Source organism: Paralichthys olivaceus, chromosome 7, assembly GCF_024713975.1.
Source record: "Paralichthys olivaceus isolate ysfri-2021 chromosome 7, ASM2471397v2, whole genome shotgun sequence".
NCBI classification, from domain to species: Eukaryota; Metazoa; Chordata; class Actinopteri; order Pleuronectiformes; family Paralichthyidae; genus Paralichthys; species Paralichthys olivaceus.
The window spans coordinates 24,533,489-24,605,577 of NC_091099.1; the positions used below are offsets into that span (position 1 = coordinate 24,533,489).

At 39.8% G+C, this 72,089-nt stretch overlaps 1 protein-coding gene across 1 annotated transcript; it reads left to right on the top strand.

Moving 5' to 3' along the window:
- Positions 1–14,626: 14,626 nt before the first annotated feature.
- On the top strand, positions 14,627–42,672 carry kitlga (kit ligand a). The gene is made up of 10 exons (XM_069528728.1): positions 14,627–14,918; positions 35,615–35,725; positions 36,220–36,276; positions 36,407–36,559; positions 36,794–36,974; positions 38,298–38,351; positions 39,374–39,477; positions 39,699–39,805; positions 40,523–40,587; positions 40,680–42,672. Exons 1-9 carry the CDS (start codon positions 14,904–14,906, stop codon positions 40,551–40,553), a joined length of 813 nt encoding a protein of 270 aa, XP_069384829.1. The 5' UTR covers positions 14,627–14,903; the 3' UTR covers positions 40,554–40,587; positions 40,680–42,672.
- The last annotated feature ends 29,417 nt before the right edge of the window (positions 42,673–72,089 follow it).

A 72,089-nucleotide genomic window follows, 5' to 3' on the forward strand; every position in this document is an offset into this window, starting at 1 on the left:
TGTTAAGGCTTATTAATTATTATTGATAACAGGCACAATTCATATAACAATTTATTACTGATATATTGTAATTAATGATAGTAATAATGGTAAAGGTTCCGGGGTCAGAGATATCTGAAATGAGAGAGAAAAAAAGAGAGAGACTATGGGAGAAAAAAGAAACATTTTGACATGTATTAAAATAAATAAATGAATGTGGGGGGGGGCAGAGAGACAGAGAGATGGGGAGAGGTGCTCAGTGGATGATGGGAGTTTCCCCAGCAGTCTAGATCTATAGCAGCATAACTAAGGGATGGTTCAGGACCCAGCTGATCCAGAACTAACTATGGGCTTTATCAAAAAGGAAAGTTTTAAGTTTAACTTTAAATGCTGAGATGGTGTCGGCCTCCTGAACCCAGAGTGGGAGCTGGTTCCACAGGAGAGGAGCCTGGTAGCTGAATGCTCTACCTCCTGTTCTACTCTTACAGACTCTTGGAACCACAAGAGAGCCTGTGTTTTGTGAACGAAGTTCTATTTAATCCAAATGATTTGATACCAATTCTCATTTGGTGCCATGCAACAAAATTAGCATTCCAATGAAATCTAATCCTCATAATAGGGGGCCATCATAAAGTAACCAGGAAAAGGGTAACACAAAGATAAATCACAGAATATGTATTCATTTCTAGATGCTTTTATCCAAAGCTACAGTCTAACACTCAAATTTCAGTATAGTAAGTGGTCAATGGTCATCAGTGAAGAAAGTGTTCAGGAGCCTTTTGATGTCTCATGCTGAACTATGTATTGAAGCTTGGCCAAGAAGAAAATCAGAATCAATCAATACAACAACTGCGCCTGATGTCCTCTCATATTCTGAAGTCTCATGTGGTCACACTTTAAACCCCTACAGACCATTTAGTCTATGGGTCTGCTAGTTCCTATAAAAACAATCAAATGTATTTTCTATTTCTGGAGACAGTATTGCCTGCTTACGCAGTCTCATATCTGTGGTGTCTACGGAGTGAAGCCTTTGATCTTGACCATGCTCCTGCACTTCCCCAAACACGACATCCACACGCATTATGTCTTAGAGAGAGGAGAGTGAACAGTGTCTCTGAACATTCCATAACGGTAGGTGATCTTGAAGTTTGTACTAAGCGATAAATGTGTGAAATATTATGCCCTGTCCAAATTCATTACCACTTGGCCCTACCCCTTTGTTTTGTGTGTGGCCTTGAAGGGGTAGGGTGGTCACTGCTAAAGACATAGCAGTCTGTGTCCCAATTGTTGGGAAGATTTTCTAGCCCTTTCCCTTGTGCCTCCATTGGGAAGGGGACACTCCCAGTGAAGGGCATTTCATATCTTAAGTGTTATGGGCTTGGCCTGTCGCTTTAAGCAGTTTTTGGCTGATCCAAAGACTGTTGCATTCTGGACCATTTATACAGGTTTCGGTGTTTAAAAAGGAGGGGCCAGGACGCTGGCCAGAAAGGCATTGCAGCAGTCGAGAGATTACCATAATCTGTGCCAAGAACTGGGTGGAATACTGGGTCAGGTAGGGCCTGAATTTTCTAAGCGCAGTTCAAAGCAGCACAACCAGAAGATCACAACCTATGTCTTGAGATATATCCACAGACACTGAGACAGTGCGGTCAGCTGTGGGTGAATAACAGGTATAGTCTAGTGTCATCTACGTAGTCATGTTGGACTGCAGGAGACATTGTAAGAAGGGGTTCCACCTCTGAACTGTGAGGCACTCCTGTTGGGAAGAGATGGGATAAGTATGATTGTCTTTGCCATAGCTGATATAACCATTTTACACAACCTTTCCACAATTAAATGACAAACTCAAAGTTAACAGTTGATTGGTAAAGACAAATGGAACAGCTAGAATCTGAAGACCCGAGTCTTTTTCTGTTTTGACCAAACTGTTGATAAAGGACTCTAGAAGTTGTACTGACATCAAATTAACAGAAACTATTGTCATTCATTAATGTATTTGATAATTACTCATTAATTCATCAATTCACTGATACAGCTTTTTACAGTACAATAGGGACTACTTCTGTAATGAATGTGTTTTGTTGTATAACATACTGAACTGAATTTGAAATCTTGAAACAAAAAAATAGCTTATCTTCTATAGCTTCTGGCTATGTAAGTAGGCAAATGTTGGCAATACGTCAACCTAGTATTTGGAGTTATACCAGCTGAAATACATTTTAAAAATTAAGATTTGATAAATTACTTTGTGTGACTTTACTATAACAATAAAAACCTGTCTCCCTTCCAGTTGACCCCTGTTTTTTTCTTGAGGTTTCTTTACTTTTTTCCTTGACACTGTCACCATGTGCTAGCTCATGGAGGAATGTTGGAGTTCAATAAATAATACTGCAATGAGTGTAATGAAGACCTGCGTTTGCACCATGGAATGGCTGCATTGTCAGTTGTTCACATTGGCTGCAGTTCAGCAGCAGCTCTGCAGTGGAGTTGCTACTGGCAGTGCTATATGTCTATAGTGTTAGCCATAATAATTACCATAAATGTGTGAGAGTGTGTGGGTGTGAGAGAGAGAGCCTACTGCCCATCACCTGAAGATCTTTAAGTTTTAATATAACTACAGCCTCTCTGAGGTTTCTGGACAACTGTATTTCTTTGTCTAAGAGTAGTCCTGTGTACTCAAATGAGTACCTGTACAGTAGCACAGTAGTCTTCTGTTCATGCAAATATTTCACAATAAAACCTTCAGATTTGACAGAAACACTGGGATACTTTTTTTTAACTTGAAACAATAGACTACAGGAAGTGTTACAAACATTACGTTTGTGAGATATTCAAAAGATAAACATTTGGCTGAACAGTGGCTGAACTGCAGCCAGTGTGCCAGTTGTAATCTGTCAACATAGGCGCGGAAAGGAAAAGTGTGGGGTTACTCATCAAGATGTTATTGATGCTATGTTGTCAAAACAATGGTATGAATTGCAAAATTGTAAGCAGCATTTTACCAAGTTTATATGATGATTTACATTCATGCTGACTTCAAATCCACATGCTAAAACAATTGAATTTGTAATGGCAATGGGATAGTTGTAACAGGTCTTCAAAAATGTTAGAGGTTAAGTGTGTGGCAGTGATTGAACCCTTATGTCACACATGCACATCCAGGAAAGCAGTCCACACACATACACACACACACACACATAGCAAATGCTGGCGGTTTAGAAGGAATACAGATTTTCTTTTCTGACTCTTGAAATTGTTAAATTAATTCTTCTTGCTTATATTTGATAATGCGGATCATATATCAGTAAATAACCTCCCATTATCATGCCTATTTTCCAATAATGAAACTTTGTGTTTTTAACATTGACTCCCATGATCTGAAACAAAAAGTGTTTCTTCTATCCTCGGTCTCATCTGTAATGTTAATCGTATCCGACTGGGATTTTATCTCTGATTTAAAGAGAACTAATTCTGGGATAAAGCTCACACTGTGCCACTTTGGGTTTGGTCCTTGTTTTGTTTGTTTGTTCCTGGGCCTATTCACAAAAAATGCTGGCACTAATTTGATTAGTGAGTTAATAACTGAGTTAATGACCACAGGCATGGCAGTCATCAAACAAAGTGTCATCACTGGAATCATTAGCATTTTAAAATAGACAGATGGCATTGCAAACTGTGGTCAAACACACTCCTGTGAGGTAAGCCATGTTGGATCAAAAACTCTGAACTGATGTGTGGCGACTCGGGCAAAGATGAGAAACCTACTTACAAAAACAAATGAAATATTACAGGGCTCTTTTTGAAACACTTTCTTATGTGAGGACTGTTAAGACAAGACCAATCATGTCATCTGGACTCAATGAAATATTGGTGGGGGTACCTGTCTGTCACTAACTGACCTGCCTGTTCACAAGCCAGAGAGCAATACAACACTGAAGCAGAGATAATAGTCAGTAGTTAGTGAGCAAGTCATGAAAAAGTCACATTCTACCAGATGTCAGTCAGTGCACGTTCATGTGTTTTGGGGGCGGAGCTGTGAAGAGAGGAACAACTTGAGGGGGTAGGATGTTTCGGTTGCATTTTATTAGTAGCCTGCTCTTGCTAGCTTTTGCAGGATTAGGAACCCTAGCTTTGACAGGCTTTCCAACACAATATGCTTTTAGTGATGATTTGAAAACTGATAAAGTGCTGGCAAGCTTTATTTCCTCAGGCAAGAAATTCCACAGCCTTGGGGGGCAGGAACTATTGGTGAGAAGATCGTATATTGTGGCTTGGAGAATTTTTTTCATTCATTACAACACAAATTATTTTTAAATGGAGTACTACTGTAACTATGGCCTTTTATAAAGTCTTGCATTATGGTTTGTTTGCAGCCTTAATGTTGCTAACTGTTTTCAGGCCTGTGTAGAGTGAGTCTTTTGGAATGAGAGAGAAAGAGGAATCCACTTCTTATTGTAAAAATACCCAGGGAAAACAAAAGATTCTTTGTTTGCTAACAAAGTTAATTAAACTCTTGTTCTATCTCAGCAGCTCAGAACGATATGAGCAGGAACATCTCTGTGACAATAATTGGAAATAAAAACCAAAAACCCTCTGATGTCTTTATGTGAAAAACAATTATCCCCACACTGTTCAGAATTTCCCATGATTATGAATGAAGATTTCAGTCCAGTTGACCTGATCAGACATGCTTTGCTCCTCTCTTCTCTGATCACCTAACTTTTTTAAATCTGCGTAGACGCTTCATAAGATTTCTGTATATCTTTAACCTGACTGCAAACACCAGCCGTTTCAAAATGCCAAGCAGGTTATTTTGGCACATTTGATATTTCTGGTTTGCTTTTCTTTTGGTCTTTAAATATCTATTTCTTTTTTTGTTAGCCCTCATGCAGTGCCCTGACCTCCACATGATATTGTAGGTGAATGTCAGCCATTAGAGCTCAGCATACTTTATAAATACTTCCTGATTCCTTTGAGTTTTTAAGACAGAGCCATGAAATTACAAATCAGTTACACATATTATGAAACAAGATTAGCTTGATGAGAGCTCATCAGAGAAAGAACATTTTAAACTCATGACTGGAAAAATCTAAGACAAACGAAATATTCATTCACAAAAGTGGAAAAGTATGATTTGATCATCGAACAAAAAAGCTTCTTACATGAAGATGTAAGTAATGAGTGTATATTTTTAACACCGTATCAGCATCAATTACTCAAGAATTAATTATGATTATGTACTAATGCAGAATTAATGATTTAATTTACAAAAACACACATGATTAACTTCAACTTATTTTCTATCTCTGGCAGGGATATAACTGTCAAGTCATTGACTGAATACAGTCATTTCATAAAAATGAGTTTTGCTCTCTCTAGCCTTGCTACATGTTAATTGCTTGACCGCAAAATCACTGCGTTTGTTACACATACTGTTGATTTGTTTATTTAAAAGTTTTACCTCTGGTACACACAGAATGCATTAACAATCATAAGGGCAGCATTTCTTTTAATTGACAGTTGAGAACAATAGTCAGAATATTAATTCATCCTGATATGTCATGTTTGTGCTCCACCTACATCAGTCACAACAGTAAGATACCACTTTTATATGGCTACTGAGTCAGAATAATTAAATTGAATGAGTTATAATAATTAAAACATTTGAAGTACAGTTTCCTGAAATGCAACACTTTAACTGTTCAACCAGCTACCAGTGTGATCATCACCACAGGATTAATCTGGGTGTTCTGAAGATCTCGAAGACCCCACCAATTGCGCAACAGTCTTCCGAAGGCTTGTTCAATGAACACCCTCCCACGACTGAAGGTGGAGTTCTGCAGCTGGTCTACTTCAGTTAGAGCACTGTTAGGATTGATTGCAAATGGGAAGGCCTGTCCAATAAAGCCACTGTCTGCTAGCAAGGGGTATCCATCTTCTCCTGCCATGTTGTGTAGCATGACTTTGTGTTCATGTGCATGACTTCTGCACAACTGAGGCCACAGAGAAAACAGCAAACTGTTCCTTCTCAAAAGTTTTTGATCAGGAGAGGACAGGTGTTGAAGACATGTATTTAAATAACTATATGATAATAAAAAAAAAATATTTTAAATTATTCATTTATCAATAACTCCAAAACAAAAACATACTTTCTGCATCGTGTCAGGTAATATGTGGACAAGAGAAGGTCACTGAGGGCAACTAGAGAACGGGGGGGTATGAAAAATTTCAAGTAAGTCAGGCTCATACTGAAGAACTGAGAACATGATGCAATCCAATCATTAAAGTGCAATTATCTTAAATTCCGCCAAATATATACAGGCACTTCCTGCTTTCAAAATATCTGCACTATAAGCCAAATCTGAATGATTGAAACCGACAGTACTCAACCCTTATCACCCAGTGTCAGATCTAGGTATTTTTTAAATCAAGATCCATAAAGGTGCCGAAACAGAGGGGCAAATGAAATGTGCAATCAAAAATTGTGAGGGATGTTGTACATATAATTTATTCCTTGTTTACTGTTAACTCTATATCTTTGAACAAAGCCACACCTTTTTGAATATATTTTAAAAATAGTGCCTCGTTCAAAAACATTGTGAACTAAACAAGCTTAAAAAAAATTGTCTTAACAAATTGTTATATTTATTGTTAGTAAGTGACTTGTGTGTATGCCCCACCCCTGGATAGCCCCTGCCTCACAATTAAATAGTTAATAACATGTAAAACTAATTAAAAACTAAAAAAATAATTAATTAAGCTTATGAATTTATTACAAATAATTGCCTTAAAGCTGTTAATATACTTGTGCATCTTTCTTTCAAATGATCTGAACTGCAAGCCAAATTTAAATTAGTAAAATTGACGATACTCAACCATATTCAACAACTCTTTGACCTGGTGTTAGTTGTTGAAAGGGCTATTATTATTATTATTATTGGCTTCCCTCAAGATACAGAGGTCAGATGAGTTTTTATTGGTGCCCTTAGGCAGCAATATTCAACAGCCACTGTGGCTTAGCAATAAGTAGGAAATTCCCACACAATCTTTGGAATACTCACAACTATTAGTGTAAATTCAAGATAATCAAATCACACCATCTACAGTAGAGTATTTATACAATTTATACAATGGATGAAAAGGGGTTTGTTTGGCCACTTAACAATGTGGGTAGTAACACGTTGCATGTACTTAAGTAGTTATTTACAATGAACTGTACTTCTGAGAGTAGTTGTTTTGCGGAATACTTTTTATTCCTACTCAGTTTTTTTCCGTCTATTACGTTTATTCCATTACATTGGGCCACACACTTCTCACTACTTTTCCATGTCAATGATTTTTCCTTCTCCGTTTTGTGTTATGTTTTATTTTGATCTGGACCCGAAAGCAGACACAGAGAGGGATTGGTTGTGACGGATAAGAGTTTTTAATATTGAGCTGGGGCAGGCAGATGACAGGCTGGTTGATCAACTTGAGAGTCTGTGAGGCTGAGGGAGTGATCCTGGAGAGTTTTTATTTTAATGGAGGGGGAGTAGTGTAGACAAGGCATGAGGCCATCAGTACTTGTTGGTGGTGAGACACATCAAAACAAGGAGCATCATTATGTTCCAAGCACTTCAATTACTTCCTTTTAAATACTTTACCTCATTTAGATACTGTACTGAGTGTCCAGCAACATAGAAACACCTGGATGATTTAATGCAGCCGTCATGGCAACAGCCAACAGTTTTGCACTCATTTGCATTGTTGTCTCAACTCAACTGTTATTCCAGTTTGCCTCCCTCCCTTTCCCGCACTAGTCTGCAGTGTTTGCTGCTGTTTAACCCCCCAGGTGACCTTCAGCCCCACCTTTACATCTGCTCCCAATCTCCTCATCAGCTCTACACTTTAACCATTGTTCTCTACCAGATTATATGTTAAGCCATCCCAGCCTTGGGGTGCTGTAAAACCAGCTTTCACCTGGTAAAATGTACTTATGAGTGGTGCTGGAAGGCAGGCCAGGCAAGAAATAGCATAGTGAGTATAGTAAGCTTAAACTGCAGGAGTTTTTGAGGGCAATGGGGCAGAGGAGGCCTGAAAGAATAACTGAAGAGGTGTGGCACTCAGAGGCCCACTCGATGTAATTCTGTATATCAGGCTCTTTAAGTAAAGTGGATGGATACATTTAAATTTGGAAAGTGCTTTTCTCATCGTAGCAACCACCTTACTTCCGTTCACATATTCACACAAATAATCTTATATTGCATACATTTAGCACTTCTCTATGACTCGTCATTCACACACTGCCGAGACAGCCGTCAATTTAGTGTCTTTTTCCAAGGGCGTTTCAATGTGGACAGAAACCAAGGATCAAACCACCCGCTTAGAATCAGAATCAGGGTTTATTGCCAAGTAGGTGTACAGTATTTTTCTGTGGTGTGTTTGTGCCAGTATAAATATAAAAAATACGAAACAAAATTGTGTAATACATTGTAATAAACACTACAGATGGATTGTGCAAAGTTACCGGGTAATGGGAGACCGAATCTAAAAGAGCGGGCTGCTTCCCTAACAATAAACCTTGGATCAGCAGGGACTTCAAAGCCCTTTTGGTGGGGAAGAAAAGGTCAGGGGAGCAGACATTTTCTGACAGATTTGCCTCTCCAAAGCAGACTGACCCTCCCCCCTCCTCCTTTAATGTCCCTGTTCACACCATGGCTACTCTCTAGCCTACCTCCCTATGGCACCACGCCACTGTGGCATGGCAGCCACTGTCCTTCTCCCCCCTCCAGCAGCACAACAGCTAACATTCCCATGAACTATTTTGCACATATCGCTGTTTTCACTTTTTTTGACCAGTCAATAAGCTCTTAATCTCTTTGCACCAATTTTGATTGCACTACTGTTTTTCATAACCTCATCTGTTTTTGCACTGCCATAACTACAGATCCTGTCAATTGTGTATCTGGATGTGCCTTAGGTTCTGTCACTTTGTTCTTATTTATTCTTATCTTATGTCTTACTACCTCATTTTAGTTTCTGATTTTAGTTCTGGTTTAGACTTTTACTTCACTTCACTTTCATGCACTGTTACATTTTTACTTATATACACTGGTTTTTCACTTTATGCACTGTCCTTAGTTTTAATACACGGACATCTCTTTGCCTCCTACAGATGTAAATTCAGAAAGAACCTTGCAGAGAGTCACTGTGATGTGCTTTCAGACACAGGGACTGCAGCAGACACAGGCTCCACCAAAGTAAAATTGTTTGCATTCTACACACATAGCTTAAGGTAGAGGAGGATCCTGAGGCACATAGGTGTCTGAGCTTCTGCAACCCCCGCAAATAACTCTATTATTCACTCTGTGGGAGCCAGGGGGAATTCTTATTTCTATAAAACAAGTTCATTGTCACTGTATAGAACTGCAGGGCCTTCACTGTGCCTCAGGGTGTTTGCTGTCTTCATGTGCTGGCAAAATGTGAGCATAACTATACATGTAAGTCTTTTTTTTCCCCTGACAACAATTTGTGACAAGAATCCAAGCTCAAAGCAGCAGATGCACAGATGCAAGTACTTATGAATGTAAGGGACGTTAACGACAACTTTGGGATTCTGCATACTAAGCTTCACTGAACTTTGAATATGCAGATGATAAGCTTTGTGCAGCAGCAGTGGCCAAGCTTCAGGGTTCTGTTGACTGAGTCTAACAGCTGGTCTTTACTTACCGGTCACTTATGGACTATTGACTGCAGGTCATTTTTATAGTTTCTGAAGGAAAGCTCCAAAAAAGCCCATTCCAAACATCCATGTTTAGAACAGGGACTGCACTAGTAATAACAAAGCAAACACAAAAAAAACAAACAAATTTTTTTGTTAATTTATTAAAAATGTAACACTTAAATGTAATATTGACATACTCTGAAGTACTCTGACCCTTTGGTATGATCTAGTTTAAGTGCCTCCCATTTCTCCTGGTTATCTTTGATATATTTTTTCACCTTGATATGGATCTGCCTGTGGTTCATCTAATAGAACATGATCTGGAAAGGCACACACCTTCATGTAAGATCTCTGGAGGAAATCAGGCACCGCTCATCTAATACCATTCCAACAGTGAAGCATGTTGGTGACAACATCATTGTGTTGGGGTGTTTTTCAGCCGCAGGTACAGGACAACTGGTAAAGGTTGAGGGAAAGAAAACAGAAAAGACTTTGATGAAAACCTGGTTCAGAGCTCTCAGGACTTCAGACTGGGCTCAAGGTTCACCTTTGAACAGAATGGTGACCCTATGCACTTCATCAACACAGACGTGGCTCTGTTAATGTGTTTAAGTGGCCAAGGCAGAGTCAATTTATGGGTGGCATCAAACATATTGAAATACCTCAGAGGTTAAGTTGAAAATCATATTTTCTTCCAAAAAGTCCAACATATTTTAGTACATTTTTGACCTGTTTGAAATTTAAAAAAAGAGTAGGTAATCATGGGAAAGATAACAAGGGCAGGCTAAACACCCCACCACCTCTCATCGGCCATCTTGTCAAAGCTCTGCCCCTAAAACACATCAACGTGCAGAGAGACTGCTAGAAACCATTTCTGTGACTCGCTCGCTAACTTCTGGCTGTCACCTGTGTTTCAGCAGTGTTGGTGTCTCCCCGCTCTGCAATGAGCGTACTGGCAGGCAGGTTGATTAGACAGTCCTGGACACCGGTTTTTTTCTTTTTATTTAGGTAGGTGTATTTATTGATGACTATCAGGACATGAAGAAAGAAAAATGAAAAAAAAGGTATTTCAGATTGCACTTACCAACCCTATCTTTTATTAGACTTTTAGCAGTCATATATCAAACAAATTACTAAAGAAGAAGTATTGTGTAGTGTCAGAGTCATGAAAAACCAAACACAAAACCTTCAAGTGTGTCTAAGATATTTAGTTCAGGTGAATATGAAAACCTTTTTCTTTGGCCTCTGTGCACTGAGGCTTGAAATGTTGTGTTCAGATATTTAACCTGGAGGAATGTGCACACCTCAGGGTCTATATACAAATGTGTCCATTTTCATGTCAGAGCTTTGTGTCTAGTTGCATGTTTTAGAGGTTTTTTTTCTAGCCCTAATGGCCAAAAATCAATGAATGCAGCTTTAATGTGGACATAGTCTCCAGATTCTCCAGACATTCCATGAGGGACTTGGATTGTAAGTACAGGAAATCCTGTTTCTTGCAAGTCTAGATTGCATTCATTGATAAATATATCTGTGAAAGCATAGTATTTTACAGACAGATTTGCAAAATAAGCACATTATGTAATTATGCCTCTCAGACTGCTGCTTTACGTGTGAGGCGGACAGGCTTTGTTTCTCAATTTAGGTGGTGATCACTCAGCAAACAACCACATCTCTGATCCTTAATCCTATTATTTCTTAAGAGTCCAGGGTGTTGTGCAAATTATTCACTCAACACCACAAAAGCATGTGAAAATAGAGTGATACATATGTGCATTTGCTTTTACCACAGACGTAATTCTCCTCTGATGCTTTCCTGATGAGCAGGTGCTGACAGAACAATGCTTGAAGCTCTTGCATTTTTCAGAAGATTTACTGAGCACTAATCACAACTGACCACAAAACCTGTTTGATGCTTCTCCCTCAAGACACCAGGCCATCTCCTGCCAAATGCCTTTGGTGCTTGTGTTGGAAATCCTATTGGAGGTTTCTCCTTAGGCACAGTTAATAGAATCTGCCTCAATAGAAAAACATAGCCCAAGTCATTAAAATCCTGAATTTAAATTTCGGTTTGTGTTAATTTAACTATTGACATAGCCATTCATATTTATTGTCTCCAATGCCAAATGTTTCTTTTGATTGTAATTGTTTAATAATGGTTTATTTTTACTGTTGAGTACAGTCTCAGGTTGGTGGTGTCTACTGTTTAAATCACTGGACTTAAAGGAAACCAAATACTTAATTGTTCATGTTTGAGAAGCATTGGGTGCATTTTTTTCTACTTGTTATCAAAACTATGCGCTATTTTTTCACAAAACCCCTGATAAATATTGACTTAGAAACAAAACTTTGAAAAACCAACAAAAAAGTTTTTACTATTGGCAGATTTTCAAAAAGGTGATAAAATAAAGGTTTACTGTAGCACAATATTTGCTTCTGAATGCTAACATCCTTCCTCCTTCCCCTGCTGTGTAACAATGGAACTTTTTTTTTAGATCATAAATTGAAATTAAATAATTTAGAGACTGAAATTATTCTGAGACAGTAAAGACAAATTGAACATCTGTGTAATAAAATGGCAACTTAGTACTTATTAAAAAAAGAAAGGAAAACTGAAAGCAGAATATTTACACCACTCATACGCAGGACCTTTGGCATCCTTCACATTTTCTTTCCAGACTTGTGGGTCTGCAGTTCAGTGTACCTGTCTCCAACCCTTTTTAAGCTGTCTGCACATGGTTTATTGGCAGAATAAGAACCATTAGCACATGATGTTTTCTCAGAAATTTGACACTAATGCCGAAAAGGCATTTAACCAGGTCTAATGGCCTTATCTATATGTGATCCTGGGTGGATACAACACTGTATGACAAAGTATACTGTTAATAAAATAATCCTGTACGCAGGCAATATTCTTCTCTTCATATCTCAACCACAAAAAAACTATCAAGTCAATTATTTCCTTGATTGACCTGTTTGAAAAGTTTGCTGGATACAGAGTCAACTGGGATAAGAGCGAGCTCATGCTGATTTGGATGATGGCTCATGACTGGCTCCATCAACTCCCCTTCAGAATAACAAAGTTTTACATACTTAATTATTACCAACAATTCAAATTCATTATTTAGGCTAACTTTGATCCCATGATGGATAAACTCCAGAATAACATTCAGTTTTGGAGGACGCTCGTGATTTCTTAACTAAGCCCTACCAAAAGAAATTTGACAACCACTGTCAACTGCTTTTATCAGCCTGAATTGTAATATCTTAATATGCTCTTCTCCACCTGTCAACATGCAGGGATGGGTTCAACGGTTTAAAACTGTTTAAAACAAAACTAGGGACAGGCTGGCAACAATAATAGGATCACTTTATCATTCCTCTGGCATGTGATAGTGTGGCTTCCTACAAGCCACTTTCATTGACAGTCTGGAGCCAAGCCTGTAAAACGTGTTGTTTCATTTCACTCTGTGTCACACGGCCCCGGGCATGAGGCTTTCATCCATATTCAATTCTGAAAATTAAGTACCTGTTTTTCTGCTCTTGATTGTCACAATCTGTAAGAAAAGTATATGTAAATATCAGTTTTAATTTAAGTGTAGTGAGACACATTTTTGTTTGTCAGTGATTTGACCGAAAAATAGGCTGTGGTAAACAACATGTGAATGTTTTTGAAAATGGGACAGCATTGAACTGATGTGACTATGGGTTGAAAATATACTACTGTAATAACAAAACATAACTACAGGGGACCTCAGCAGGAAATACCATTAAATTACCATTAGGTCACAGTACTGGTCTGCATTAAACAATTTGAAACACGTTATGTGACATCAAAAAGGGAAAGGAATCTCACCTATTACCATGGCGAGCATTTGAGGTAACAACTTTTTCTCATAAAAAAGAAATAAGCGCAGCCCAGAAGTCCAATTAATCTAAGAGTGCGTGCCTGCATCTCAGTCACGAGCTCAGAGAATGTACAGGAAAGATACTGTGTTATTATGCACAGAAGATGGCCTTTGTGGATCATAATCAACACAGCAAAGAAGCTGAGTGTATCAAATACACTTGATTACACATAAGGTTGACTAACACTGACTCATTCCTATCATCCTGTGTTCAAATGATCATGTTTGTATGAAAGAAGCTGGAAGCGTTTATTACTCACTGTTACTGAGTTGTTGGTCACAAAGGACCAATCTTTTCGCAGAATACAGTGAAACAACAACACGCAACCTTTGTAACAATGCTGTGCTATTAAACAAATGATATTCATGAAAGAAAGATGAGGGCGCCAGGAACCGTGCACCCTACGTGTGTGTGCGTGTGGGGGGGTGGGGGGGTGGGGGGGTGTCAGATATACATTTTAAGGTCAGCTTTAAATTAAGGTCAGACAAAGGGTTAGGCAGAATAAGTCAGGTTAGAATAAGTCCAGGAAGTCAATCTAATGTCCTCTGAAGTCATGGAGACAGGTCTGTGTGTGTGTGTGTGTGTGTGTGTGTGTGTGTGTGTGTGTGTGTGTGTGTGTGTGCGCGCGCGAGAGAGAGAGAGAAAGAGATAGGGAGAGAGAAAGCGAAAGAGAGAGAATGTTGCTTCGATTATGTAATTTTATATATCAATATATCAAATGCATATTATTTGTACATATGTCCCTATTATACCATGAGAAAGAAACTTCTTATGTTCTATCAATATTGATGATATGATATTGATTAACATTAGGTGCTCACAGTGGGGGACGTGTGGCATTCATGGGTTAATAAAAGCACCGCTGTATCAAAGTAAGTATTGAGCCGCTGTGCGTGGCGGTGGCCGCGGTGTTCGTGCAGCAGACAGACAGTCGTGGTGCTGAGGTGAACCTCTGTGCGTCGTCAGAGGGCGGCTCTCTCACTGCTTTTTACGCATCATTAAAATAAAGGCTTAACTCCCTCCCTCTGCGCGCTGTCCCTCTCCGCCGCCGCGAGCCCTCAGTGTCTGGATTTATGTTGTAGATAGATGGGCTAGATGCCACACGTCATTAGCCGACCGTCAGCGAAAGTTCATAGTTCGATCCCCAATTTGAACAATTTTTCGTCTTTCGGGGTCTTTTTTTCCTCCTCTGCTTGGATACTACTGACTTAGGCATTGGATATGTGCACACAAGATGATGACAGCCCCTTTCCTCCCCGTAGAAGTAAAATAAAATAGGCTTTCGCACACACTGGATTTGCTCCTGTCGTTCCATATGAAGAAGTCAAAAGTAAGTGGTTGTTTTGTGGCTCTTTCTTCTTTTTTCCTTCTTGAAGAAATAAAGTGTTTGCGCTGCGCCGTGACGCGGGGCAGCGGGACACGCTGCTGCTGCCGCGCGACTCGTCAAACTTAACCAGAAAGACTTGATACGGTTTTATCTCCAGTCTTTATGTTATCAATGGACTTTTAGAAACGGACGCGACATTTGTTACCCTCTGTTTGTTTCTGCAGCTTGCTCCACATCCATGTCTGGCTTTTTTTTGGTAGCTCAGCCTCCCGGTGCCTTCCCGGTCAATTTGTTCTTTATCAGCGGCGTCAGTGTGACACTCCACGGTGTCCGCGCCTTGCGTAACTGGCACCTCTTATTTGGTACATGGTTGCATGTGTAATCAGGGACTGGGGGGACTCAAACTAAACTTGTCCTTTAGTTCTTATAAAGCCGGAGAGGTGAGCAGTTCTAATATCTGTTTCTAATTTGAGCGAAAACACATGGAGTTATTTTCCCACGCGTGGAGCGGAATTTCTTCTCATCATTTATCCACCTGTTGACACTTTACTTGTAAACATGACATGTAAAGTAAGCTGGAGTTGAATGTTAGGTCGTGGCCCTGATCTGTCTGATTGTGTCCTGACACGGGACAGTGATCCATCCTGAGGATGTGTGCGCCTTTTCAGCCACCGGCCCACCGAGGCACCAGCTCTCACCTCTATCTTCCGCCCGCTCTGCACCGAGGGCGGCCGTTGTCTAGAGTGTCAGCTGCGGTCTCATCTTATCAGTGTTCCCTGACACCATAATCTGTGGCCTGTGACGTGACTGACCTGAAACCCACAAATTAAGGACTAAAAGGTTCCTAAAGGTCCCTGTCATTACCAGCGGCGACAGCGAGGCTGGCATGGTTTTCACTTTGAGGGTGTGTGAGAGAAAGATATAGAGAGTGGGATAGAAAGTGTCTGTCATTATGGGAAAACGTGCTCCTGCAGACATCCACTGTAGAAGAGAGAGATGTGTTTGAGAACACTGGCAGGTGTCTGTCTTTTTAGATGTGTGTGTATGTGTGCTGACATTTTGCACAGCCTGTGACTGTTTAAGATACACTCACAAAGCTTTAAATCATAATGGAGGCCGACTTTGAAGATGGGTGTGGTTCGACCCATGAGCCCTGAGTACTTGTGTAATAATGTAGTGACAGCATGGCCTGCAGCATCATGGGGAAGATAGGCTCTAGTTTTTTTAATTCGTGAGGTCAAAGAAACTTCTCACACGTCTGCTTCAGATTAGCCGGACTCATCTCAATCATTGTGGTAAAATTAGTCTTTAAGATGAAGGTTTTATCCTCCATCTGTAGCACAGGTCATCGTCGACTGCTATTAACCAGAATTATGTCTCTGTAATGAAAAAGATTTTTCATTTCTTTTAATAAAAAGTCCAATCTGTTATGTGGAAGCTGACAAACTAGGATGTGATGTGCGTATGTGAGTGTTGATCGCATATTAAGAAGGTGCGTTTACCAAATTTAGACAGGTTTAACCTGCACTACATCCCCTAGGGTGTTTAACTGAACCCTGCACATATCATGGGTTTGACTAATCTCTGTTTCTCTCTCTCCTTTTAATTACTATATCGGATAGAATAAAATGAAAGGATGTGATACATATTAATTATGTGTGAGCGTGCATCTGGGAAAACGTCTTTGAAGTTTTCTGGAGCGAGGGTGGGCTTCTCTGCATCCCTGCCAGTGTTAATCATATTCTGAGCAGAGTTTCCTTTATGCTTTTTTAATGAACTTATACAGTAAGTTGGGGTGTGTGCCTTGGCTGCATTAAGGGACACCTTTCATCTTATATTTACTGTCATGGCCACAGCCTCCAGCGCTTTTCTCTGTCACCTAATCACATGTAGAAAATATGTAAAGGATTGATCCCAGTTTTCAGGGAAGTAGACTGGACAAAGAGTCGTCTTCTTCAAGGATGCACCGCTCCGTATGTAATCCTATCATACTTCCATTGATGCTTATCAAGGTTAAAAAGGTAGATTTGAATGAAAGTATAATATTTTTTGGTATTTGCAATAAGTTAAAATCCAGTTGAAATACACGTTGTGTATGACAATGTGTCTGAGTGAGGGAGAAAGTGGGAGAGCACTAGACCTTCACACCTCCACAGATCATTTGGCACCAGCAGGGAGCGCTAGTTTTCTGATGCCTGCACAGTATAGGAGAAAACAGCTGCCTGGCTCCCCCCCCCCACACACACACAGACACACACACACACACACACACAACGGAGACACAAGCGCCTTTTACACAGCCTGTTCAAGGCAGGAATGTTGCAACTTTATTCCATCTCAGTGCTCCTTATAAAATGAACAAACATGGAATGGGGGGGGCAACCATACAGCCAAGGTCGTTGCTTTGTGGAACAGACCCAGATGGGCAGACACCAACGCTGTTGTGTTACATGTTATGCCTTTGATCGCCAGTGTTTTGAAAATGACCACACACTGGTGCAGCATTGTGTTGGCTTGTTTGGCTCAGTGTTAACAAGCCAGTGTAATCAAGGCTATTATAGTTTAAAAGGGGCTACATATATGTGGAAGTAACTTTCGCAATTTTTGCTGCTAATTCGGTACACAAAGTCAGATAAGCCAAGCAACACTTCCTCCTCAACTGCTTGCTCCCCAGGGTCAGAACCTTGCGATGATATACAGCTTCGCTAGTTGTTGACTGGCCGAGCTAGTTGCCCAGGTTACACATTTCCATCCAATTGAAGGATCACTAGGCCGGTGAAGTGGAGTTGGACTGGGATGATTTAGATGCACACATGGTGCGGGCTGTAACATAGGCAGTAAATCCACAGGCTGCCTGCTGGCATAATGGCGGCTCAGTTGTAATGCTCTGGCATGTGGTCCGCTGACGACCTCTGAACTTCCTGAATATCCAGAGTAAACTACATCCTTATTCATGTCCCAGAAGTATAACTGTTGTCCAGGGTGTTTGAAGTGCGCAGGTTGACCAGAGCTGGCCAGAGCCGGCCAGAGCTGGTTAGAAGGAAAAGCATGAAAAGAAACAACAGACCACTCAACATCATCAGGCTTCAAATGTTCCGGGAATCATAGAGGAAGTAGATGTTTTTGGCGAGGAGGGTGTGGATGTGTTAGCATTACAGTCTCTACTAATCGCAACTGAATGAATCAGTCAATTCAAATATGATAAAGACTCAAATCTGCAAATCAAGTGAGTCACAGGTTAATGATTGGTTTTGATTGTGTAAGAATGAGACTATGTTAATGGCAGAAAGGGAAATCAGGCCTACTATGTATGCTCCTGTGTTGGACACGTTCACCCCAGAGCAGGGCAAGGTTAGCGTTGCTGCTTTGAATCAAATAATTAGTTCATGTGAAGTGGATCTCCTGACTGAAAAATCACATTAGAACATTGTTCAATTTGCTTTGCGTTCTTAAAATTAATATTATCTCTCCGATCCGTGAACGTCGGCTCCCGGAGGGAAATTATGTTACCTTATGAGTGCCAAGTGCCTGAGCCAGTAAAACTCTAACACTTACTAATGTTCTCTGATCGTCAACAGATATTTCAGGGTGAATGCTTATTTGTCAGTGCTGTGAATCAGTATATATGCATATGAGTCATGCTTCAATATCATGCCCGACTGCATGTCTTCCCTCCAGTGAACCACTTTCAATGAGATCATTTTATAAACATTTCTCTGTAAATCACCTAGACCTACAAAAACTTTGGAAATCCTGTGATTTAGATGCTTGGAATAAGTTATGGGGGTTTGATCAATGCATGCTTACAGAGAGAAATAATCATCTGATCATTGTGTGAGGATCGACTCGCCAAAGGTTGCTTGGGTCAAAGAGGTTCAGTCAAATTGATCTCCCAGGGTCACATGTTATTTGTCAAACTACAATAAATTTGCTTGAGTTGAGCAATTTGTTTTCATACATTCGAATATCTAATAGTCTTTGTGTTTAAATAGAGCAGCTTCATGTCAGTTTATAATATAGATGTTGTGGAGGTTTAAGTTCAGGTTTATATAAGTTCTAGGTCTTGAGCAAAATAATTGCAGAAATGTTTATCAAGAATGAATTTTGTCTCTAATGAAAAAGAGAAAATAGCCAGCAGCTTTGTTACCCATGAGAAAGCCTGCGCAGTTCAACAGCGTTGTGGAAAAGCATCCTTTGCACACAAAGCTGAGGTTGGATGTTTCTTTGAAATCGTCTCATTTGCTCCATCCTGCTGGAAGGTGCAAACTGGAGGATAAATGAGATCTTTCCAGTTTATCTATGCAGCAACAAGACATTCAGTGTTGGTGTCACAGATCCATCGAATACAAGTTTTTTAAATAGTGTCTCACTTTAACCCTGCTCCAAGGAGGTGTCACTGTGACTGAGCCTATTTTGCAGGAAATTTGCACGCTGCACATTTCCCGTTTGGAAATTCCTCTCGGTGTTTTAACTGCAGTTGATATCTGTGATGTTTGAAATACAAGACCTCAGCTTGAAATCATCCCACTGAAATGTGTCAGAGGAGGTTAAGCGTGTGTGTTTGCCTTTGTAAGGCGTGGCAGAGGTTTCAGAATATAGTCTTAAAGCCACCCAGATTAAAGAAAACACAGCCAAGTAACTTTGACAGTTTTTAATACACTGTTTATGGATGGACCATACACTGAGGTATTATCAGATAGGAATTCCTGCCGGCCTTTTTCAACCTGACGTGCAAGCCTGAAATCACCGGTCGGATTGGTTTAAAGATTTATTAGACCTGAGTTTGGCCTAGTCTCTGTTCTACAGACACAGTTGGTGGGTGTCATGTGAATGAGAACATTAGTGGGGAAATCACTGTCACATGGATGTGGCACACAACCAGTGCCTGGCTGATGGTCTGTTCTGTGGGCTGGCAGGAAGTGTGAACCAGAAGCCACAGTGATACATTTGTTAGCACTTAACATGGTGACTTCTTGTTCTTTCTTGCCTGAAGCAGAAGAATGTATCTCCAGTCATCCTCTATAAAATGTTAAATCAAATTTGTAACACCACGTCCGAGTCACTAGATTATGTTCTACGTGTGGCCTGGCAAAAAACAGTGTTAACAGTGAAAGTCATACCTTAGAGCAAAGCCACACATCATTGATATATTTTGAAACGTGTTCCTTGTTCAAGCAAATTGTGTACTTTTTGTAATTTTTTGTAATTCTTAACAAATTGCTATTGTGAAGACCACTGACTACTCAGGGGATCTCAGGGGGTAATCAGATTCCATTTGGGGGCCAGTGCCCCTAGGCTCCACCTGTGGTCACACCCCTGAAAAAAAGAACAATTGTTTTATCTCATTGCAAATTAAATATCGAGTGGTTTTGGATAGGTCTCAAAGTCACTGTGCAGTCTTATTCATATGTTTTTGGACATTCAACATATTTGTAGATTAAACCATAACTCAATTACTTGTAAAGAATAATCAACTGATTTTTTATTGTTGGTTGCCAACACAGACTCTCCCTTAGTCTGACTTGATTTCTTTGCTGCTCATCTCAGTTTGCTGTTGTACAGAAAACAATAATTCGCTGCAGTTTTCGAACTCATATTTTTGACAAAGAAAATGGCAAGTTCTCCAAATCAGGTCCAATTTACTGCACTGACCCGATCTCTATACAGTTTGTTCCTCCTCTCTCCTCAGTGTCTGATTCCCAGAGAGTGCAGAGACACTAATGTCTGAAAACTGGCAGCCACTTCACAGATGCATCAAGGGCCAATTTAAATATTCTCCTCTATGGCATTCTCAAGTGGCACGACAACCAGCATGTGACAAGATTGTATTCTGTGGTTTCTGCTTTGGCCAAGAGACATAATTGCATAGTTTGAACCAGCTCTGGATTCACAGCAATTCTTTAAAATATGTTTGAGAACATTTTAAAACCTCAAACAGCATCTAGATTGATTCTAAATTTAGTTTAATGATTCATTGCTGTGCTGTGGGTTTTTTGTGTTTATGTGGTGTTTCATTTGCTGTAAAAAGGCGGTGAATGCAATAAGCGGGGGTGGTTTAATGTCTTCGCAGCAGTTGTTTGCCATGACACAACTCGATGAAATCTGAAACAAATTGTGGTGTGATTGGTGGATTATCATCTCTGTTTTCCTGTGATGAAACATCTTTTTTAATTAGCACACTCATCACCCTGTGTGTGCAGGCTCTTTTCCATACCGCAGGTCTCTGTAAGTGGCATGTTGCCTTCAACTCACATAAACATCAGAGGATCAAGGTCCCATATCCATGCAAGCCATCCGCTAAGTGAATATTTCAGGGTACATCAGGCGGAGCAATCACTGCTGGAGGGCATTTGGTTGAGTTGGATTTGAATTGTGTTCATAGAAATCTTCATGCCAATTGGTGCATCTGCTAGCTAGGAAATTGCAGAGCCACTTTCCCTTGCGCAATGATGACATGCTATGCAAAACATTGATACCGCTCAGCAAACATCAGTGAGGTGTATGGGTTATTGCTTCAGGTTTTGTGACTTTGACATGTTTTTTTCTTAACTATAGCAACGAGGACTCTATTTTATTGACTGGAATTTTAACCGTGATACTAACTTGGTACTCTCCCAGAAATGTCTTTTTTCTATGAAGCCTTTCTTCTTTTTTTAATAAAAAGCCGAAGTCCAAGCAGCGATAATTGAAAATGTTGTGATTTAAAACAGATATTGTTTGATAAAAGAATATATACAGAAGAGTGGAAATGTAATCAAGCATGCAATATCAGTGGTCAGGCTACGATATGTTTTCAAAACTGTACTTTGCTACAAACACCTTTTTGTTTACTTTAAACTGCAATCAAGGTTTATTCTTATTTCAATACCTTTTTTTGCAATTTAATGTATTAGGAGTAAAATAAGGTATTGATGAAGCTGGGGTAGGGTTAAAACTAAATTTTATCTATGAATTGAAAATATGTATAATAATAATAATAATAATAAAGCTGTTTCACAGTGTCCTTACTTGATGTCTCATCCAAATCTCCCTCCTGCAGTAAGTACATGAACCTGAACCATCTTTACAACTTCTTGTTGACATAGTAATGAAAGCTACTGAAGGCCTGAACATAAGGGGGTCATAAAATGGTGCTTTTCCTTTTCAAAGAAAACAAGAGAGTCCCCCTCCCACTTTCAAATTTGCTCTTAGTACCAAGATTAGACGTCCTGCATGACACCAGCAAGATGACTTGATTGAAGTCAAGGCATCGGTAGTTCGAGTTAACAAGTCCTCTGAACAGGCAGTTTGGTCCTTTCATGAAATGTAGGCATGGATCCCCATGTGTGGGAAGATGGAGACACTTATTTTCACAGCGAATAATAATTGTCAGTCGAGTAATTTGACGAATCAACACAACAGTAATTCTTTGATCATGCGCTGGGTCTCGTAGACAGTAACCACTGCTCCCTCCCAAACAACACGTCTGGAGACATTCTTCTCAGGGAACATGGGATAATAAGATATCGTTGAGCCAAAGGACACTTGGCTTGCTCCAAGTTTGAAATAAGAATCTCGTGTATGTCCCCAAATATAGTTCCCCGGGATTGTTTTCACTCTCAGTTCCCTTTGTTTCTTTGGCTTCATTTTTATTATTATGTTTTCAACATTAAAAACCTCTAATCCTTTCCGGCTTGCTGACACTTTGATAATATTTGGTTGAGAGACTGCAACATTTGGTTCACACTAATCTTTCAATGCCTTTGTTGAACACAGTGGGTGTCCTCTGTGATTTCTACTGAAAGCCATTGTGAGGCCTGGTCTCATTAGAGATTTCTATGCCAGTTTTCCCTGCAACATATGCTTATTCACAAACAAAACAAAGTGTTTTTCACGTTATATGAAATGAACCATTTCCCTGCTATTTAGGGCGCTTGCTCAAATGTATCGTCACCTATAGTGACAGTGATAGTATTGCTTGTTGTTATGAGCACCAGTGCCATTAAGTGGTTTGATTAATCTCAGCCCACGGGATCTTGGCCTCTGTCTGCTAAACTGATTTTTCTCAGACCTGTGCGGCTTTACTCAGAGGTCATCAGCGGAGTCCAACCTTCTGCGTGATGTCACCATAATGAACGCGCTCGTCGCATCACCTCTGAAAATGTTAATTGTTTTGTGTTTGTTATCCTCTAAGGCATTTATTTATTTCCGTTATTTTTTTTCCATTTTATTTCTTCACTTTTTGCTCATCTGCCCTTTTAATCCTTTACAAGCAGGGGGTGCACCGATCCAATCTCAGGCTTGATCAGATCAGACTTGGCCAGACACTGACCTTACTAAGTGGATCAGGTATCAGGCAGATCCAAGTTCAAAACAGTTCTACTTTATCAACGTCATAAAATTTAAACTTTGTGCTGGAAATATAGTTTATTTTTTCACGTCAGGCGCTTTTCTAGCGTCACAGTAAACCATGGTGCAAAATATTGTCTTACTTATCCCACTGAGATCCATGCTGTGAGTTAGACCTTTATCACATGGGATGGTATTCATACCAATACAATTATCCATACTGTTTATTGGTCTAGTTCTTTATGGATTATTCCTGATCACAGTTCTGTGTCAAAAGTTTCACAATCCATGACTCTGCACACAGTGAAGGAAAAGAAAATATGCACGTGACTCTTCTGTGCAAAAGCTCTACTGTTTAACTGCTGTTTTCGTTGAGGTTTTCTTAGTCAAAGACAAATAATCTGCCAAGCCTGCCAGCATGGTGCTAATGTTATTATAACATTACACATTTAGCCTTGGTAAGGGACCTGCTGCTTGTTTGAAGCTGTGACTCTTGTTTGTGTAACGTCAAACACATGGCAGTCCTGGAATGTAAGCCCTTGTTATGTAGAAAGATGTTTCAGTGTATTTCTGGTGTTTTGCCAATTTACAAACTAACAACACTTTTGATATCTTTATGAAATGAAGCAACACTTTCGACCGATTTTTCCTCTGGACAATGACTTCATCTGCTGCTTTGCATAACTACAATGAATAGAATTAACAAGCTCGGAGTCGTATGATTCAGACGAGTCGAAAAAAGTGCTGGCGGACTGGCGTAGAATACTACTGGGACACAGTTCAATAAGTCTACTCTCCAAAAAGTCAACTCGCGCTCAATAACATTGAAAAAATAGAGCAATGGTATCAACTCAGTGCTCAGTGGTTGAGTTGAGGAATCAGAGTTTGTATGTGCAGAGGAATAAAACTATTTAGGAAATCTTTGTTTGCAAGTTGCCCTGTCTGAAATATTCTGCAAAACCTTTAGATACTACTACCCATCTTAATACTGCTGTTGCACTGCATTGCTGTCGATTGTCTTGAAAATGTAGACATTGTGGAAGCTATATGTGTGTGTGTGTGTGTGGACATACGCTCATTAATCACCATGTCGATCCAGAGATAAGACTAAAGAATGCAACAGCTACTGCTGCTGAGAACCATCCCAGACTCATCAGATAAGGCCCCATAAAGCTTCTGCACAGACGGTTTGATTCTATACATGTTGGCGTAATTGTCTGGCTCCTCTCTATTACCGTGAAGTCTGATTTGTTAGTGCCAGCAACTGTAAGTGAACCTCTGCAGACAGAAGCTGCAGCAGACTGAATGTTAGATACTAATTTGATTTACACATGAAATAAGTGAGCTCTAGTCGCTCGGAGATCGGGTGACGTCCAGTGCCAAGGCTTTTGCTATTTTAGCCTCATTGTTCTACCATTGGATAGTCTGAGAATACAGTTAATAAGCCATATTCTTATAGGCATATTATATTTCAAGGCAATGCCTGCAATGCGTTGCAGCCTTGGTCTTGGTAATGTTTGACTCATTGCAAGATCACCTACAAAGTCCTTTTGATATGAAATACTACTTTCTTTACTGTCTTATCTCTATCTTTTGTTATGAGGCGGTAACTGCCTCTTGAATATTGGAGGCTCTGTTTGTAGTTTGTTCATGGAGATGTTAAATATTGACATGCAAATGAAAGGTCCAACCTGGTAACCTGTGCCCTGGAAATTCAGGGAACAGTGTGCAGCAGTGGGAAATGTTGGCAAAATGTAATTCATACAATATCCTTAACAACAAATAATGTTAACCTTTAGGGATTTAAGGGAGAGATTATGACAGTGGGAATATTTATTACTAAAGGTCTATCTTCAAATACACAAAGCAAAGTCGAAACAGAAACAGAAACAGCACCCATAAAAAGAAAAACCTTATCAAAGGATCACAACAAACCATGGAAAAAAACATTAATTTAAAACCCTTGATTAACCTTAGCCTGGATGAGCTCTAGAACATCTGGATAGCAACAGCAGCCTGGTATTTTCTTTGCACAGCCTTTATCATCCCTTGTTTTAATCCTCATTATGAAACATGGGAACATCACATGGCAAAACTCAAAACACTGTTGGAGGCAAATGGATCAAATATCCATTTCTCTGACAAGCTGCATGTTGCTATGGCAGGATAATGTCATGCAAGGTCCTGTGTTCCGCTTTTATGAGATTATGTGGTTAAGAGGGACACAAGGCCGGCAGTCTGAAGAGCCTGTTCAGCTAATGATGCCTCGGGTTCAAAGTGACAGTTAAAAATGAGATGAGGGAGAGGCAGGCTCGCAGGCATGGAGAGCCTTAATGCACCTGACAACGATGAAGGCTTCAATTTGTAGGGGTGTAACTGACTCCTCTGGTCTTTCTCGTCTGACAACAGCTGCCTCTGCTGTTGAGGGAATCAAGGTGGTCAATTTGCTATGTTAGAACAAAGCGGCAATGGTGTTTCAGGATTTTAAAAACACACGAGGAAACGTTTGCAGCATGGCAAATATACTTATTCTCTCTAAAAGTGCAGCCTCTGCCTCACATGGTCGCTATGATACTGTCAGGGGAAACATTGAAATGAGTGAGTTGAACTCTTGATCTTGAGCTCTCTTTTCTCACTGAATTCTGCTGTTTATTGATATGTTTGGCCCAAGCTGTGTATTGGGAGTCCACAAGCATTTTTGGAACTTGTAGAAACAAGATCTGTTTGTTTTTGCAGGGGTGTTATTTAACCAAGATGTTTTCCCATCAATTTCCTTGCTGCAGTGTGACAGCTCACGATAAGATTGGGATCACAGTTCCATTTTGCATTTAGATTTGATCTCAGTATGTTGTTTATGTTTCTATGGACTGCAAGAGTCTTATACTAATAAAGGCATGTGAAGATTGTGTACCCACTATGAAAAACATTTTTATAAAATGTATAAAGTCTTAAATCAAGAACTAGTGTATTACTTACAAACGCTTTACTTGCATAATGTGCCTCTTGTAGGTGACTACATTTCAGACTAGAACAATCTCTATGCACCATAAGCAAACCTTTTTTTTATTTAATCTGCAGTCAATGAAATATCCATCATTTAGCCTGACAGCATTATGTTGAATGTTAGTTTAACAAATCCACAGAGCTGAGAAACAAAACATTCCCATGCTTACATGGTATGACAGCTAAGAACACATTGTTTTTTATCAGCAGTGCCCAACCAAGCCTTCATACCTTGAAACCACCCAGCCTTGTGGTACTTCGAGCAGATCCAACATAACAAATGACAATAAGAGGAATCCTTCATGCAATTTGCATGAAGTAGTCATCCTCCAAACCATGGGATTCTACATCAAATTGTTTCTCCACTGTAGGAATGTGACTTTCACAAGTGGACTTAACATCTGGTGTGATGAAATTGATTGGAGACACGTTTTAACAGCCAAAACAATTTGCAAAAGCCTGAAACAGGTTTTAACAACAGCAAAACAACTTGGAAATGCCTGTAAGATCTACAAACACACACACACACTCACAGACACACACGCAAGCTGCACTGCTTCCCAGACAAACCATGCAACAACGTTTAAGCCCTCAGTATCAAGTCACATGTTTCATATGTACGATTCACTTAATTACTGCTTCCACAAAACGCTCAATGCAGCTCATTCACTGGCCAAGAATAGTTGTATTGCTTGAAGCTCATTGGCTTTAATGGCAACCAGCCAGATGTAATTGGAACACAGTCCCAATACAGTTTATGCTTAAAAGGACGGAGACATGTAATGGGAGATAATTTGCGCCTATGATGTTTTCAGTTATCTGATTTTATTTTACAGTGCAGATGGAGAAAAGGCTTCCTTCTTCCCAGTAGATTTATTGTTGAATTTGCTGGATCATTCTGTGGAAAACCATGAGTGAATAAATGCATTCAGCACAAAGCACAACAGCATATAGCAACAACGTATTGTTTCTCTCCTGAAGTACCTTAATATAACCTAATGATAAAACAACACTGTCCAGGCTGTGTTGAGGGTTTATTCTTCTCTCATTATCTGCTTTTCTGGCTCCCAAACACTGAATGCAATAATACTGATATGAGATGTAACTTTCTTGTTGCTTGAATGAATGATAACTTTTAACAATGCATCAGGTGGTTAAATTTCAGCTAGTTGTCAGAATCTGAAATTCACACTGCCACTATAATATGCTTCATTTTCAGTCCAATCTCATAATTAACCTCAGATGTGAATCAGCATTAGCATCAACTTAAAGGTCCACTGTGCCTGAGTTTGTAGCATCTAGAGGTGAAATTTCAAATTGCAACCAACTGAATAAATAAACCTCACTGATACCCTCCAGGTAACATAAATTCATGAATGGCACTCTCTAGAGACATTGGTTTGGTTTGTCCCTTTTGGGCTAATATAGAAACATAATGGGTCAACCTGGCAGACACTGGAAGTGAACCTGCTCCTGATGAAAACAAGAAGATAAGGAAAACCAAAATAATTCCAAACGTAAGCCAAGATCTACCACCTGAATATTTTCCAGCAAACCCACTTAAGAGGGTCATAGTTATTATTTTTGGCAAATTCTGTTAAAGGCTCAACGTATAAATATACGCAAAGAAAGTCAGTGATGCAACTTTATCTATTCAATGCACAATATTCACATTATTTTCAATTCATATTTACAGCATCGGTTCAGTGCACAATATTTAGCCTCTCAGTTCAACAATATGTTCTGCAAAGGAGCTGCTTATGCAGCACAATGCGTTTGCATTGGCTTTGCCTGAATATGGCTTTAAATATGACTATTTCGTTGTATAAAAGTAATCCTGTGTACTTAAATAAATACAAGTGCTATTTAAAAAATGTGTCCAGCCCATATTCACCAATCATTATTTGTCTCATGGGGCTTTAACAAGGTGTGACATCCTCTGCCCTTAACCATCAACAAGAGTAAGGAAAAACTACCAAAATAACCCTTTAACAAATAACATAGAAACCTCAGAGAGGGTCACATGTGAGGGATCCCTCTCCCAGTAATGGAGAATTTCAGAAAAACAAATTACAGCATTGGTTAGAGTAAAAAGTTTGTAGCATAATGGAAGGTAAATGAATTGAGGAGTTTTAGTATCTGTGTAGCAGTCTAGTTGTAATCATAGTCCATAATCAGGAGACACCATTATAATACATCATGATGGTCCACTGCCGCCATCATGATCCACCATCAGCTGCCACCTTAATCATGGTCCACCACTACGATCAGATGTCAGCATGATACAAGAACCACCATTGTGATCACGATCATAATCATTGATGGGGCAACAGCCACGTCCCTGGATCTGCGAACGATAAGGCACATGGACTTCCAAGGAGTCAAATCAGTAACATGGATTGATGACACATTCATTTCCTTGATGTGATAAGGAGGGAGAAGACGACAGCATGAAGCTGTGTATGATCTGCTCCTGCAAATATTTCACTTCACTTAAAAAAAAAAAAAAAAAGGGATGGATACGGTCTACCGAAAGGCTGGAGTGCATTTATTTGTAAACACAAAAGAAAGTGTTGCAACCATCTGTTTGTGACATAAATTCATCAGATCAACATTAAACTTTTCAGTTTATTCTCCTGTGAGCCACAATGTTTATCTGTCAATGTCAAAAACGTATTTCCAACACTTAACTAACCTGTTTCAAAGTAAAAGCTTTCTGAAACCACTCATTTGTTCCAACAGGGCTGTGATTGTTATGGACAGATGGAAACATGCAGGTCTTCATACAGTAGAATCCTGACATTTAGTTAAATACATAATCCGACCTGATTTGAAAGAAATGCAGCAGATAAACCAGCAGCTCTGCCGCCAGTAGCAGACACGCTGCCCGTGTGAACAACCGACCCACAGCTGATCTGCGGAGCAACCTCAGCCTTTGAGATCAACAGTGAAGACTGTCGATATGGACCAGTCGATTGCGATCGACGGATAGGCAACCACTGCTCTTTACCATACCCAGAGGACCTTTAACAACAGCAGGTCATTACAGGACCAATCAGTGGTGTTGCAGATGACAACATGGTGAGAACATGGTGCTTGACACGTTAGGAGAAAGTTTTACATCGTCCAACATTAGTGATCTATACAAATCAATACTGAGAGAATAAGGAGTCAGCAGTTTTTGTTTCTTCTGTGTGAACACCCTGTTGACATTTTCTTCAACCTGGAATTGATGCGTCTAATGTGTTATCGACTGCCTACACCCTAGGTGTATCTAGTGTGGTAGAGATTAATCTCACAAAATAGACCAGGCCTTCTGAGCCACTGCTCTCCCTAGTTGATTTTGGCTGAGTTTCAGGTTGGTGGAATCCATCTAGCTCGGGAAACTGTCCAAACAAAATCAGCAATTATTTTGTCACTCTTCTAATTATGTTATGGTATTCCAGTCTTTTGTTGGCTTATTCATTTCATGTACAGTGTGATGTTTGTTTGACATGAGGAGTTAGTCCCTAAATCATTTAAACAAACCTAGCAGTGATAAAACCAGCTAATGTCAGCGTAAGGTCGGGGGCTTTTTCCCACTCCAGATACCATGAAAGTGTCACAGAAGCCATGAAATGTTAACATATAGAACTGGTCTTTTGATTCAACTGAAAGCAGTCATGATTAGCACATCCCTTTTAGTGTTTGTGCCAAATGTGCAAATCCATTTTTTCAATGTCATAAACCCATGTTATCTCAGACCTTACCAATCCCCTCTGCCTGGTTTACCACCTGCTGGCCACTCCCATCTCCTAACAATTTTTATATTGTCTTTTTGCTCATTGCCATGCTCTGCAAACCATTGTACCATTGCCTTACTGGTTTGGGTTGTTTAAGACTCTTAACCTACACTGACACCACGGTGCTCTATGGGGGTCCTGGGTTTCTTGGAACGTGATAGAAGCAAATATGTATTGACCTTAACACTGACACAAACATGTGTCGCTGCTGATCTAAAGCACATAACTTTAAGCCAGTATAGGTCATCCGTCTAAGGCTATCAGGTTTCATGGAAAAACCACAGGGATTAATTTAGTCCATAAGCTTCTAACAAGCTTTCTTATGCAATTCAGTTTGATGTAGTACAGTTAGTTCTACCTGAAGCAGTAAAGAGTCAGCCAGGTCACAGAAGACAAAAGGTCTATGAGCTTTATTCTCATTCTGTCAGTGTAGGCGTGAGGCATTGTTTTACATTATAGCCAGGGATGATATCAAAACTATTTGCAAGCATTTCATTTCACCCAGGGACATAAGCATGTCACTTGCGATTGCTTGTGATGTCTGTCTCTTGTGTCAGGAAGTTATCAACATAATTGTTCATTTAAAATGAGACAAAGATCTGTCAATTTGTTTGATTTGCATTTTGTGCATCAATTTCTTTAAATAGTTTTTGTTATATGTGGGAACATTTTGGTTTGCTCGAAACCTTGTGTGTCTCTGATTTCATTAATTATCATTGTGTGCAAAGGTGCTTCATAACATGCAGAGGCTGAGGCAGAACTGATGAATCAAAAGATGCCCCACAGGTTTGCCTTTGCTAAATGCTCCTACATTATTGTTTGCTCATGGTCCCAGTCTGCCATTTAAAGATGCTCTGTTTTGTTTTGGCTTAGCAGTAGAAGCAAGGTGGAATTGAGTAACATTCCATCTGTACTTTAAATAGTGCTTTTCCTTTGGCCTTTCCTGCTGTTAACGGATCATTGTTCTCTTCCCGCTGTGGCTCTGTTTGACAGATGTATAGCCATAGGCGGAATGTGGGTGAGGATGTCTGCCAAGATTTGAAATGGCTGATCTGAATCACCAGACTTGGTAGGGAAAACGTATGTGGCAAAAGTATGAATGTGTATAACTGTCAACGAGAAAAACAGGTTGCTGTAAAAAAGTCACCGAACCCATATTTATATAAACTATATAGAACATTTAAAAGTCCTGTTGTGTGGTTGAATATGCCTGAGGAGTAGACACCCACTGAGTTCCGTTTGTGAAATGCCATGAAGCTTAAGTCACTAAAGAGGAGGTTCTCAAGGTTGCTGATTTGTTTTGAGATCGGTTGTGGCTGGCACTAATCGCTGTTGCATCATAAAGCCTGATTGGACCAGAAAAAAGGAGGTCAGACAAATGAATCGCAACTGTTAATGTACAATAAGCATTGGCTTATTGGCAAATACAAGTCCATTAGGCAATGAAAAGACTTATTGTATACATCTGTTTATATTTATAGATAACATTGTTACCAAATATGGTTAGTAATTAGCACAGATTATAGAATATTACCTAGTTAGTCAAAATTGTTGTGTGTACATATAACTAGAATGTACTTTAGCTATCAATACTATTGCCAACTAGCAGCAAGACAAAAAAGTATCACATGTCAAACTAAAATCCCCTACTACCACCTTACATACACAGGCTCAGGATCACATGCAGATCATCGCATCCAGATCAAGATTATGTATTATGTCTTTTGAAATTGAAAACTGTATCGCAGCTTCACCCAATGTAAACATGTGATGATGTTTCACAGCTTTCCTGTCACAACAGCATCAACTGTTCCAACATGAAGATAGAGGATTATCCCAAAGTGGGCTGATCTGTTATTTACCATCTGAATGTCAGCCGAGATGAAGGAAACCTTATATCTCTTGGTTCTCGCAACAGCGACCTGAGGTTCAAACTGTGACCTAAGGGGGTGATCTAGGCTCTCCATGACTGAAGCAGCCTTCCTAAGCACCTGGTTGTTGTATAATTCTGTGAGCTGGTAGCCAGCTGATAGCCAGCTTTGTGGCAGCGCCTGAAGACAGCTCACTACTGATTTGAAAAAACGCAGGTCTGACTAATTCAAATGAAAGCTGATACTTTGTCTTTTTCAAAAAACTCCTGTCACCTGTTTGAAAGCAGCTACAATTTACTACAAGAACAATTCTGCACATTGGAAGAATACCTATCAATATGTATGGTAGTTCATTGGCATCACATTTGTATGGAATGGGGAACATAGTCATGTAATTAATCTTCCTCCTCTTATGTTTATTCATTCATTAGATAAGAATTTTTATAAAGATTTATTTATTTCTTTACCCAGTCATTTCCGAAGTTGATCTTCCCCTAGCAGCCCTTAGATTTATAGCTGTGTTATAAATCTGATTAAGTGCTATGACTATGAAGTATTAATATAATATAATTGAAATGATTAAAAGATTAAACAGTCTTTATAATGTTATAGGTCATACTGCCTTCTCTGCTGTGACGAGTCAAAATGCTTTCTGTGAAAAAGCACTTTGTCTTTTAACCAGTTCATTCAAAATTTCAATTGGTTCATGTCAAAATTAGAGTAGTCTAACCTTTCTCTCTTGGAATAGTGGCATCTCTTTTCTTGTGGCAATATCCTTGAGAAGAGACCAGAAATATTGTGGCAGAAATCAGGAGGAAACACAAATGAGACAGGAGACAAAAAACGAGGGTAGAAAGGTTGGTCATGACAACAAAGTCAGATGGAGAAGAGAAGATATAAACTGGACTGAAGAAATGTGGGCCATGGTGGGTAACTGGAGGGACGTTTGTGGACCTTCTGGTCTTAGTATATCATCCTTGGAGGTGTATACTACATTATTGAACACATACGGCACTAACTCTTCTGACGTCTGAGATCAGATGGTACTGAGGGTGACACTACTCACAGCTGTTTTCTCAGGTTTGGGTCAGTCAGTCTTGAGCACTTCCTAAGCACCTGGTTGTTCTTATCTCTGTCTTTGGTAACAGAGATAAGAAGTTCAGGATGTATATAAAGTTTATTGGGGTCCAGCAGAGGGAGGTTGTTATAGCTTTGAACTCGTTGCTAGCAGCTTAGTGATCTTGTGTTACATGTTGGATCAGATCCTTTTGTTTACTTTTCATGACCAGAAACCGCTCAACAAATACCTGAAGGGGTTTTGCAAACTCATCAGCAAATTCAGATGTCATAGCAGATTTTATCAGAACGGAAAAATGCACAATTTCCCCTTTCTAGGTGCACTTGTCACAGCATGCATTGCTGGCAAACACAGTAATTCCTTCCTGGAATCAAATCCAGCAGTAATCCCACACACGAAAATGGCTGATTGGGTGATATTTGATATTTTATGTTGCTGGAGAGAAAAATAGCAATATTCTTGCAGCGTCCCCATTTTTTCTCAGTATCTTGTGACACGATCCACTCATTAATGGTTCTCCATTACACAAACATTTTGCAATTTTACTTCATCCAGTGTAAGCGACTCTGCGGCAGCAACAAGGCTCCTTCACAAGGCTCCTTCACAAATTCCTTTGCTACATTTATATTAAGTACTGAAAGAATTTGCACAAGCATTGCGTAATTTAAACCAGCAAATGCGTCTGTTGCCAAGAAACTCCTGAAAGTTCTTTATGATCTCCAGGAAATTACTTTTGTCACACTTGGCTATACATTTTTCTATCCACTTGCTGTGTATTTATGTGTGATGAGTAAAACCATAGCAAAGCAATTTACGTGCAAGGGATAAAACAATAATTAAATACAATCGTGAAATATTAATTTATTATTACTGAACTTATCTCATTGTATCTAGGACATGTTGGATTTCCTGGAGAAATGTGGTTCTAGTCATGCATAGGCTGAGGCATAACTGATGGATTACAAGATCTCCGACACATTTGCGTCAGCATGTTAGTTTATTGCCTCAAGTAAAAGCTGCATCATGTATATAATGTCATTCTGTAAATGTGGTCAGTCATTTAGAAGTTAGATTTTTCAACACTTATGACTTGTGCTTTGTTAAAGGTCCAGTGTGTAAGATTTAGGTGAAAGGGATCTATTGGCAGAAATTTAATGTAGAATAATCCTCATGATGTTTTCACTAGTTGTTTCATCTAAATTATATGAATTGTAGTTTTCTTTACTCCAGAAAAGGGCCTTTATATTAATATACTTTATATTTACATCGAGGGGACCCTCTCTACGGAGGCCACCATGTTTTTTACATTAGTCCAGACTGGACAAACTAAACACCTTTTGAGTTTTCATGACAACTGAAGCTACCACAGGTTCTCTGTCTTTGGAAGGAGAGGGTGAGGTGAGGGGTGTTCAGCTGCAACATGGAATTTCAGCACCAGATATCACAAAATTCTACACACTGAACCTTTAAGTTCAGCTTTCACCTCTATCACCAATATTCTGTTCATTCTATATCATGTTTAACTCCTTGTTGTGAATCTGATCTGAATCACCAGACTTGGTAGGGAAAATGTATGTGGCAAAAGTATGAATGTGTATAAATGTCAACGAGAAAAACAGGTTGCTGTAAAAAAGTCACCGAACCCATATTTATATAAACTATATAGAACATTTAAAAGTCCTGTTGTGTGGTTGAATATGCCTGAGGAGTAGACACCCACTGAGTTCCGTTTGTGAAATGCCATGAAGCTTAAGTCACTAAAGAGGAGGTTCTCAAGGTTGCTGATTTGTTTTGAGATCGGTTGTGGCTGGCACTAATCGCTGTTGCATCATAAAGCCTGATTGGACCAGAAAAAAGGAGGTCAGACAAATGAATCGCAACTGTTAATGTACAATAAGCATTGGCTTATTGGCAAATACAAGTCCATTAGGCAATGAAAAGACTTATTGTATACATCTGTTTATATTTATAGATAACATTGTTACCAAATATGGTTAGTAATTAGCACAGATTATAGAATATTACCTAGTTAGTCAAAAGTTTTGTGTGTACATATAACTAAAATGTACTTTAGCTATCAATACTATTGCCAACTAGCAGCATGACAAAAAAGTATCACATGTCAAACTAAAATCCTCTACTACCACCTTACATACACAGGCTCAGGATCACATGCAGATCATCGCATCCAGATCAAGATTATGTCTTATGTCTTTTGAAATTTTACTTCATCCAGTGTTAGCGGCTCTGCAGCAGCAACAAGGCTCCTTCACAAATTCCTTCTTTGAACGAAGGCGGACGCACAGTCATTGAACATTGAACAAGATCTCCAACACATTTGCGTCAGCATGTTAGTTTATTGCCTAAAGTAAAAGCTGCTCCATGTATATAATGTCGTTCTGTAAATGTGGTCAGTCATTTAGAAGTTAGATTTTTCAACACTTATGACTTGTGTTTTTGTTAAGTTCAGCTTTCACCTCTATCACCAGCCTTCTGTTCATTCTATATCATGTTTAACTCCTTGTTGTGATGCTGGTTAAAATGTGTTTATAATTGTTTTTTTTAATTATTATTTATTTAATGAAAAAAGATTAGACTAATCTTCAAAATATTGCTTTTTTGCCCCTTTACCTGCAGATTTGGATACGTGTCTGTGTCTATTTACTGCTGTTCATCACTCTTGGGGTACATTCAAGTAAAATTGACGTCAACCCAGTGACAGATGACATCTCTAGGCTCTCTGTTTTGGTAAGGACAAGACATTGTATGTGTAGTGTGCAATAGATACTGTATATTTAATCTGTAAATTACAAAATAGATGTACACGCATGTTTCATGAGGCACTGTCTTTATATTTGTTCTATTTGCACAGCCACAAAAGCAGGAAGCATCATTCATATTTAGCTTGTTTATAACATTTTTCAAGTCAGATGATTGCCAGTCAGAACTGTGTGGCTGTGTTACACCATTTTCAACCATATCAGGTCAGAATTATTGCTGCCTCTGCTGAACCAATTCTGGCTCTAGCGGAACATACAACATTATGATTCATGCTCTTTTCAAAAGCCTGGCAGCACCTGCTTTATTGCCAATGTTAATATGTGCAAAGGTCTAAAAGTTAGGGAGCTCAAAACACATCTCCTCATCAAACAGAGAAATCTGTAAACTGAATCTGGATTATATTCAGATAATGCTGGACGTGATTTAATCAATTTTTTGTTTTATTTTCTTATATTTTTCAGAGACAAAATATTCCTAAAGATTACAAAATTCCTGTACATTTTGTTCCTAAAGAAGAGGTAAGATGCCAGACCATTATATTATCCTTTATATGACTTCTGACCAGCAATTAGAGCACTACATATTTAAATATCAAACAGTCACTGTCGCTGCTTATCTTTTACCTTGTCTCTGTGCTTTGTCTTCTAGGGTGGGATGTGTTGGGTAAAATTAAACGTCTTCTACTTGGAGGAGAGTTTAAAAGATTTAGCGCATAAGTTTGGAAACATTTCATCCAACAGAAAAGATATTAGCATATTCATCCAAATGCTCCAAGAACTGCGGCTCAACATGGGGTCTCTGGTAAGTTGTGGTACACCTTCAAAATGTGTTATAAATATGCAGACTTTGGCTGAGTGTGACTGACAAACAATGATGCCTGTATTACATTTCACACATGGTTAACTTGCAGGCCTTATTGCAAGATGAGTGTCATGTATCTAACTAGCTAATCACAAACTTTGCACAAAAAAGCTTTGAACTAATCCCTTGAAATGAATTGCCTGAAATGTTCAAACTGTGTTTTTGTGTTTGTAGGAGCCGATCATGTACGATTTTGAGTGCCACTACAGGGAAGAGAGGTGGCAGACAGCGCGATACTTTGACTTTGTCAAAGACTTCCTTATAGCTGCACAGAATAGAGAAGATTCAGATGACTGTAATCCTCCTCCCTGTCCCACGACACCATACACAGTAACTTCAGAAGAATATTTAGAAGGTAATTTCATTATAGGTGATATGTTGCCTGTTTGTTTTGCCCTTTACCATGGTTAATATTTCAACTTTGAATGTCAGTGACTTGCTTTGGACACAAACATTAGTACACTGGTACACTGTGTAACGAGACATCCAAGAACCACATTAGGTTTATGTAACTCTAATTTAGCATCCTGATATGGAATCTGTGTTTATGATACACTTTGTTCAGTGAATGAATAAGAAAAGATGCTATTTCTACCATTTGTTCGATTTGTTCGTTGTGGCGTGGTTGACTCAACATTTCAATTTGCATCTGCAGGGTGTCGATAAGTAGAATTAAGCCCGTTGATGTGACAGTGTATATTTGTGAATTTTTCACACAACTAATAATCTCACTGCTTAGAGCATTAACAACCCACACAGACTAGATGTTTGCAAATGTTACTGGAGGTAAGGGAAACTGGTTAGATTACTCCCATGCGACAGTGGCTTAGTGATAATATCAGTGAGTTTCAGATTAAGAGTTCAGATCAGTTTGGAATGAATGGAATTCTGTTGATAAGATCACCTTAACTGCTTCCGTAAAATATGTTAACATGAAGGCCTGCGGAATATTGTTTCTGGTGAGATACACAATTTTGGTCATGTCCAAAATTCGTAAAGATTACCGCAATCAAATTACCCCCAATCGTGCTAGCCTGCATAGCTTGAGGACACCAGTGGGGTAAGTGAGAAAAATAGGTCTTTTTATGATTTGGGTTGACTCTTTAGGTATTTTAAGTACTTTATTTTAGAAAACATTTGAAAACACCACCACCCTCTTTGGGCTATTGTGAGCAGCCCGGGGTCTATTTAGGACAGATCTCTTGTGACCGTTTGAAGAAGCTTTTAAGCCGGGAACCATTATTTCTTCACAAGAACTTTACAAGATAAAATAACTCAAAACCGTCTCAGTGCTTAGACGGCCCATGGAGAGATGGCCGAGTCACAGGACTGAGGGAAGATGTCCCCAGGCAGCCCATGTGAAAAGGAAGAAAAGGGCCGAAACCTGACTGTATACGTGTTGATTACAGAGCAATCTTCCAATCTTCCCAAGCGCTTGGCTTTTCTTTGCCAGAGTGGTCGGATCGGATCAGATCTTTTGTATGTGTGTGAGTATGTGTGTGTGAGTGGTGGGGTAGTGAAAAAGGTGGTAAGGTGACCTCGGGTGACAAAGTTTTCATCATCAGGTGGTAACAGTCCACCCTTTTTCTCCCTCTTCTCAATTTTTTGTTTGTCTTCTCCAGTAAAACCAAACTCACCAATCCTTTTTTTGCTGTTTTCTCTCTCTTTTTTCCGGCAGCATCACCCACGTCCAGCAGCAAAGGCTCAGACTGTACGACAGGCTGCAATCCACGTAAGTTCACAGTTCTTGTAATTACTGAGAAGGTCAGGTCTGGTGTGTCAAAGCGGGAACTTTTGATGGCTGCACTGATTTGCCACATTCTAGAGCAAGTCAGCCCATTCCATGGAGCGGCGGTCACTTGATTAATTCCACACTTCGAGACAAATTCATCATCACATCTCATGTAGCCTGCTGCAGAAAGGCTTTTCTCCACTCATACCATTGAGGCCCGTGTTTCTCTGGTTGGATGTCCCATTCATGTCGTTCTGACTTACAGAATAGCAGTTTTGAAACTATAATAGTACACACACACACACACACACACACTGGAATGTTGCAAAAGTCCCTTGTTATAATTGTTCTTTAACCTCTTTTAATAAATAGAAAGTACAATCTGATGCAAACCATGACCTTTTTGTGATTTTTCAACCCCTAAAAAATATCTTTTAGTTTTTTCAATAATGTGGTACTTTACTCAAACTTCACTCAGAAATGTGTTTTGCTCTGTGGGTGCATGAAACTTTCCTTTGCTGAATGATGTGCTGTATGTGCAGAGTTTGACACTAAATTCCACATTGGGAAAAATTAAACTAGAAAAACCACATCAAACACAAAATTATTATTCAAAACAGAGTGTTTTTTTATATGTCTGAAAACATGTCTGGATGAGATGTTTAAGGCAAAATCTGGAATGCATTGTATTAAAAGTCAGTGGTTGACTTGAGGGTGGCTTAATGTTTTATTGTTTCTTTGCCACTTGTGAGTAATTGAATTGATTGTGCAACATTAGAAAGCAGGATGTTGACAATAATCATGCCATACTAAGTGATAAAATAAACAACTAGCTGGTATTTGCAGCTGTTTTGCAAATGTTCTTTTATGCCAACTATCAGCATTTGATTTGATCGCACTAAGTAACAGTGAATCAATGTTCAAATACAGACATTAAATGTAAGCAAAATAATGAAATCAATTTCAATGTTAAAAGCAAAACCAGTCATATTTGAGTGAAACCCTCTGTTTGTTCTGTTCAGTTCCAAATCAAGGAGAGAGATTGCTGCCTGAGGTGGTGGAGCGAAGCCTTCTCTCCTTACTCTTCATCCCACTTTTAGGCCTTGTATTCCTGATCGTGTGGAAGGTGAGCTGACCTCTGACCCATGGCACTTACCTGTGTAACTGCCCAAGATGCTCCAGAGATATAATTGTTTGTTATAAGGAGACGGCTCTTTGATCAATGGAATTTATGACTACCAGACAGAGACAGATTTCTGCAGATACTGTGCGGATCTGAGCCATAGGGATTGCGAGTGGGAATGAGTGCTTTGATTCTAACAGGGATTTCCTTCCCCTGAAAAACAGGTCCGATCACGGAGGAACGAGCTGGCTCCTCAACAGAACCCCGGAGCAGGGGCAATCTTCACAGGAACAGAATGGACTGCACCTCCACTGGATGAAATATCAGAAAAGTGAGCTGTTTTCCTTTGCCTTTCCCTTGCCAGAGCACATTTCAACAGGAAACTACTGCCCTTCCTTTTATCCACTGCCTGTTCACAGAGGGCAAGGCTTGGATTGTTTTCAGCGGTCATCAGTTTGGGCTTGAGGCTTAATTAAATCTTAGCTTAGCCTGCGTCACATAGCAGGAGGTGAAGGTTTTGAAATGTGTGGTCATTTAGTCTGCAGCAATGTTGCCTAACAACAAACCTTTTCCATGTGTTGTAACACGCTGCTCACACAGTCGAACGACAGAGTTGATTTATTTACAGGAGGATACCCTCCTGCTGAAACAGCACAGAATCATTTGGTCTCTGCCTTTAACTTTTACTTCCCATGTACCAATTCACAAACGAAGCAATGAAGCATAGAAATCCAATTAGTTCTTGACAGCTTCTGACCATGGGAAATCATTGACCATTCACACATCAGCCATCTTCACTGAGTAGGATTGATCTCTTCTGACTTCTGGATGGTGTGTTTGTACAGGAACACAATCACTAGAACCTAAAATGGTTTCATGTGTAGCCACCACCTGACTGGGCTTGAATGCAACTCTTAACTCTTGTCATGTGAAAGCTTTTCCAGCCTCCCTAAAAGAGCCATTTCTGTCTTCAGATGACTTGTTGCTGCTGCTGTTGTTGTCGTTGTCTCAGGGTAGCGGCTAATGCTTTTTCTCTGCTCAATTACAGAAACAAGTTGAACGTCATTGAAACTGTGTAATGCTTTTACCCCTCGATGTTCTTCAGCATATTTGGTGAGCTTTTCACGGAAAAATCAAGACAATTGTTTGAATCCTACCTGTCACCGTGCTCTAAACCCTCTGTCCCCACTTTTTCTCTTCCACAGGGCACTACTCGTTCCTCCTGTTGGTGTCCAGAGGTGATGAAAAACAAACTCGAGGCTTAATTCCATAGTGAGACCTCGGAGGTGAAAAGCCTGTTTTTGACTGCTCTCCAGATTGACAATGGCAATGATCGATTGCCATGACCAAGATTTCTCTGGTTAAATCATGCCTGCTACCATATGGATAAGCTTGCCTTTCTTTGTAAGACTGCATTAACCAACCGCATGCTTTTGTCAGAGAGAAACCCCTGTATCATGTCTCCACTGGATTCTCTGGCTCCTGCAAATCGTCCATCAGACCCTGCTGCATCATGAATTCTTTTAGGGAAACACAACGGATGACTATTGAAATGAATAATGAAAATCAGTTGTTAGGTTGGAGTGTGAACAGGGCACGCTGGCTGTGACCTTTCCCATAGGGCCGTCCTGCTGCTGACTACCTGACACTGACCAAAGTGAGCAGGACACAAATATCTGTTTCTGTATGTAGTAGTATTTCTATCATGTTCTTACATTGTACCATGTCCATTCTTTGGTTTTGTGCCTTGTTTGATTAGTGAGATTGACTGTGTAAATGTCAAAAAGCCTGTCTATGTTTCTGTGTGGTAGCAGACAGTGGTGAGATCATTACATGGCAGATTAGAATAATCTCACCACGGTAACCCAGCAGATGGTCTCCAATCTGTCTCTCTTTCTCTTTCTCCTAAATGAACTCAAGACCATGACAGTTTAGTTTGGCTTGACCTGTGCCCAGACGATCCTGGAAACAGTTTGCAGTGGTTGGGACATTTCTGGCCACACATTACATTTTAGCAATTGTAACCTTTAGGAAACGGTTCAGCACGTAACTCTGCTTGTTTCATGTGTATATGGGACTATATGTTGGGACTTTTTGTTAAAGCAGATGAGACTATATTGTGCTAAATTGAATCTGTGTTTAAAAAAAAAAAGTATACCACATTGGTGTTCATATAGTTCAGAGCAACAGTACCTTTCAGCATCAATAGCTGGAATTCTTTGGTGTGGTAAAGTATTGTGTGTCATGTTGAACTGAAAGATAATCTTATTCATTCCAAAATCCGTCTTTGAAGAACACTCTATGAACGTCGACATATTACTGGTGCCATATTCTCTATGGCAGTTTAGAGCTGAGTCTGTGTTAGCGAATGTATACCACATTGGTGTTCATGTAGTCCACAGCAGCAGTACTTTTAGCAGGAATATCTGAAATTAGTGTTGTAGTGAAGTACTGGAAAAAATGTAAGCTTTTAGACGATGACGTCCACGCAAACATTTATTTTTGAACAATATTGGAACATACTATCTATGACAGTTTAGACCTGAGACTTTCCATTCAGTCAGCGTTAGGTTTTGCTTCTCTGCATGAAGTCTATTACATGCAGTGTCAACTACTCTGAGACCCAGGCTAGTCTCGCCACAAACAAACTAACATACAAGGTATACTATGTCAAACGTTGTCTTTCATACATAGTCTATGAATTTCATGAGCTGCAACAGGTCTAAGCTGTGAACAAAAAATGTATGTATAAATATATATATATATATATATATACATATATATATATATATATATTTATATATATTTATACATTAAACATGGTGTCCCATTTTCCTGTCTTTGCAAGAGCCACAAACTAAATGTCTGATGCATGGACAGCAGAAATCAAGCAATTTTATGCATTAGTCAAGAGAATGAGTGCCCTTAAATACTGTTCCTATGTGGGTTGTTGCGTGGTCTGAGAGTGAGCAGGGCTGCATTCTGAACAGTGCTTTCGGGCCAGAGTGATCCAATCCGTCCCCCTCCAGTGGGTGAATCAAATGGCTCTAGACAGGAAATAAGTCTGGGTGCCAAAAAGCAAATGTTATTACTGCCCAGTTGGTATTCTGGGGGAAAACTCTACTGTATTCTGTATTTTTGTATAAATGTAAACAAACATATATAAGATATGAATAAAGAACACGTATCCAACTGTTATTTATTGGTTTGTTGTTATTGAGGAATTCTAATCACGCTTCTTTTCTTTTTAAACCCAGGCCTATCAGTGGGGAAACAAACTCAGGCCACACTCACTATGCAAACATTTTCCTTGGGCAAAACAGCTGAGCTGCAGACATTAAGGGTGGATGTAATCACCCACATGCCTCTAGGAAAGAATCTACAAGTTTCATACTGCGTGTTTATTGCTATTTGAAGGCAAAATTAGCTCAGCTGGAGTGTGTCAGTGAAAAGTAAAAACACTTGTTTTTGGCTTCTCGCTTCTTAATAGTTTAATAGATTCAAGGCTTTTGAACAACCATTTTGTCCACTTAGGCTGCTGTTGTTTCAAGGTAGACTCATGTTCTCAAACAGTGAAAGTTTACTTATGATAGATCGTTAGTGAGTTATTCAGATTCAGACAACTTTATTCATCCCAAAGAGGGCAATTTATTTTCAGGTTACCCCGTTCACAATTGCACAAACAACATCCAATATAATACGTGTCAAAAAGCACAGGTCAACAAACAAACAGAGGTCCGTGATAGAAATGAAGATAAAGATTGAGGAGGTAAAAGAAATAGTAATAAAAGACAATAATTAGATACGTGATAAAGTTGTGATTAAGAGAACACATCAAATGCAAAGAACCAGGTGCGGAGTGTCTGTTGTGTCTGTAGGACAGAGTTCAGTAAAGAGCCGCTGTCGCTATGTTTGCATACACTGACAGAGGTCGAGGGGTACGAAGACTGTATTCCCACATGGACGGTTATACGGCCATGTTTAGGATTAGCATAACCATCTGCGTTAATTGATTACTGATTGAATGCACAAACTGGTGACCATGTCAAATGTCAAACACATGCATGTGCATGTTGGGTCTGACCAGATGCTAAAATACAGAGACTCCTTCAGTCGAGACTTGTTTATAGAGGACGAAGCTCATGAACAGAAAAAATACTTTCTGTAGTTTTCTCTGCACCAGTAAATATGGAATCGTCACAGGATTAACGTACAACAATGTGGAAAATCTCATAATACATTTTAAATGTTTATTTTACACCTACACAAATGATCAAGTTAAAATGTAGAAATTAATTTGTCCAGTTTGTGCTGAGATGCGCTGCTCTGTTCTTATAACATAATTTACCGCCAAAACTCAGATTTGTCTCGGACCATCTACGCCATCGGAAATATTAGGGAGGTAAGCTAAAACACTAAAACACACAGGACTGTTTTCAAATCAGTCTATGAAAATGTCAGCAAGCGTAAACCTGTCTTAATCCTCACAATAATTCAGATATCTATTACAAGAATAAGGAGTAGATTCACCAGAGGAAAAAGGCTTAGACATGCTTCTCTCCTCTTGTCTCTCCGACATTTTTCTTCCTGTCAATGCATGATGGTACATATTGCTCGGCCAGTGGCCATCAGTTGTACACTAATATTATTGATGCCCTGTGGGATACAATGGGTCCACTATATAGAGTAATACAAATGTTAGGCTAATGTTAGGATCAGGGAAACCAGATCTATCCAGGGTAGTTTGTTGAACTTCCTTTGTAGAACAGGCCCCGCAGCTCGTTCAGCACAGTGTTTGAAAATTTGGAGACCAGACAGTCTGTGAAGTTTTGTATCGAGAATGACCTCAGAGAATTCAGATGGATTGAGTCAGATTAATTAGAGTAGAGGACTCTGCAGTGAGCAGAATGAAGTTAAGAATGCCTAGCAACATTGTTCTCGTTTGTATTGATTATACATTTCCACATTTTCTGCTGTTGCTTCTATTGATTTATGCAGCTTAATATTGCTTGATAGAGTCTAAAACACTCGCCATGAGAAGTATCTATTACTTATCCACCTCATTTATAAACATGAAGGTGGGCTTGAAAACAGTGACTTGTCAGCTCAACAGCAGCACACATTACATCCTCCAAAAATAATTACTCAATTAAATCTTTTTTTAAATTTTAATAAAGAATAAAGAATATAACCATCATGAGGGAACAAATGTATTGCAGACTGTCTTTTTAGATTGCATTATTTTTAGAAAATGTAGACATGGTGAAGACAGCCCTGATTACTTTGACTGTTTGAGGCAGACTACACAGAAATGTCATAATGTGGCCGCAATTTCTCTTTAAAAATATGGATTGACATGAAAGAGAATGTCATTCTGGGGTTTATTCAACACACATTTGCAACTGGACACTGTGCGTTCAACATGAGATTTTTCAGGCAGAGACCACATTCCTCTCTGTGTAGCTTACACCGGTCTACACAATTTCACATGCTGACAAGATGCAGGTGTCATACGTCCTGCCCAATTTGGTTCTGAGCTCAAATCTAAGGCGAAGCGGATGCACCCAGAGAAGAAGCTTCAAAGAATTAACCACCATATCATCCCTATATGGTAAATGAACAAACCATGACTAACCACACACTAAACAAGCTCTAGATATAAGGATTCAACACATAAGAACCCAATGAGCACCATGATAAAACCCATCATCTCTTGACAATGTACAAACCAAACCTCTTTTTAAAATAACACTCACTTCCACTCCTTTATCTTTTAACCAAATCACAGAAGCGTGATCATATTTGCCTTATTTAAGCTTCCCTTCACTGACTGCCTGTGTATTTTAGAATCAATCTGAAACTATCGCTGTTCAGATGTTTTTGGCACCCAGCTTCTTGGCTGAGCTTCTAAATCTGCCCGTAGCTTGAGTTGGCTGCTGATGGGGCCTTTGCTTTCAGTTTATCTGAGGAAGTCAGACTTGAAACCACTGTCTGTTTTGAAATCATCTGTCAAATGGCACTTTTACTGAATAGCTTTAATTGTTTTTAGATTTCACTCATATGTGCCTTTTATCCTTTTCCTTAAGCTTTACTTTTAATTGTTCCAAGTTACTATGTATTATTTAATTGGTTTTAATTTATATTTTTAATTTTGAATGTCATTTTATTAATGGCTTTTTAATGAATTATCTATTGCTTTTTGTCTTTGAAGTTTTTTATGTTTAATTTTTCTCTTCTTTGTGAAGCTTTTTCTTACAAATTTGAAAAGGTGTCACAGATGAACTTATTATTATTATTATTCAAGCATTTTTGGAAAGGGGGAGTCGATTATAGTCAAGTAAAAAAAAAAATGCATTGTTTGCCAGCACAGCATAAAAGCCACACATGTAGAGCTTGTGAAATTAAAGAATGTTAATAAAAGTGAATGGTCATGAATGCTTGAGTGAGTCACTGTGGAAACATTTTGATGTGTTTGTATTTCAAAGATTACATACGTTTCATGTTTGACCAGTGCATTCCTCTACATACCTGCTTGTAAAGTGCAACCAAATTATTTTCAGAAGGGGTGTTTTATGGAAACAGATGGTGGAATCATTGGTGAAATGGTCAAAAGCAGATACATAAATGAATAAAAATATCGTTCAGTTATAGAAGTTCAGTGCTTCATATTCTGGCATTAAAGAATAAAAAGGGAAGTTTTAGGTTGGAGCAAATGGCTGCCATTCTGTTCTTTTTGATACCAACACTGTAGGCGCCGATATTAGGGACATTTTCAAGTCAACAGCTTGACTTTTTATTAGCTAAATATTTAGACATACGCATGAATACGTGCGTGGCGGAACGTTTGGGATTTTCTGTAAAATCAGTTTATCAGTTGTTTTGTCTATGTCAGAGACATACATCACAGAGAACAATGTTACCACTTAATTTTTGCTATCAGTGAACAACAGGAAGGCTGGCTCCATCGTACTTAGACATGTTACTGTACAATGAATGTGCAATTGTGCCACTGTGAATAAGCATAATGGAGCATGACTTAAAGTGAATGGACCTCAAGCCAATAGTATGTATAATGTGGATATGTGGCTCAGCAGTTTCCCAGGGTCACACAAGTCTCTTCCATCGTTGCGTGCTGGTTCAGCACTCCCATGACTATGATTGATTTGATTTCCCTTTAAATAATTATGCCCTTGCAGCGATCACATCTCTATGACTTCAAGTGCTTGAATGTGGGCTTTAGGTTTTTCTGCTGGTGCTGTAATAGGAAGCAGATTATAGACTAGATATAGGATTGGGTGCCAATGAAACAGAACAAGGAAGCACGGCTAAGCTCTATGATCATCAGATCATATCACCAAACATATTTTGGTGATCACCAAAATGTGTGAGAAACAATGTTTGGTCATGAACACATCCTTGGCAGCAAATGTGTCAGAGCAGTTGTATTAACAGAAATCCTGATGACAATATCTGTCTCCCTTGATAAAATTGAAAAGGTCAATGGCATTTTATACATTTCTGGGTTGGTGGAGACACAGTTAAGAGGCTGTTAGCGCAGTTGATGTTGGGCTGAGTGAGAGCATCACCTCTGTGCAGGAAAGTCCCTAGACAGCATTGTTGAAGTAGTTCTCTCACTCTCACTTTTGTAAACATGGCCTTGAGGACTCCCTCCTGACACCAACTTTCATAACCATCCTCACAGCCAGGAGCTTCTCCTTTCCCATGCTTCTCCTCAGACGGCTCCCAGCTGCACAAACTCATGAAGGAAGAACATTTAGCATCCGGGCCTCTTTTTGTTTTCGTGACTGTAAGCCAGCTGAACTTGGACCACAGCGTGCTGGCTCTTTGTGCGAGTGCACTTGATGGATCAGTCCCTCATGTATCCATGAATGTGACTTGGACATTTGTTTTTTATTAAAATAAAAAAAAAAATGTTTTCATTTGTGACTTGTCTCAGGCAAAGACGGATGTGCCTTGGTGTTTCTCCTGCGAATCTCTTTGTAGATAACAGTTTATAAAATTAATTGAGAGCAAACGGCAAAAAGCAGTTCAAGTGGAGTCACTTTGGAAAAGGATGTAACTGAGTCTTATCCAGAAATAACAATGCGTGCAACTGTAGAGTGGTAGCAACAGCTTGAAAGCCTTTACTGCCAACATTACAAGTCAGCATATAGTTAACACAATAAAAGGACATCACACTGCTCAGACAATGATTTAGATGTTTATGTGTCACTGGAATAATCGTTTCAGAAGAATAACGGAATTTGAGTCAGTATTGTTGTTTTATCACATTTTATTTGAAGGTAGCTTACAGAGACAAAGAACTTAAAGGCCCTGAACAATGCTAAATGGTTTGTATTTATATAGAACTTTCTAGACTTGATGGCGGTCATCAAGACTAGGAAAGCTGCATTAAGACATATGTTAGAAAGTTTCAAAAAAATCTCTCATGTAAAATTACCAAAATTATTTTATTGTTATTACTATTATTTTCTGATCAGGGACACTTGATGAAAAAGAAATTGATCCTACATTCCTGCAATAATTACTAATTAGCAACATTTAAATCAATATTAAACGGTGGGTGAGTTATTTGGTCACTTTCAGTGAAATTGTAGTTAATTATGAATTATATTAGAAACTATTTAAATTGTGGTTTTCATTACTTTTTACTAATGAAAACAGTCCCAACTCAAGAATGTTTTCTGGCAGATTAATTATCTTTTACAGTGACTAACATGACAGGGTTGAGGGCTCTCTCTCTAAACTCTCCCTCTGTTGGACGTTTCCTTTCTATCCTTGATTATTTATTGGGTGACAGGACAAACTGTGATCTGATTGATTAAAAGAGCAAAAATCTTTAAACGCTTACTCAGACACATTAGAACACAGTGGTTCCGAGATTTAAAAGAACAGTAGGAAGTTCGCTAGTATGTTGAAACCTGTGCACATGTAAGATAACAAGCCATCCATGAGATTCATAGTAATATTTGTTAAAGTTAAAAAGCTAATTATTTTAGGAAAAACAATGTTTTCATGCCAGTGCCGAGGCTGAGTGATCATTGGGTCAGACTTGTACAACTTCTCTCATGTAGTTGAAACACTTTAAACCCGTTGATCTTCTCAGTTACAGCAGCAGCAGAAGCATGGGTCATCTTTTGAATATTAGATTGATTTGTTTGTGCACATTTCTCTAATACAGTATTTTTGTCCTCATGAATCACACTGGCTTCCGGGTATGTATGCACAAGTCAGTGTGTATGTAAGAGAGAGAGAGGGGGGAAGGAAAGGGAGAGAGAGTGACAGAGAGAGTGAGAGTGTGTGTGTGTATAAGAGTGTGTAGGGGTGGATGTGTAGGAGGGTTGGCAACAACAGAGTCATTAAAGGAAAAGACAGTCAAAGAGCGTCATGAAGGCAAAGTGGTGAATGCTCTGCCCTACGCTCCCCAGTGTTGGCGCATACATTAACGACAACACACACAAACAAAATGCATTATCTCCTCTCTTGAATGCATGACAAAGCTCTCTATCGTAATAAACTGTCTTTTTTTGAGCGTGTCCCCTCCCACTCTGTCTGTAAGTGTGTGTGTGTGGGAATCAGCACAGGACCCTAGTCACAGGTCAGGGGCTCTAAGGTTACTAATAGCCCACACCAATAGACTTGTGATCTACGTCTTGCCCTTTATGGCACTCTTCCCTGCGGCCAGAGGAGAATGCCTTCCCCCCCAGGTGGGGAGCGCGGGCCTGGCCAGCCCCGTCCCGAGAGGACGTAACAGGAGGCTTATCGGAGCACTGGGCTGTGCTGTAATACTCCTGTGAAAGGTCTTTCAGGCCGCCTCCCAATATTGATTTTTCTGGGCAGGAGGGAAATCGAGAAGGCCCCCCTCAGAAGCACTAGAGCTGGGGAGGAGGAGGAGGAAGAGACAGGTAGCAGGTTTTGTGTCTATCTACGTAAACCACGCACTGTAGACTATTCCTCCTCATAGATGTTGCTGATTATAAAAGAGTAATGAGTTTCCAGACTCAAAACCCATGTGCAGACGTTTAAAAAGCAAAAACAATCTAGCTGATGCTGGTGTGGTCTGAATTCTGCAGTTCTTTGAGTTGGATTCCTCCTCATGGCAGGGGAGCAAACCTGCTGTGCTTTCCACTTTCTGACTGTTTACACTGGCCTTGATATGCTGATGCTAAACAGTAAATTGACTATATTTATTAATCACCTTTCTAGTCTCAATGTCCACTCAAAGCTGGGGATCAAATCACCGACCTTCCACCTTATGGACGGCCCGCTCTATCTCCTAAACCTCAGCCAAGACTAAATGTCATTGGTGGAAAAGGGACTGCAATTGGTTTCTATTTAAAGAGCGCTTCTCTAGTTGATGACCACTTAACTCTTTTCAGTACAGTTTTTTGCCATTAACCCAGTCATACAGTGCATCTACTTTATGTGTAGCACTTTTTCTATGTGAACATCACAGTCGTCAGGGGCAATTTGGGGTTCAGTATCTTGCCCAAGGACACTTCTACGACGCGAATGTGATGTGAACATGGGATAGAACCGCCGACTTTCTGGTTAGTGCTGCCAAAAAACAATAACAAATCTTTGTCACCTTAAAATAAAGATTAGAGACCAGAATAAATAAGATAATAAAGCATATGTTATAAAAAGTATTAACACATGAAAACTAAACTGTATTATTATAGGTTACATCTTTTAAAAGGATTCTTAATTTTTTAGTTTGAACTTAAATCAAGACCATATCACTTTTGCACCATTGTGGCCACAAGCAACTGTATGGAATAATTACATAATTTCTTACATATATTTAGAATGTTTTGATTCATACATCATCATTAAGCAAACAAAAAATTTGTGGAATGGGTTCAAATAACATCCTGCTGGTGAGGTCTATATAGCTATGACAGATTCAAATGTAAATCAACGGTTGTACAACAAGGGCATTGTGTTGGAGACTGTGTTATCTGCTCTGTTCAAAATTAGTATCTCGAAAGTAAACCCTTGAGATTATCATGGCACATTTGTCATCTCTGTGGCGGCAAATTTGTATAAAGGTATTAATAGAAAAAGCATTTCCGTGTATTTCCAATTTGGAAGACCCCTTATTTTGGAAGGTATCATCCAAATAGGAATATTTTGAAGGTGATGCATGTCAAGCAGGAAATAGAGACTGGTAACAAACACAAAGCTTTGTACTTGTTTCATGCAGACATGCTTAACCACTATCATAGTCTTCATCATCAAGATATTACTTGGCATCGTTATCTATCACCACGTATTTACATGTCAAACATCAGTCATGTACAAACAAACAATGGCCTTAGGCGTCATATGTGATCTCGTTTATCTTTCCCTAGTCGTCCACTCACTCCTGTGGATGATCTTTGACCTCTCCCAGTCAATACTGTTTCTTGGTGTTGGGCTGGTGCGGATGTTTTCTGTTACCAGTGTCTTCTCCAGGGTGATTTATTTCTCATCACAACTGTTTCATGCAATGTCATTCACCACGCCCGTTTCCCACTCTACAGCTCTTGTCTATAGTGTGTACCGGTCTTGAGGTTTTGAATGGTTTGTGCCATCTCTTTGTGACTTGCAGACACTTGCTAGATGTGCCAACAGCCCAGCTATAAAAATAATCTTCAACCACATAAATGTTTCCATCTCAGTTTGTTTGTTTGTTTTGTCTGTTAGTTAGCACCGTGGTATGGCTCCGAATAGAACCCAATACATTTTGGAGAGGGTTAGGGTCTGAATCAGAAAATCCAGATGTAGTCAATTTAAATGTGGTTTCATAAAAGAATTTTTGGGCCTCGGCAGACACTCTGAGTGCCCCTCTAGTTAAAAAAAAAGAACTTCCACGCTCAAGACAGTTAGATTTTTAAATCATCTACTTAAAAAGGAATTGTGTTTAAATCTATAATTCCAAGATTTTATTATTTTATTTGAAACTTGTCCCCAAATGTGTTTTTATTTTACAGAAACATCGTTTTATTGTTTGACTTACAATTTATTGCACAATAGTGTAGTGTACCCTTGCCACATACATCAATATTAGAAAAGCATTTTTCATACATCATTAATTTGAGCCACATTGCACGTCATTGGGAAGTGGGAGACTAAACCAAAGGCTTTAGAGACAGACAAAAAGTGAAAGAGATGATCAACTGTGTGGGAGGACGCGACCGAGGAGGGAGGGGTGTGTGGATGAATCGGTCAGACAAGGAGGCCTTGAGAGCTCTTGTTGTATGTCACCTCGGTGCAGAGTGAGAGTGCGCAGCAACTCCAGCCCCCGTCATCTGATCTAAGGTCACCCTTCCACAGTGTGACTCAGTGGCTCCTGAATGCTGCTTTCAGGCCTGTTCGGCTCTACTTGAGGATGAATCACTTAACTTCAGCCTTTTATTTCTGGAGAGGATCTCATTTCTATGCAGCCGCATTTCCGCACTGTATGGAACATTGGTGAGCACCTCACACGAGGGCTGCCATGTGGGGGCGAGGCGGTTTGATCAGACCATCTGGTTAGCTGTTATTTTAATCAGAGTTGGATAAATGAACCACATGGGAGCTTTCATACTGTTGTACATCATGTTCTGTTGAAGCTTCGTTCTGAGGTAACAAATATCGTTAAGGAACTTTTAGTTACAGGCTGAGGTATCAAGTCATACTCTGCATCTTCATAATCTATAAACAAGATTCAAATACTCCAAATAAAGGAACACATAATTTACAACTCTCAACTTATCAGAATAATTAAATAGTTCTGCCAAAACCAAATGTCTCCCCAGGGAACTTCATTGGCAAATGCATTGACAAAAGGAGTTGGATGGGTGTTGCCATATTATCTAAAATTGAATAACACGGCGCTTCCCTATTCAGTCGCCCTTTGAGTGATTTCAAAGGGGAAACATGATAATACTGAAAGCCAACTGACAAAAAATGCAAACAAAAGCTACCTCCCTCTTTTAGTTTTATGACATGAAAGACACCTGTTCTTTCTCAGAAGTGGCACAAAAAAATGTGTAATTAATACTGTAGATAAGCACATCATCTGGCAGATTGACTTGGATATGCTAACGTCTACGTCTGTAGTACAGTATGTCAAGGTTCAACAGGACTCTGCTAAGTTACCAAACCAGTCCATTTAAAGGTGCTATTTGTAAGTTTTGCTATCACTGTCTACCTCTCATTAGCCCACAATGAATTGAAAAACATACCAGTTTGGTATGATGATTCACCATCAAATGTCCTTTACTCTCTCCAGTGAAGGAAATAAACACCAAATGCTCAGTCTTGCTTTGTCCCTACCAACTTCTGCTAAATTTACCATGCTAACTAGCCCATCTTTTTACTTTATGATAGTGAGTCACATGTAGTCTGGCCTGAAGGAGCCTCTTGTCGTTTAATTGCAAAAATGCAAGTAGAAAACGTACAAATTACTGCTTTAAAGATAATAAAGTAATGAGTTTATTGACTTAATTTGTTTCTAAGATTAAAATATTCTCTATTCATACCTGGAAAATCACACATTTTGTCCTAGAAGGAGAGGGTTTTCTTAGCATCTGACACTGCATCCCCAGGAGACCAACTCTGACCTTAGAAATGAAAACCACATGCCTTACCTCAAGCTTTAGTGTGTCCGTCCAGCCTAGTGATCTAAGGGCACATACCTCACAGTCACAACATTTCAGTGTGGGGTTGGCCAGCACATTCAATTTGAAAGATTATGTGAAAAAAATCTTTTGAAATGTCAGTCCAATGCCAATATCTTTTTAAATTAGTAACTACAGTAGGGTCAGGATGAGTCTTGGGAAAACTGGTATTATTATCAGAATAGCAAAATATAAATCCCTGATCCCTAATAAAAAACATGAATGTTTGGTGATGGCCAAAAAGCTCATGATGGTCCTCTGGAGCTTTGGAATAATGCTCAAAGGAAAGATTAATCAAAAAACTGCAACCGGAGAAAGCTCATCACCACATTCCTTAGACTTGTACAAGTGGTAGAACAAGGTGGTGGCATGAGCCTGCTGAAAAGGGTCGAACTGAACAATGTTCTGCAGCATCATAACTTGTTTTAGTTTGTGACAAATCATAAATTCTGACTCTGTATCACGTGGTCAGCGCTAATCCACTGAAATTAGGCCAAATATATTCATCGGCTACAAGACACGCACACAATCAAGTCTCCTTCTGTTGTTTTACATTTTCCACCCTTCTCAGTAAATATCATTTAAATCCAATATATGGTTAAAATATGACTTTAAGCATTAGTTTATGTTTAGGTTAGTTTATAATTAGTTTAATGCACCAGACAGAGACATAATAGTTGTGTTAGAAACTGGGAATGACATTGAATATGAAGAGAGAGAAAGGACAAACAGATGACCTTTGCTTGATTTGAAGGAAAATGTTCATTTTACAGTAATTGGCCTTTTTTTCCTGCTTATTTCTTAACACACATGTTTCTGTTCAGTCCCATACGTAACTATAAACTCCATCCATCCATCCATTCATCCTAATCTATGCTGTTCATCCTTTGAGGGTTGCGGATGACAGTTGATCCCTGGACAATATTTCCCCAAACATAACCTAGTGTAGTAGTGAATTATGGGGGCAACATACAGAGATAAACAACCATTCACACTCTCATTTACACCAAGTCAACTCAGAGTCTCCAATAAACCCAATCTGCAATTCTTTAAAGTGTGAGGAAGCTACACTCTGCATCACTATGCTACCCATCCCTTAACTATGGGTAGCATACAACAACTTATTCATTAGAGCCAAAATACAGTTCATCCATGTCCTCTGAAAGGAAACATAGGATCATTCTCTGATCTGATGCCTATCAGCAGGACAACCTGATTTTTGAGTGCCTCCAAAAACCCTTATATGTCACTGTTAAAAAATGGTTCAGGGAAATATTGTTTGGGGATAAAATGGCTACTTATTCAAAGCTTGGGGAGATTTCACTTATAGCAGTAACCACATGGTAATGGACAGGGCACATGGAATGAACTTACCTTTATTCCAACGTTTTCATTCATTTAATGTGTGTCAGGCTGTGAACAAATAATGACATGTGGTAATTTTCAGTGTCCAAAGTGCAACGTGTTGATACTGGAATGAGAGCAGTGATTTAGAGCAATGATTGATAAGAAGCATTTTTTTAAAGACTCGCCCAACTGACATGTTCCCTCCCAGCAGATTCCACAGATTTTCTAAACATTTATATTTAAATAATCAGATAACAAGGATCCAAAATAATCAAAAGCAGAGAAAACAGTGAAAGGAGATGTGAGATATGCTTGGTTCATGGGCACTAGACACTGACTGGTTCTGCTGTCTCACTAAAAGGAAGCATGGTGATTTATATTATGTGCTGATCTTTCAGAAAAAAAAAATGTCTGAACTCAATTACACTCTTCTCTTTTGTGGAAAACAGCTCCATCTATAAAGAGGGTGTTTACAACTTAAGGCCCCATTCGAACAGGGGCCAGTGTTTTGTGTAATAGTTGAAAGGCCTGCGGACCAGAACATATGCCTCAGTGTTACATTTTAATATGACAGAGTGCTGCATTCGGTCTGGCTTGGTCATTACAAGTCAAATCAAATCAAATGTATTTATATAGCATGGTATCACAATAAACAGTTGTCTCAGGGTGCTGCACAAAAAGTCCAAGATCTGAAGAAACACAAAATCCAACTTGTTCCACACCGAGCAAGCATGAGCAACAGCGGGGAGGAAAAACTCCCAGGTGGAAGAAACCTCTGGCAGAACTGGGCTCGGTGGGGACGGCCTCTGCCAGGACCGGTTGGGGTGAGTGGAGAAAGAACAAATGATATAGGGGAACAAAAGGAAATAAAGGGGGGGCGTTGAGTCACAGTCTCAGGTCATGGGCTTGAATCCAGCCCGGGAATCTCCACGTGGACGTTGGCATGGTCTTCCAAGGGCGCGTTGGTCCCCCCGGGGACTCCTGCCTCACTCATGGTCCAACATGCGCAGCAGGTGGACCCATGGCTCCAGAGGTGAGAGGTCCTCAGGTGAGAGTGCTGGTGGTTGCGCGACCCTCCATGTCAGCCCTGCGACAGACCGGCGACCTCCACTGGGTCCATCCCTCATCAGGACCCGAGCCAGGACGGGCTCCGGACAGTAGGGACCAAGGAGGGGAGGAGAAGACCCAATGAATTAGAGATATGTAACAAGATACAACAAAATAAACAAGTGACCATTTTCATTACACAGTCATATTCAAACAGTGTTAAAAACAATGGTTATTGTCTGGTCTGTCTGATGTGGTGGTCAGTGATGTAGGAGCCCCGGAGGGGACTGTGCTGTCCCCCTTCCTGTTTACCTTACACACCTCAGATTTTCAGCATGACTCTGGGTCATGCCACCTGCAGAAGTTATCTGATGACTGCGGTGGTTGGGTGTATAAGGGATGGACAGGAGGAGGAGTACAGGGCAGTGGTGGCTGACTTTGTGGAATGGGCCAGTGAGAGTCACCTGCGTCTGAATGGGGCTAAGACCAAGGAGATGGTCATCGACTTCAGGCGGAATTGCTCTGTTTTATGTTTTTTATGTTTTTATTCTTCTTGATTACTGGAACATTCAACCCAGTCTCCTCTGTTTTAACTTTGCCTCAACTTAGCTATGTCTGAACAACTCAACTACCATCCTGCATGCATGCTCTTGTATGTATACCTGTATGTATATCTGTCTATCTATACAAGAATTCAACCGCTCTGTCTGTCACTTTGTCTGTCAGCTCTTCTGATATCATTCTTTCATCCAGGCACAGGTGTAAATTACACAGTAGGATGCATCATGTTATCTCATGATTCTCTAAATGGATCACACTGACTAATGCTAAGTTCACACCTTTATTTTAAGTGGCTCATGGCCTCAGTGTCCCATTTATTGGAATTCATTGCTAAACCCGCAAAGACAAATTACACAATAACGAATTTTAGCCTGATGTGCCACTCACCAACAAGTTTTGCAAGTCACCAACAAAAGCCCAGTGTTCGTGTCTGTAATTGGGGAATTCAAGCAGAAGATGTGTACAGGGGACAGGGTAGCAGTGCAGCTTACATTAACTGTGGGGCTCAGGTCAGTTGGGACAGAAAAAAAAGAATGGCCATCAGGTTACAATCAGGCTCAGTTAGTTTTTTCTCTGGCTGGAATGGGCTCAGACAGAGAAATGCAGCCTGAGCCACACTCATGCTTTTTGCAACTGATGTCCACTGAATTGTTTGGCCTCCTTTCAGTTTGAGTTGTGTTATTCTGTTGCAGGATGACACAGTAGAACAGGAGGATCATTTGGATTTGCTGTGTCTCTCTGTGTTTTCATGATTAGCTGTAGTTTGGAGACCAGGTGGGTGGGTGCATTCTGAAATGTGCTGTGAACCTCTGCAGGTCATTACAGCCTGTCTGTTGAGTTAAACAAATGTAGCTGAGACAGTATTAGAAAACGAAATTGGCAGGTCCCAATTACACAGTAAAATGTGGAAATCTATGGTGTATATTTTTTAACACTTTTAACAGTTTTAACACTGACATCAAATGATACATTCTATACTTGGTTCAACCAGTTTCTTTCAAACATTTGCATTCTTTTTATTTGTTTTATATTAGCTTTACTCCAAACCATATGTCTTTATCTGGATCGCCTCCTGGATAATTTCTTTATAAAAGATTACTATCATTTTATTCCCTTTAGAGCTTTTCCTTTTTGTTGTTTCTCATCTTTGACATTGTTCACACTGCCACAGTCAGACACACACATTGTCTGATTGTTTCCCACTGTGCTTTCCTGACACTGGGGCTAAAATGTCTGGAACAACAGAGCTTTTGAATGAGGGAGGAACAGTCACTCATTCACTTTAACCCCCCCCCCCGATGTGTGAACTTCTCTTTTAACATTCAGAGGGTGACTCATGATGAGGTGGCAACTACACACAAATGAAGGACAATAAAGGGCTGTGGAGTGAGCAGAGGATAATAACACCAGACGCATCACTGAAAGATCATATCTCTTACATAAGCAGAGGATTATCTGAAATTGAATAAACAATGTCTTGGTGAGAACCTGTTGAAAAACCTATAGTGGTGCATGAGGCAATAATCATAGAAACGTTCAAACATCGGCCAAATTACGAAACAACATGACAGTTATTTGTCCCGTAAAGAGGCTTGAGTAGCCAAACTGAGACACTTGATGGGCCAGTCATTTAAAGACTATGTGAAGCAAAGTCAGTCATTTGACTCTTAACTAACTAACTATGTAGTACTGAATTGTGAAGTTTGACCGTTTTTAAGGCATTCCAGCCTGCAGATTGTCATCATAAACTTTATTGGTTGACATTTACAATGTGCCGCCCTCATTCGCTTAGCCCAGCCCATAAACCATATAAGAACTAGGGTAGGGCGATGCCAACTTATTTGGCCCATGACGATGCATGCAGTAAAACATTGTGATGGACGATGCAGTCAAGGAGATGCTAGTTCTGTGGCGCTAGCTCTGCCGCTACTCACCTTTAATCGGTGTAGATTTGATCTAGTTCCCCAAAGTTTCGACCATTGCCTGAAAAGTTCACAGATAACTTTGGGAGTCGTTTTTTTCACAACCATTTCTTGTCCCATAATCTTCTTGGGTCGCTTTGTTCCCCTGTGCGTTAAAGGGCAACCAAGACAACAGAAAGCAACGTTTACAATGTAAATGACATTTCCCCCATACTTTTGTTTTTGGTGCTGCCTTCAGGTGCTGTCAAAAAACCAAAACACTACAGAGTGCAACCAAGTTAAGGTCTCTCCGTGTACACAGTTTGGGCTGTTGGACCGTTTTTCTTTTACATATTTTTCATCAATTACAACAAATGAATGTTCAGGGTTGTGTTTAATGGGAACAGCTTCCTTTCGTCCTGATGTACTGGAAGTCATCACCTGGTGTACACAATGAGGCCGCTGGCAGCTCAAACAGGGGCAGACTTATGACGGAGCAAGCCGCATGATTGGACCACACTGAGAAGTGCAGACTTTGGTGAAAGCCCACTCCCCAGATGCGCTATTCATCCATTCATTCATCCATGCCTTTATTACGTCCAGATTGAATTATTTTAACTCCCTATTATCATGCTATACCAGTAAGTCCTTAAAGACTGCCGCTTGCCCATACTGCTGCAGCATGTTTCCTGGAAGAGCAAGAACAAGGAAAAAAGATCTAATTTCTCTTGTATTAGCGTCACTACACTGGCTTCTGGGTTAAATCTAGAATGTAATTTAAAATTCTCCTCCTCACCTTCAAAGCTCTTCAGAATATGGCACCATCATACCTTTAAGAGCTCACAGTACCATATCACCCCACTAGAGCACTGCACTCAGTTCAGGAGGCAGACACCCTCTCAATGTTTAAGAGTAGGCTTAAAACCTTCCTTTATGATAAAGCTTTTAGTTAGAGCTGGTCCAGGTTTGTCTTAGACCTGCTCTCAGTTGTGCTGCTAAAGGTCTAGAACGTTCGGGGACACATGACACATGGAGCTTGTGCTTTATCAGTTGCACATCTGTGGCCACATCGTGGGTTGTGATGGTGGATTGTAGATTCTGATCATAGACAATAGATCATGACGCTGGATTGTGATGGTGGATCCTGATTATGGAAAGTGGTGGTGGATCAAGATCGTAGTGGCAGCTGATCTAGGACTGTTACAACAAGAATGCTTGATATACAATATGCCTACTCACATATTCTACCATTACTGGTAATAACTGCTCCATTTCAGTTGTCATAGCTGCTCCCTTGATTTATATCAGACATTTGTGCAACATGTACAAATACTTTAAACATTCACACACTTTCCATCATGCTAAAAATTGTTTCTTCCACTCAATGTTGTGGAATTTGCTGCTGTGTTCAGCTACACACAGCATCTATTGCACTTCTGTCCATCCTGGGAGAGGGATCCCTCACATGTGACTCTCTGAGGTTTCTACGTTTTATTCCCGTTAATTATTTTTGGAAGTTTTTCCTGAATGAGGGTGTCGCACCTTGTTAAGCCCTATGAGACAAATTTGAGATTTGTGAATTTAGGCTATACAAATCAAATTTGATTGATTGATTAATTGTTATACTTATAAGTCAAATTTGGTTTTATCACAAGACACCAATAACTTTCAAGCAGCCCAACTGCCAATCTCAATGCCATTCACAATTTTTCTCATGTTCATGTAAGAGATCAGCATTACTGTGTGAAGTTGTTCGAGCTGATAGGTTCAGCTGTGAGGTGGAACTTCAAAAGCCACGGAGTACATGCCATCACCTAATGACAAGAGTCAGTTTGTGTTGCTTTCAATAAGATAATGACAAAGGTAGAGTGGGTAGGTCGGCCTTGAAGTAAACACCTGACGTTTTAGACTTAATTTTCCAGCTCTGGTTTTTCAGTTGATTTTCAGCCTCACTAAAACAAAAAAGCCAGGATCGGATATGGAAGTTTCGTGGCATTTATGATGACACTATCCAGGCAGCCCGAGGACCTGGAGCAGGGGGTTAACCAGCACCAAGAAGGAGACAAGGAAACTGTTGTATCTTTCCGGCGTCTTTACTTCCAGATTGTCGACAGTGTAGTACTTACTGCACATGACACAAAGATTTGCAGATATGGAGCATCAGAGCTTTTTTTGGGTTATGCAATACATATATGATTTGCATCTTTCTGCAAGTCCACTGTGCAAGCACCAGCAGTGAGTTAATTTGATCAAGATGTATCCAGGGATATATACCCTTTTAAATTCAAAATAGCATTTACACTCATTTTTATAGTGGTTTACAGACTTGTTATTCCCGCCCCCTCTCACTGTTGCCTGGCATCCGACCCCTGCTCTCCCATCTCCTGTACAATGTGCCCCCCCCCCGCTTGAGAGTTTCTTCCATACCGTATGAATGGTTCTATCTGATGCATCAAAACGGGACACAAACATGTGTGTTTCCCTTCTTAACATCCATACACAGATCAGCTGTTACCTAGGGCAACAATCTAGGGCTGTGCATAGTTATGTCAGTTCGGGACATGATGGTAAACACAGGTGACTTCTTCATACTTCTTAGCAGAATGTTTGGTGTGTGGGCGGGTACACCCCCTAGAGTTTTGGAGTATACTACAACGATCATCATGTTGAGCAAATAGGCCCTGTGTTTTGATGGCAGTGATGTCATTAATGATTTTGTGCAGTGGGCTTTACAGCATAAATGCACAGCTACAATGATGAAGATCCATCTCTCTCTTTTTCAAACTGACAGCAAAAAAACATGACTAATATTACAGGTTGCAAATGATACATGGTGGTGGCTTGTTTATCGGTTCGTCAGATTAACAACCTGCCTGTGTGAAGTTTGAAGAGCATGATTAAGGATTAGACTTGGCTTGGGAACCAGAGTGCGGCCGGTTCAAGTCCAGCATGCACCTAAATATGAAAGGTGGACTGGTAGTTGGAGAGGTGCCAGTTCACCTCCTGGGCACTGCCGAGGTGCCCTTGAGCAAGGCACAGAACTCCCAATTGCTCCCCGGGCGCCTTCATGGCTGCCCACTGTTCCGTGTGGTCACTGTGTGTATTGTGTTCCGTGTGTGCTGTGTTCACACAGATGGGTTAAATGCAGAGGTCAAATTTCCCCATGTTGCATGTAGTGCTGTGTGTGCATGATTGTGGGACAATAAAAAGGAATCTTAATCAGGCTTAATTTGTTATTGGCTGTATTGATCTACAATTTGAATTGTATACTAACAATTACATTATTATCTTGATTTCCAATGATGCATGCTGGACAATAACTTGGCCATTCTTAATTTGTAAAGTAACCAGCAACTATAGCTAAATAGAAAATAATAGTGGAGGTACAACATTTCCCTCTGAGATCTAATGGAGCAGATGTACAAAGTAACATGAAATTGCAACAACAACAACAAGTTGTTTTACAAGCCACCAGGTACAGCTTCTTATTGAGCATGATGTAAAGGCCACACTCTTCGAGGTCTACAAACTGCTCCAGTTTATGCTCACGATGCAGCCTCCACCTAAAGGCATGGGGGAAATTTTACAACATGGTTATTTACCTCTACGTCAGGGTGAAAAACCTTTCTCTTCAAATAGGGTGAGTTAAATGCACATTCTGCTGTGGCTTGGCTCTTGAACTGAACTAAATTGTCCATGTAGCTTAGTGTGCAGTTTGTGATGTGGTTATATTGCATGGGCTTAGCTCTACATGCGTCAGTTCACTGAATTGTATTCTATTGTGGTCATTTACGCACAGAAATTCAGGACCAGGGACAGCACCAATTGCGGCAGGTTACCTGTATAGATGAGATTGCCTTTCATAGCCTCTGGGCCTGGTAGTTGATGGTCTTTTGTATAGTGAGTATTTGACCTAGTTTCAATGAGGGAAGTATGTAATGTATTTGGGTATGCCAAGCACATACAGCAGGGTTTCTTGTTGTTTGATGCATGTAACCTACTGATACTTGCCCGTCTCCTGATGATGTTGTGAATGAATGCTTCTTTTTATATTTTATTCATGCATACATTTATAATATGACTGTGTGTGTGTGTTCCCCAGAGAGAGGCAGCTTGTGTCAGTGTTGAAAGTGTTGGTTAGATAACATGCCTACATCTATATGATACAATTTAGTTTTTTGAGGGAAACAGTTTATAGGTCTTGTCTTACTGGGCCTTCTGAAAAACATCCCCCACGTCACGCCACTGGTTTAAACAATACATTTTTTACAGTGCACACACAGAACATAGAGCTAAGCATGTGGTCATGTATTTTAACACAATCTTATTTAAACGCATGTTGAAACAACCCTGTTATAGATCAATTAAATGAACCCTGTTGCACAGGCTCCACTGGCCGAGGCACTGTGCGTAAAACCCAGCTAGACACACAAGGAACGAGCGCCTTTCACCTGCCGAGTATTTGGTGTCAGTTGTTTGTGCCTGCGTCCTGCTGTCTGTGCCTGGGCAAGTTCACTCCCACGCTTTTCTCTGTGAAGATGAACAGAAACCCACACAGGAGTCATCTCACTGATGCCCACTTTCACTCCATCTTGAGAGTTTCCACAGCACAGAACCTAACCCCAAACATTAATGAACTGGCAGCCAAGAAAGGATGCCAAACATCTGGCTCTGGCACATGCACATAAAAGAAGAATGTAGCCGACCTAAATATGTTTTCTTTTTGCACTTTATCCAATTACCTGTCGTTAATGTTGACCCTGTTTGGCCCTCGACGTAGTCCCAGTTTTTGATTTTGGTAACTGACCCCTTTATTTCCTTCTGTGGTCAGTTCCAAGTAATGCAAGTTTCGTATCTACAAAGATGTAATGTTTCTAATGAATATGATTTTTTTTAATGTGTGGCAGCTACTCCTCAGTGGTGTGGTTTGAGCGTGTGTGTGTTTGTGGAGGTGAGTGACTCACACATTTGTCTTACTTTCTTCTGTATTACTAAATTGTGAGCCATTATAGCACCCATATCATTTCTTCTTTTCCATAATTGTCAGAAAAATATGCCAGGTTGCTGAGGAAGTGATGTGGGCATGAGCCAAAACCAACAATACCCTGTTCAAAGACAATTCCCTGGAAACTGCAGGGTGTGAGGAAAGTTTTGGCATAGTGACAAAAAATCAATACAAAATAAGTACAGGTCACGCAATGTTTTTTTTTTTTTTTCATTCACAGGAAATAGCTGTCAAATTAGCATATTAGGATATTAAAATGTCTCAATTTTGGGGAGTCACTATGGCTGTTTACTCTGGTCAATTCACACAATATGTGTATATAGCAACCACTGGATGTATTTCTGTGGAATTTAAACATTTGTGGTCCTTCAAAGATGAATCCTTTGGTGATCATCTCAATTTCCTCTCATGAAACCAGCAAAGGTGAAATTTTTGGTCTTACAGGTTCAGTGTGTAGAATTTAGTGATATCTGGTGGTCAAGTTGCATGTTGCAGCTGAATACTCCTCATTTCACCCTCCCCTTCCAAACATGAAAGAGAACCTGCGGTGAACTTCAGTTCTCATAAAAAACTGTGAACAGAAACTGAGAGATGATTTCACAGGAGAGCCTGGTAGCTGAAAGCTCTGGCTCCCACTCTACTTTTTGATACTTTAGGGACAACAAGTAAGTCTGAATTCTGGGATCGCAGTGCTCTAGTAGGATGATATGGTACTATGAATGCTAAGGTATGATGGGGCCATATATTAAGGGCCTTGTAGTTGAGGAGGAGAATTTAAAATTCTATTCTAAATTTAACTGGAAGCCAGTGTAGTGAAACTAATACAGGAGAAATGTGTCTCTTGTCCTGGTTCTTGTTTGGACAAGCATGAAGAGTTAACGACTTACTGCCCGAGCCTGATAATAAGGAATTTCAATAATCAAGTCTGGATGTGACAAAGGTGTGGACTAGTTTTTCTGCATCTTTTTGAAGCAGGACACGTCTGATTTTTGAGATATCATGTGACACCACAGACTGGGACACCACATACTGGGACATGTTTAAGCAGGCAGCCACCTACAACCACCAGATCAACATCCAGGAGTATTCAGACACTGTTACAGCCTACATCAGCAAATGCATTGATGATGTCACGGACACCAAGACCATCACAGTACGGGCCAACCAGAAACCATGGCTGACGGGGGAAGTCCATCAGTTACCGAGAGCCCCGAACGCTGCTTTCAGAGCAGGTGATGAGGCTGGCCTGAGATCAGCAAGAGCCAACCTGTCCCGTGGCATCAGACTAGCAAAGAGGCAGTACAGCAGCAGGATAACCAAGCACTTCAGCGACAGCAGAGACTCAAGGAGTCTGTGGCAGGGGATACAGACCATCACGGACTATAAACCTCGACCACAGACCTGTGACAATGACACCACTCTGCTGAACAGTCTGAACAGTTTGAAGCTGACAACAGCACCCCTGCACAGAAGACAACACTCCCTCCAGATGACCAGGTGTTGTCCTTGTCTCCAGCCAGCGTGAGGAGGTCCCTCTCCAGGATCAATGCTCGCAAAGCTGCAGGACCTGACAACATTCCTGGTCGTGTGCTTAAGGACTGTGCAGAGGAGCTCACAGATGTCCTCACAGACATCTTCAACACCTCCCTGAGCCAAGCTGTTGTCCCCACCTGCTTCAAGAGCACCACCATCGTCCCTGTTCCAAAGAAGGCATCTCCATCGTGCTTCAACGACTACCGCCCTGTGGCACTGACCCCCATCATTATGAAGTGCTTCGAGCGGTTAGTCATGCAGTACATCAAATCCATCCTCCCTCCCTCCCTGGACCCCTACCAGTTTGCATATAGGGCCACCCGGTCCACCGATGATGCAATCTCCACCGCCCTCCACTCAGCTCTCACTCACCTGGACACTAAGGACTCTTATGTGAGGATGCTGTTCTTAGACTTTACTTCAGCTTTCAACACTATCACCCCCCAGCAGCTGATACAGAAACTGGACTGTCTACGACTAAACACCTCACTCTGCCGGTGTCCGGGTCGGCAGCAACGCATCCAGCACCATCACAATGAACACAGGGGCCCCGCAAGGATGCGTGCTCAGCCCCAACTCTTCACCATGTTGTCAGAAGACCCTGCAGCGCATAGTGAGAGCAGCTGAGATGATCATCGGTGGCCCCCTCCCCTCCCTTCAGGACATCTACAACACACGCCGAGCTCGAAAAGCACTCAGCATTGCGGGCGACTCCACCAATCCCAACCATCCCTTCTTCAACCTCCTGCTTTCCGGGAGGAGAATGAGGAGCCTCCGGGCGAGAACCGGCAGACTGAGAGACAGCTTCATTCACCAAGTCATCAGGATGCTGAACTCCCTCCCAGTACTTCCCCCCCCTTCCTTCTTTGCCCTCTGCCCCCACAAACACTGGACACTGACACACACACCCCCAAGCAAGGGCAATGTCATCTAGAATGGCTATATCATTAGATAATGTATCTCAAAGGAGTTTAGGGCCAAGTATTACAACCTCTGTTTTGTCTGACTTTAATAAGATAAAATTGCGGATCATCCAGGTTTTTATGACCTTGAGACATGCTTGAAGTTTAATTGACTGATTACACTGTTCTGGTTTACTGATAAGTATAACTGGGTGTCATTCACATACCAGTGGAAATTTACAGCGTGTGTCCTGATAATGTTTCTTAGTGGATACATATATAATGAGAATAAAATAGGGCTGAGCACAGAACCCTGAGGAACACCGTGGTTAACTGTGGTGCTCACTTTAACCCTGATGTCCTGGGTGTGCACATCACATCTCATCTCGTGTTGAGTGTGGCAGGAGAACTGCGGGTGCGCAAAATGTTTGGACTTTTTAAAATTATGTTTAAATACATGTCTCCTAAACGTTATAGTATATCAAACAAACAGAAAGTAAACTTCAAGTCCTGTAGCATACATGTCATAATAACCTCTGTTTAGTTTTGGTGTTAATTGTTAAAGTGTAATGAGAGTACAGATCACTAGGGGAGTGAGGAGGGAGGACATGCTGCTGGATGATACGGCACGGAAGTGGAAACCCGACATTTAGTGAATACACGCATTGGGGAAGTATTGACCAAATTCACCCACATGAGTAAAATTAGGGTCGCCTAGAGGTTATAAATATCTGTTCCGATACATTTTCTGTGTAGGATGTGGATTTGTGCATGCAAATGTCTGAATCAGAGGCTCCACAGTTACAGCAGTCTTCATACAGTATGTCTGGCCTCCTAGTACAAAGTCCAAAATTAAATAAAATTCAATGTGTGGGGCGTTGATGGTGCTTCTAACAAGCGACAGATGCAAAAATGAAGAAAACAAATATCTCCCAGCAAAACAGCGGTGTCATACACATAGAAGACATCGACAATGATTTCAAGAGAGTTTGTGGCGATATCAGCTGATGCCAGTGTCTGATTGTTGCAAAGAAAATCTTGTGAGGGGAGTTAATACGTCACTTCCTGTCTCTGTCTGCTGCCCCCAGCTGCTCCACTTCTCGCCTGAATAATGCCGAGTATTTATTGCTGTGTGAATGTGTCTGTGCAGGAAACCTCCTGCTGTGTTGTGCATGTGTGAAAGGCAAACTCTGGTCAAAGTCTGTACCCAATTCTTTGGGTTTTACCCACAGGTCATGTCTGAAAACTGCTTTATATAGCTTTCCACTTATTAAGTAAAAGATATTCAACAATACATTGGAATTCATTTACCAAGCTCATTTTTAAATAGTATTATTGCAGCGACTTGTCAAGTTTTGCACACAATCTGCTCACAAAGTCAAACATCTTTTATCAGCTCATCTCTCCTGACTATTTTGCTCTACGTTGGGTAAGGCATTTCTAAGAAGAAAGTACTAACAAAACAAACACTTGAATGCTGAGAAATTAAAAATAACACATTGCATCACAATGCAAAATCATTTTTGTACACTGAGTACATCCATTTGATAGCAAATTTAATTGAATTTGACAGGTATGACTAATTGCCTGAGGCATCATGGGATCAAAGAAATAACTGAGGTGCCTCTGTTGAACTCCCACAATGCTTCTTCGCTGTTTATGTGATCTGAGTGAGAAAGGTGCCTTTGCCTTAGGCATGAATTAATCAGTCTTCTACGAGAAAAACACAATAGAAGCCAAACTTATGAAGCAACAGTTGAGCTGAAGAAAGAAACAAGCACATTGTTGGATATTGCTTTCACATAGTTTTTTGGAGAGGTGTTGGTGACTGTATTTCTTTGCCCCAGAGTCCAGGTTTTGGTATTGGTTTGGATTTCCACCTGATTAGTTCTTATCTTCAAGTGGCTTTTCCATGCAGGAATTAAAAACGACTGTGGGACATTATGAAATTACATGCAAAGGCATGTCAGCCTGTTTGTCTCAGGAACAGACATATGGGGAGCCCCTCAGCTATTTTAACAAAATATTTGAATGGAGATCTGAGGGCCCAAGTCTGAGGCACCATCCAATATGCAGGAGCAAACCTTAAAATGTGTTACCAGGTGATTGATTGACTGAATTGGTGAGATGTTTTGACAATGAGCGACAGACCATAAAGTAGGCATGTACTTTTTCAGCAGCACCCTTTTCCAAACTGCAGGAAAAGTGACCTGTCAAAATATGAACAATGTGTTAGAAAGGATAATTACTTTTTTCTGGTCTACACTTTGACCCAACAACCCTCTTCAAGGTCCAGTGTGTAAGATTTTATAAAAGGGAACTATTGGCAGAAATTTTATGTAGAAATAATTCTCATGATGTTTTCACTAGTTGGTTTCATCTAAATTGTATGAATTGTAGTTTTCTTTACCCCACAAAAGACCCTTTATATTTAAATACTTTATATTTACATGGAGGAGACCCTCCCTATGGAGGCCGCCATGTTTTTTACATTAGTCCAACTTCAACACTAGATATCACAAAATTCTACACACTGTACCTTTAACAACCACTGGATGTATGGCTGTGGATTTTGTGAAGGGCGTTTTATTTTTTATAGCACATTTTGCTACGATCAAGCCCAATGTGTCTCCTTCAGGAGGTGACAAATACAAATTATTGAAGCCTTTTTTAAATGTTGCCCCTCAGCAGCTAAACCTCCTCTGACATAGCCTTTAGTCTGCTGGGAATGATTTTAAAACCTACTCCAACTTCGAAGGAGTTGGATCATTTGTGACCTGGACCCCAAGCTCTGCCCAAAATCGATATTAAGTCTCAGGATTAACAAACATCCGCTTAGAAATTATGCTCATTTTAACACGGTCCAGATCTTACATCCTCCCATTTGTCACTGGAAGCTGAAACAAGATGAGTCATTCATCCCAGATTTTAGTTTTGTATAATTATGCTTTTTTTAAACATGTTTTGGACAGTTAAAAAATGGTGGAGATTGTGTGCATCTGTTAAATCTTATTTGGGATTAAGGAGAAGTATTTCTTCAACAGATTACATGCCATATTTTACTGTTTCAGACATCACACATTGTAAAGCAGAAGTGAGTTGGAAATGAAGACATGCACACTGACAAAAAAAAAACTGACACAAATTGTTGTTCCAAAGAGGAAGTGAGTAAAATCAAGTAGTCTTCTTTAAATAATGGGTTGATTCATAAAGTTGTCATAAAATCCTGAGAATTGTATTTGAAGTTTTTTTTTTTTTTTCCATTCTTTCCAGGCCAGAGGGCTTTATAGTCACAGCCCAAAAATGAACAAATTACCTTGGCACAATGGTGTACTCTCATTTTAGAAACTGTAGACATCAGTCTTTAATCTGCATTCAAACTTGAAAACACCCATTTAGTTTGTATTTCTTGTATTTCTATGTAATTCTTCTTAGTGATGTGTATAGCAGCATTGAAGGCAGGGAATTCACAAAAATACAAAAGATCAATTATGCACATCATGATTATGCTCAGAGTCTTATGCCAAAGCTGAAGCCATCTTGATCGACCTGTAGTGACTGACTGTAGTAAAGGCCATAAACTCTGCCTCCTCCATGTTAGCAGATGGGACATGGGGCAAAATAAAAAGTCAAAGTAGTCAAAGTCATTTTGGTAATTGCTATTGCAATAGTGTATGTGCAAGTGCTCATTTTTAAAATATGTTTGGATTTCATTGGTTATTTGATGCTGTAAAATATCATGACTGACAGCTGAGACTTGCTCATGACTGGTTCCACATGTGCATTGGTAACTTGTTAATAAAAAGCGCAAGATATCCACGATATTGGGACTTCATCTTTGTAAAGTGAAAGGAAATGGAGACAAATCTCCCATCTTTATTTAGAGTCTATGGTCTGGGCGGGCAACTGATCAGCAACTGATCAGCTGAGCAACATTGTTATACCTATAGTCATGCACCTATGGCATAACCATATAGATACAATTTTGAATAGGATGGTTTTGTTTTCCCACATTCTTATCCTGATAATTTTCTTGTAACCTCTCATTTCCGTCCATCAATCCATTAAGGGAGATGATTAATAAAGGGTCTAATCTTATAATATCTAAAGTGCCTTGAGATAATGTTTATTATGATTTGGCGCTATACAAATAAAATTGAATTGAATTGAAATGAATAGGCATGGTACCAATGATTGAGATGTTGATGTGTACATATGAATGAGAGATTTCCCCATACTTATATCAATGAGGTCCAGGAAATGTGCTTATAGCCTGTCTCAACACAGGCATGAAAACAACCAGCAATGACACATTCTCTTCACAAGATGCTTCCAGTTACATATCGTGTAGCTAAATAAATTAATCAAAATATATTCATAATGCAGTCTGTTCTCTGCAACAACACTAAACTGTTTGCACCCTTAGTATCAGAATGCAAACACATGCCTCGCAATTGCTTTGATCGATTATATAGCAGCCATGCAGTGCTGCTTAAATATTTTCTCCAAGCAACAAAATTCAAACAGTTTGAATGTTGCTTAATTTGACCTTTGTATGCATTTTCAATGCAACCACAGCTCTGTGTTGCAGAACACTATGTCAAAGTTCTGTTTAAAACTCTACCTCCTGCACCAAATAAGGAATGCTTAAAACGGCGTAGGTGTTATTTTGTCATCTAACAGCCACACAAGCATTCTGACCTTTTCATCTTTCCAACAAAACTTCTTTGATGGAGTCTCATCTCCGTGCTAGTATCCTACCTCGCACTGAGCACAGCGCTTGATTTCTGTCATGTGAAATGACCTTCATAGATATTTTATCAAAGCTTAACGCAGTTAGGTCATGTGTCCCTGGAAATAAACAGTCGTCATAGTTATTGAATTACATGTTCAGTTGATGGTTTACTAAACAACATACCTTCCTAATAAGGGAAATTAAATGATTGTCTGCAGCTGTCAGCCTGTAACTAGTTCAGATCCTGCAAAAGGATGTAGAAAAAAACCTCAGATACAAACTGAATGAATGTTGAAGGCACTTTGACTTAAACTATAGGCCCCTCTTCTAGATTTGGTCATATGGAGGACTTTACCATATTGTTTATGTATATTATTCCTTGAAATTCATAATAAATGATCAATGAGGTGACTCTGAGTAGTTATCAATCAATGTGGTGATTGAGGAACAAACGTTGCACTTAAGTGAGTGTCATGTATGGTTAGTGGTGAAATGTTGTTTCAAGTCATACCAGAGAACACATTTGAGGTATTCTCTATTTTAGGCTACTTGCACTTCATAAACTTTCAGAGGAAAAAAAACTATTCTTTATCATTGTACTTTGTTATACTATTATTACAAAAACAACTCTCCAATAGTATAGCACAGTTAAGATTAGCTGTACTTTTATCATCAAAAGCCCTACATTTAATAACATGCTAACATATTAACACTGATGGTTCATCAGTATAATAGTCCTTTATAATAGTATGACACTGATATGAACCATTTTTTAATTATGAATACTAATAATCATAAATATGTTTATATAAGTGAATAATTGAGTACCTTGTCTGAGTTTTTCTGATAATTCATGTGTAGTTTGACTTAAGTAAGTACTTGGATGCTAGCCTTTCACATAGGGATATCGTTACACTGTTGTAGACTATGGTTACTGTAGTGATAACACAACAGTGACATATTATCACCTTATTAAAGTGAAATGAAGTACATGTCTCATGACAGTTGTTTATAGTACAGAGCTCGTTTCTCATTAATTTATAGCTACATCTCTATTCACCTGCTAAATTTACATCTACTCTCCTTTTAGCTATGATTTGGCTTCCACCAACTCCTGAGGGGAAAGAAAACTGGCTGGTTAGCAGCTCCCTCTTTATCAGAATTTCTTCCATGAAAGCAGCTGCCTGCTGTCTCCGGAAACAGGTTGGATAAGAGAGTGGTAAGACTAAATCAAACCAGTGAATTGTAGGGCTGTAAAACCAAAACAATGAGCTTAAAGATGCTATAGAAGAATAACAATGAAAGCAGAGTAAGCTGATAACTCTCTTTATATTGGGCAAAATGAGCCACAAGTGTATTTACTATGATTAAATTTGTTAAGGCTGTAGAAGATAATGGTAAACATTTCATTTGCTGTTAAGCTTTGTATGCCAACCAATCCCCGTGGCTGCAGAGCCTGTGCCATCGTCCATCTTCAGAATCGACTTCACTTGACAGTGTTTGCATTTTCTAAAATTGTGAAATCACAAGACTCTCCAAACGTCAGGAGCACACCAGTTTAGTGTAAAAACAAAGAAAAAATAACTGGGGTAAATAAAAAAACATGAATTGCAATACCCAAAAAGTCTCAATTGTAAATCTTGTGAATCTTATCTTGTGAATCTTGCGGCTAAAGTTGTATAACCAACTTATTTATTGGGATTGTGTCACTACTTTTTGACTTATTAAATGCTAAGCACATTATTCGTCATCTGAAACGAATTTCGATTCTTCCCTGAGTCACCACTGTATGCTAGAAGATTAAATATGTTGTAAATCTGAAGTGTAAGTGTTTCACTCACCTGCACCATGTCATCTGAGATTACTAAAATATTACTAAGGTTGAGATCTCCGTGGGAGGGAATAATGAGTCATACT

Coding starts and splice junctions, on each gene's coding strand:
- kitlga (XM_069528728.1), top strand. Junction 35,726..36,219: donor TCTCTAGGCTCTCTGTTTTG/GTAAGGACAAGA, acceptor TATATTTTTCAG/AGACAAAATATTCCTAAAGA. Junction 36,975..38,297: donor TTCAGAAGAATATTTAGAAG/GTAATTTCATTA, acceptor TTTTTCCGGCAG/CATCACCCACGTCCAGCAGC.